This window comes from Micromys minutus (genome assembly GCF_963924665.1).
Source record: "Micromys minutus genome assembly, chromosome: 10".
Classification (NCBI taxonomy): Eukaryota; Metazoa; Chordata; class Mammalia; order Rodentia; family Muridae; genus Micromys; species Micromys minutus.
Window position 1 is genome coordinate 15,051,385 of NC_137979.1, and position 72,089 is coordinate 15,123,473.

At 45.1% G+C, this 72,089-nt stretch overlaps 1 protein-coding gene across 1 annotated transcript; it reads left to right on the forward strand.

The window, feature by feature from the left end:
* Positions 1-5,949: 5,949 nt before the first annotated feature.
* CDRT4 (CMT1A duplicated region transcript 4) lies at positions 5,950-39,976 on the forward strand (the record flags this gene model as incomplete). Its single annotated transcript, XM_080924072.1, has 2 exons — positions 5,950-6,040; positions 39,531-39,976. 2 exons carry the CDS (start codon positions 5,950-5,952, stop codon positions 39,974-39,976), a joined length of 537 nt encoding a protein of 178 aa, XP_080780198.1.
* Positions 39,977-72,089: the final 32,113 nt, after the last annotated feature.

Here is a 72,089-nt window from a genome sequence, read left to right on the forward strand (position 1 = left end):
AGAGACCTTCTTGCAAAATAAATGACGTAATGTGTTCCAAAGATAAAAGAACTGCTTATGATATTGTGATTCTGGGTAAGGACACCACAGTGTTCTCTCTGGAGCTGAGAACTGAGGGTTGATCGTGGAGACTCTTGGTTGGCTCTATCAGAACAGTTTGAAGCTGGGGTGTTTGGTGTATACTCAAGAGAAGTAACAGAGCTGATGAGGAAGTGTAAAGCAGCATGTCTGGGTGGTGCTCTGCTGTTGTCTCATAACTTTAGTTACCTTTATGATTCTGTGCTCACAGGATCCTAGTTATGCAGGGAAGGACAGGAGAAGAGAAACAGCAAACATCAGTCTGTAAATCTATCAACTATCTCTCTATCTAGACAGCTGTATACCTAACAAGTTAAGTGTGTGTATGTATGTGTGTGTGTATGTGTGTGTGTGTGTGTGTGTGTGTGTGTGTGTGTGTGTGAGAATGTGTACAAGTATCTGAAGAGGCCAGAAGCAGACATTGGATCCCTTGGATCTGGAGTTACAGACAATTGTAAGATGCTCAGTGTGGGTGATAGAAACCAAACTTGGGTCTTCTGAAAGAGCAGCAAGTGTTAACTGCTGAGCCATCTCTTCAGTTTTTGGTTTTTTGTTGTTGTTGTTGATTTTTCTCGAGACAGGCTCTATGTAGCCCTGGCTATTCCGTTACTGGTTCTGTAGTCCTGAAACTATGTTGGCCTCAAACTCACAGAAATACCTCTGCTGGGATTAAAGGTGTGTGCCTCCACTGCCCAGTGCAAGATAACTGGTTTAGTATGACTATACGTGTCTACCACTGTTTCCTGCTCTTATCCCTCCCCTCAACTACCCTTCCCATTTTTCCTTCCCATCTCTTGCTGGCCCCCTTCCTCACCCCTGAGCTCTCCCCCTTCTGCTTTTATGTTACATACATGACTATGTATATACATTATATATATGTTTCATATATAATCACATATGAGAGAAAACATGCAATATTCTGCTTCTTTCATTATCTTCATTTCTGCTCCTCCCTCTTTAAGAATCTTCTTTCCCTCACCTGGTCTCCTACCTTCGTCTCTCTCATACACCTGAGAGATGTGAAAGAGAGGGGTGGGGGGGGGGAAGGGGAGAGAGAGAGGGGGAGAGGGAGAGAGAGACACACACACAAACATGCCATATTTTATGTTTGTATTTCTGAGTCTTGCTTACAGTGTGTTCCTGTTCACTCATTTTTCTACAAGTGACATAACTTCACAGTCACCAGTTGGTGGCCTAGTTACCTACTGTTGACTACTTATCAATGATGTCTCTCATTGATTCTGGCCTGTTTTAACTTTGGCATGTATTAGAACATGGTCCAGTAGGTTTCTTGAAAAGCCTCATTGAGGTAAAATTCTTATTCCATATAACTTTTCAGTTGAACACTTACATTTCACTTTTTATGTTTCTACATGTTGTACTACCTTCATCACAAATGGTTTTAGGATATTTGGGTCACCCCAGCATGAACCCCATCACTTTTAGCCATCATCTTCCAGCCTCCCTGCCCACCCTACAACCTAGACACGTCTATACTGAACATTTCAGATAAATGGAATCCTAGGCTTTTGGGGGGTGGGATGGTTTTCACTTAGCCTAATGTTTGAAAGATTTATCCACATGGTAGAGGGTATATCACCAATCCTGCCTCCCCAAAATAATGTGCTGGCCAAGTGGGTAGATTCTGGAGCCAGACTGCTTGCATTCAAATCCAGCTCTGTGTACAGCTCTGTTGTCTGAGCTGAAGAAATTAGTTTGCCATCTTGGATTCAGTCTCCTCACTAGAAAATGGAGATAAGAAATCTGTAGCTTATTTTTCGGGTGCCCAGAAAACCATAAAAGCATGGTTGTAAAACTCTTGGACTGCAGCCCAACCTCTGACAGAGCTGCAACAAGGCTGGTCACGACTGAATTATTTAAAGAGCCATGAGCCCAAAAGACATGTGAGTGACTGTAAAAACATTGTAAGCTCATTGGAAGACTATGGTGGAAGGCCATGGGGCACGTCAGGAACCTCATTTCTGCATGACAGGGAGGGTTTTATTTATTTATTTTGATTGCAAATAGAGCCTATGTCCACTACTGATTTTTGCGACACTACTGTCCTCTTTCCAAGACTTTTGAAATTCACTTTAGGTAGATTGAAGTCTCTACCATTTTCTAGTGGCTCAAACCTGTTTGCTTGGGATATTTATGCTATTGCTTTAGGCTCTGTGCTACAAGTGGGGAGTGACCTTTGACCTAGAACATGTAGTTTGATGTAGAGTGTATTGGTCATGTTAAGAGAGAGGGGCAGGAGAGGGTTTCATATTTGCTAACTTACTTCAGAGTGTGCACACTAATGGGCTGTTTGGTGTCACTTTTCAGGGGGTTTCCTTCTTGAGACCAGTTTTTTTTTTTTTTTTTTTTTTTTTTTTTTTCCCACAATGAGCTTGTTACACTGACTTATGGAACTGTTCCTGTGACATGTAAAGCCTGCCTCCAACTCTGGTGGTCTTCCATTTCCTCCCCATTAGTTACGGTTGGGATCTGTTTACATTCTATGAGCCCTCTTGCACATTTTAAATGCACATTTTAAAACTGAGGACAGATTTAGGGGGCTGAACAAGGAGAAGGCAACCAGACAACCAAGTAAAGGGCAAAACTGAGGTGTTGAGTAGGAGTGAAAAGAAGGGTGTGATAGGCGAGGAAGGCTTAGAAGAGCCCAGCTATTGAGCTAAAGCATATTAAAATAAGTTAATGTATGTTTGTGTTTCACCTGTAGATCTGAAGAAAACTGGGTGGGGCTAGTAGCATGGTCCACCTGGAGCTTAAAGTAGGGTGGCAAAAACTACTCGATACATGTAGGAATAACGAACTGTTTGCCTGCCTAAGGCACCTTCTGATTGGATAAAATAAAAAAACCGATGGCCTATAGCAAACGTAGGAGTAGAAGGTGGGAGTTCTGGGAAGAGAACTCTGGAAAGGAGTCGGGGTGGAAGACTCACCAGCGGGACTCTAAGGCTTTATTTAGCACCTTTAAACTAAACATAATCAAATCCTCATATGGTGCAAACTATAGAATGAACCTAGACACATTTCCAAAGCTATACATGAAGGCTGGAGAGATGGTTTGGTGGTTAGGAGTGATTGCAAAGCATTCAACTGAGAGCTTGCTAATAGTTTTAATGGTTTAGTTCATTATCATCATGGCAGGGAATTTGAAGGAATGAAAGAGTAGAGAGGGGGGAGAGAGGGAGAGAGAGAGAGAGAGAGAGAGAGGAGAGACTAGGGGTTTGGTGACATACTTCCTCCAACAAAGCCACACCCACTCCAACAAGGCCACACCTCCAAATAGTGCCACTCCCTCTGAGCCTGTGGAGGCCATTTTCATTTTAACTACCACAAATGAATATAAATCCATCCAGCACTCTAGATGCTGGCTTACAGGGACAGAGGGACTTGTGAAAAGGTCCGTGAGGGCATAATCAATGACTCTAGCACATTAGCAATGGACTTCTTCCATAGACACAGGCAACAAAGGGATAGAGGGGGGAATCACCTGTACAACTTGATTTGATCGTGCGTCCACCTTTGATATACTTCGCCAGTGGCACAGGGCCTCAGAGGGAACCACACCTAAATGATGTATGTTAATAAGTCACATCCTAGAAGGGAGTGTTAACCATGAGTGAAACTTATGACCTAATCATTTTTCTTATGATATTTTTATGCTCTCATATATAACTTGAGTGTAGAGGTCAAAGAGATATACATGATGCCATTTGGCCAATGATTTGTGGGGCAGAAAGGCAGGTAGAAGAGCCGCCCGTGTAGGGGAGGTAGGTAGGTAGCAAGGAGCAGCATATTCTCTGTGTGTCTGGGGTTTTTTACACTCAACTACTACTTAGAGATGTCTGGGGAAGACATGTACAACTTTCCTGGACCTATCCATCCCCTATGCCCCCCCCACCTTCATCCCTAGGCCTTTTCATCCTTTATGGCTTTGTACAACATCCTGTCCTTATTTGGAACACCTTTCTCCAGGTGTCCCCTTGCCATGGCTTGTGTTCCAAAGTTTGCACTTTGATTCTTGACTAACAAGCCATGTCCTCTAGGATTCACACTCTGGAAACGGGATTCCCAAAGCTGTGTGTTAGTGGTGTTTGGAGGTGGAATCTTTGTGGGGTGACTGGGGTATGAGGATCTGCTTTAGTGAGTGCATTAGTGCACATGTGGATTAATGAAGCAAAGGGCCACCAAGCAGGTATGCACCGGGAACTGTCCTCATCACTGCCTTTCTACTCAGCTTGACCCTTTCTCAGAGTCAACAGAAGCATGGGGTGAGGCCACATACACAGCATCTGACTTGTGAGGAATTTGCTGCCCACAGAGGAAGGAAAAATGCATCTCCCTGGAGCCAGCAGTCAAAGGCCAGGCAAGCCCCGTGGGAGGCAAACAACTCAGGCTATAGATTTGCTTTTCTTGGTCTGGAGTCTTTCCAGGAGTAGCATAGACATGGAACACATGAGTGTCATGGTCTCCTAAAGTATGTACATGGGCAGGTGTCTCTAGCCTATCTGGTCTGTCTGTCCTAGGCCTGGGCCATCTCACACCGTTGGTATTTATATAGATCTAGATGGGATACAAGCAACCGAGTGTCCTTTACCCTACAGGAGGCTATGGATAGGGAGTTTGGAAGTTTTGGGGTATCTTATCAGTTACTTCCCTATCTGTTACTCTTCCAACCTGATCTGTGCTAGACACAGGGATGCTCACCAACTTCCCCAGCCTTGCTGGCTCAACACAAATCCCACCCTCCCAACCTCTGAGCCTCCCTGCACGCCTCCACACCTACCTTTTCACACGATCCTTCCCTTGTTGAACATCCTTCCCCAATGTAAAAAGAAAGGGGCTCGTTAGAAACACTGAGTGAAGAGGCATGAGGCTAGAATAAAGGAGCTCAGTGAATCTGTGGTGTAGCTGATTCAGGCAGGAGCCAAAAGAGAAGGCCCTGAAGAGGGACCGGAATCTAGAGGGAGGCAAGAATTCATGCAGGTAAATCAAACAATGAAAAGTCTACATGGACTTTTAGTTGGAGGCTAGCAATAGAAAATGCTGACGGTTCTGAGGAAGGCCAGGTACTTGCTTTGATGACAGATCAAGTGCTTGTGTGAATATCAGAAGGTACCCTATGGACACGTTGAGGGTAAGCCTGAGAGCAAAGAAGGCGAAGAAGATTGGTCCCATCGAGAAACATTTGGTGGAGTCACGGCTAGGGTTAGAGGGGTAAATGCAGAGAGCAGTAGTCTGTCTCCTAAGTGCTGTCCAGTGTCTCTGAAGGTAGAAATTCTCTTTCTTTTCTTCCAAAGTTTCTTCCAAAGTACCTTGTTAATGTAGCCAGCTCTTTGTTTCCGCTCCAGGTCTGTGAGCCAGACTGTTGTGTGAGATGTGGTGGGGTAGAGGACCTAGTCATATACACCATTATTGGCTTCCTAGTTAATCATGGTACAAAGGATGCGAACTCCTGGACTTGTCTTCAGAACTGGTCAGGTCTGGTTCAGAGTAACTGCTCGTTGGAAGTGAGATTCAAGTCGGTATCTCCTTCATTCTCCGAGTCTGAACATCCTAAATGATGTCCTTTGTATAGAGTGCCTGGCCTTGGACTCCGTCTAGGGCAGGGATGGTGGTCCTAACACTCATCTTTAATGACTATGTCTGCAGCCAGTGGGATCTCTGATGTGAAGAGTAAGGGTAGAAGATTTAGGCAGGGAAACCTGACAGCTGCTGATGTCACAATGCCTCTACTCACCACAGATGCCTGGCTACTGGACCGCCTCAGGGCAGCGGCAAGACCATGGCTGACTGCAACAGACAGAGGACAACAGGGGATCTGGGACCCAGAGTTCAGGGGGCTGCAGGATACCAAGAATGATTTCTAGGCAAAAAATCAACAGCCTCGCTGGGCCAGGAAGCAGCCATGATGTCCAGAAAAAAATGTGGAACCCCAGGAACTACTCAGGTACCATTGGCAGGGCTCCTCCTCCCAAGACAGATGCTTGTGTTGACAAAGAGGGAAGGCTAGGCAGGAAGTCAAAGGCACACACTCAAAGTCTAGGGGTCATGCCCTTTCCAGGACAGTTTTTCCACTTGGCTAAAGGAGTTCAAGGTCACAGCATTCCTTACCATTTCCAGCTCACAGTGCACATCACCTGTCACCCGAGACTCTATCCAACACACACTTAATGTTTAAGGTCTGCTCCTGTGCATTGGTGTTTTGCCTGCATGTATGTGTGAGGGTGTCAGATCCCCTAGAACTGGAGTTGTAGGCAGTTGTGAGCTGCCACGGGGCTGCTGAGAATAGAACCAGGGTCTTCTGGAAGAGCAACCAGGTGCTTACAGTTTATAACAATGGCCCAATGAGAACCAAGTATGGGGGTGCACACCTTTGATGCTTGGAGTCGGATACAGCCAATCTCTCATTTTGAAGTCAGTCTGGTCTGTATAGGGAATTCTAGGCCAGTCGGGGCCGTATAACACACCGTGCCTCAAAAACAAAATGTCCAAGCAACTGTCCTGTAGTTAAGGCTAACAACAGCATGTAAACACAAGTACAAACCAAGCCAAACTACACAAAAACATATATGTATGTATGTTTGTGGCCTGTGGAGGGTTGGAGGTAAGGGCTTTTATCATTTAAAAATTTTTTTCTACTTATTTTAAAGTGTTTGGTTAAAATATGAAGAAATGGGTTTATAATAGTACTTTCACACACAAACACACATGTATTTATAACTTACATTTATATATACATTGACATTTCATTATATCTTATTGTTCTTTGGAAGGGCATGTATCATGATGTCCCTCAGCTATACAACTAAGTCTTGACAAAATGCAGAACCTCCAAAATGTCCAACCAGGTCTGGTTCATATCTTTATTACTAAGTATCTACAAGGTTAGACATGGTGCTGTACATCTGTATACCTGATACTCTGGAGGCCAAGACAGGAGGATTGCCATGAATTTGAGGCCTGCCTTGGCAACATGGTGAGTTCAAGGCCAGCCAGAGCTACATAGTAAGACCTTGAGGCTAGTCTGAGCCACAGAGAAGGGAACCTTTTCTAATCCTCTATCCCTATCTCAAAGATAAAGAATCTAGAGAAAAAAAATACATGAGCCAGCTACACGTCCAAGAGAGCTTCTTCGAAGGAATAATTAATACTCAGGTTGCTTATTTTGAAATGATTCGGAGAAAGGGTTAAAAAACAACAGTAAACAGTGGTTTTTAATAGTGAGAAACATAATGATCAACAAGGCTCCTTAATTTGTAGACTTGGATAGGGAAGGATGAGGGAGGAAAGACTCCCATCTTACACATGAAGAGACCTGCACTCAGGTTAGGTTAAGGCAGGGTCTTGTACCCTACTTCAGAGCAGTGTTTCTAGGGACCCAGAACCTCAGGGTCACCCAAAGTCACATCTCCAGGTTGACAGCTTCTGTCACACTTGAGCTGAGCTGAGTTAGTGTGAGAAGATTGGGAAGTGTTACTGGCCAAGAACCTGGGAAGTCAGAGCTCTGAGTTCCAGGAAGCCTGAGTTCAAACTCAGACACTGCAAGGTGTCTCGGAGATGCCTCCAACTGACTTGAGGTAGGCAGGCCCCGTGGTCTCCCTTCTTCCTTCCTGCTTAGAGAGGTAAAGCTGGGATATCATCTGAGTGCCTCCACCTTTGGCTAGTGCCAAGCCTCCTGTTCTAGGACCTGTGCCGGGCGGGAAGAGGCCTTTCTTCTGAAATATAGGATAATCAGCAGGTCCTGTGAGACTTTCCCCTCCCCAAGTGCAGAGCTGAGATCTACGTTTCCTTCTATGCTGTCAGCATCTGGGTTTGTGGTCCTAGTGCATGGTCCTGAAATTTATGCCTTATCTTCTCCTGCCAAATGGATGAGTATATGTGTGTGTTTGTTTATTCCAGTGTGTTCTGAATATGCGCCTATCTGTGTATGAACATGTGTCTGGTGTGTGTTGGGGTCAGTCCATATGTATTTCTGTTTCTGTATCTGTGTGTACATTGCATGTTTCTAGGTGTGTGTGTCCATGTGTGTATCAGGCTGTTGATGTATATGATGGTTTGCTTATGTGTGCCCATCTGTGCCTTTAAAAATAGTTCTGGAGACCACAAGCTAAGCATGTGCTCTCCCACTGAGCTGAAACCTTGCCTATCTTTTACCTTCCCTTTGCCAGTTTACCTTGCCCACTGGGTTGGGCAGGAATCCTTAAACTCACGCTGTAGTTCCCTTAGCCTTGATTTTGTGATCCTCCTGCCTCAGCCTCCAGACCTGTGTCTGAGATGAAAGGTTGGCTCCCCTCTGCATTCCCCAAGGCCCTCAGTAGCTGTGCTCTCTGCTTAAGTAGTAGTGTGCTATCAGCCGGTCCCCGAGGATGGACAGCTGGCATGGAGCCCTGCTGATGAATTTGGCAAAGCTAGCAGGTGGTAGAGCCATCCATTAGTGGGTTTTGGACAGAGAACACAGGAGGAAATGGAAGGAAAGCTTGGATTCAAGAGAATGCTTTAGAGGAGATGTCTGAGTGGAAAGGAGGGTTAAAAGGAGAAAATCAGAGGAGAGGGGTTGGGAGGAGATGAGGACCCTGGGTCCAGAGTACAAAGAAAGGACACAGAAAATGGATGCTGGTAGCTCCTTTGCCTAGGACCCGTTCCTCAGCTATGATTGGTTAATACCGTAAGCAATAGGGCTGCCACTCAGGATAACTCCCACAATCCCAATAGCACAAGAAGGGACAGAAACTGCGTAGAAAAGCAGCCAGTACTTTAGGAGTCTGATAGCGCAGAACACCCATGGATGTATGTTCATTTCCTTCTGAGTAACAAGGATCCAAGCTTAGGTCAGGAGGGAGTCTCTGCTTTTGAAAGACTTAGAATCTACTTGGGACACAGAGGAATTACCCTCTTAAACCTGTAGGCTTGCTTGGCCTGAGACCTTCTGTCCCCACCCCTGCAAATTCCACCTCTACTTTATTTCTACCCCCATGCTCCCTGGGCATGCTACTAGATGAGGATGAGGAGTGAGGACAGTGCCTTGGATTAAGGTCACACAGCTGGTTAAATGCTAGAATCAGGAGTTGAACCCAGCACCATCAGACACCAGCATTCCAGTAGGGAGCATCTATGCCATGCCTTGTGATTTGCTTGACCTCTGACTCTGGTATGGTTAAGATTTGAACATGGCGTGGCCTGTTTCTCTTCTGACTGATTTCCCTGTACATGCAACTGAGATTTGACTACTGCCCCTAGTTGGACAGATGCCAGTCTTTCCGATGCTTTCCAGTCGTAGCTGTCCTCAGGCCATTTGCATACCCCCCATGGCAGAACAGTGTAGGAGGTCTCTGGTGTTCTCCAGTTGCTTCCTCCACAGTGACCTCCCCTGCCACCACTGACCACATCCCATCAGAAAGCCTGTGGCCAATCCACCTTGAGAACCTAGAGGGCGGGGCCATTGTGGAATGTACTGGGAAGTCACTAAGCAGGGAGAAAAGCAGGGCCGAGTTCCAGCCAGTGCCTGGCTGAGGCCAGGTTGCAGGAATGCAGAGCCAGCCAGGCCCCTGCTTGCAAAATAATTGCCTACTTAGATTCAGTTTCCGGTGTCGATTTCTAGAACAAATGCTTGCTTCACCTTTGTGACTGTAAAATTTGGGGGAACATGGAAAAGAATGGCTTTGTTTGAGGTTTAGCAATGTAGTTTAGGCCTGGAGGTCCTTCCAGGACGGTGACTCATGCATCTTTGGGTTGGTGCAAGTGTCTGTGGTCCATCTGAAATCTTTGTCGTCATACCCACAAGGGGCCGTCCCTCAACCTGTATCTTTTCTGTTGGTGGCCAAGCTTGATCTTCTCCCTATCCCACTCCAGGACCTCCACTTGATGCTCATGAGGCTGGCCAACAACACTAACTCTCACCCCCAGTCCTGTAACCCTGCCCTTGAGCTCTGTCATGGTACATGGGTCCTACATAATAGTGGATTTTCTATGCAAGCTTCCATTTCTCTCCTTGTTAGCAATCTGTTCTGTTCCACTCCCAGTCTTTTCCCCTTCTCTGCCCACCTCATATGTTTAAAAGGAAAACATTTTAAATGAAATATATGCGCCAGTGAGATGATTCAGTAGGCCAAAGCATTTGTTGCTAAGAGTGATGATTTGAGTTTGATCTCTGAGACCCACGAGGCAGATGGGGAGAATTTACTTCCAAAGTTCAGTGACCATCTCATGGCTTACCTGAGTCGGGTATTTCCTAAGTCGGGGTTAATCTTCCTCTTAAAGTGTAGGAGAATGAAACAGAAATCAAAATTAAAACAGTCATTGAACATATGACTGTCATATTGATATTTAAGTGATGTCATAGCATTTCTTGACCAGATGAACCCGTGCCCATCTTTGTAGAGCTGGTGTCTTCCAGGCTCTCTATTTAGTGACCTTTGTCTGTTTTGCTATTCTGATACATCTCTGTCTTATGACAGCCTCATAGCACACTTTGAAAGCCAGGCACAAGTTTACTCACCCCACCCCACAATCATCTCTTCTACCCTCAGCCTTTGCCATGGCCATAAAAAGTCTAAGACAGTTTGCCAATTTCTCCATAAAGAAGAACGGTCAAAGCATGGTTTGGGTTGGTGTTGTACCAAATCTATGGGCCACATGCAGGCAAATCGACATTAGTTGTTGCGATTATGTCTTTGCAACAATCATGACACATCTCTCTATCAAGATATTAATTTTTCACTTTGTTTTCAGTTAATTTTAACCCAGATTTTGAATGCCATACTATCAGTGGATGTCTTTCTAGAATTTTTTGTTTTTTGATGGGTGGTGAAAAAAGGAAAAAGCAAGCATTTTAGGCATTTTGGCCTTGTGTCTGCCCGCCTTGCTGAACTCACTGTTTGTAGATTATTTTGTGTTTCTACCTAGGCAGTCACAGCGTGCGCATTCAGAGCCTCACATTAGAACCAGACTGACTGGGATCTGAATTTTAATCTTATCGTTTACTAAGCGTACCCCTCGGTGGGGAGCGACTTGCTTCCTTCTAAAGCCCGTTTCTCTGTGCACAAAAAATGTGTTTGGATTTTTCCCGTCCATTGTCTCTGTGCCCTCAGCTGCCTTCAGCTCTGGTTCATGTCCTCTCGTATTCTAACCACTTTCTTCATAGATGGCCCATCAGCAGCTTCAGTGGATACCTTGTCCTTGGATTTCTTGACAGATCTGTGGCCTTCGACACCTGTCCCTTTGTGCACCACTTTTGTTTGACTCCATGAGATGACATGCCTGACTCTCCCCCTGCCTCTCTGGTTGGTCCACTCAATCCTTCATGATTCTCTTCACCTCTCATGCCTAAAAACCATCCACGGACAACCCTCTACCACACCCACCCTACAGACACAAGAAATGGGACAATCTTCATTTTCTATCAAGTTTATATGTCACAAACTATGACCACTATCCCAAGAGCCCAGGTTCACGTAGAACAGCTGCTCACCAGAGCTTGCTGCCTGGATATTCCACAGTGTAACTTAGCATTCTGTTTTTGAACTGGCTTTTCCTTTCTGATATTTATTCTATCATCTAAGTCAGAGACCTGAGACCTTCCCAGAGCCCTCACACGTCCTCTTCTTCCTGGTTAATGGTGACCACACTTTGTCCCCATCCTTCTCGTTAGACTCTTTCCCCTGTTGGGAAGTAGATTTTTAGGCCCTTCTAGCCTAGCCAAGGTCTCTGTTATGCTGAACTTAAGATCGCATTAATTTGTAATTAGACTCCAGAAATCTTCCACAGATGTTGTGAGAACTACTTCCCAGATCTTGGGGACTCAACTTGAAGAAAATTTACTTATTCTTAAAGCTAAAGAGACCCCTGGGGTAGATGACTCGCATTCATTTCATTTTAACAGATGTTCTGGAGCAGACCTGACCAGTCTCAGAGACAAAAGTGCCAGGTGCTTTGGTCTCTAGAACACCTATGAGGATATAGACTGCTGGTTCCCTTCACCCAGATCTCCAGCTCAGCAGATCTGGGGTGAAGGCTAAGAATTTTCGTCTCAGGCTGGAGAGATGGCTCAGAGGCTATGCACACTGGCCGGTCTTCCCGTTCAGTTCCTCAGTTTAATTCCCAGCAACTACGTGGTGACTCATAACCACCTATAATGAGATCTGATGCCCTCTTCTGTCCTGCAGGCATACATGTGGGCAAAATGCTGTTTACATTATAAGTAGATCTTTAATTAAAAAAATAAAGAATTTGCATCTCTAACAAGTTCCCAGGTGAAAACCAGTGTGTAGTTGGTCTGAGTCTTTTAGAACCCCCAAAACACACTATTTCCTTCTTTGGGAACACCATGAGACAGCTAAGTATAGTTCCCAATGTCAGGGTGCCATTTGTTCTGATGATGTCAGGGGACAGCACCAAGAAGAGACACAGAGGCAAGTTCTTAAAGCAACAGACACCCTGTTTACTTTTGAATGAAGATCAGGAAGACAAATGAGGGAAAAAAATCTAAAGAAAGGAACAAAGCAGTAACTTCAAAAGTGATGCCAGCACACAGGGTGCACCTGAGTTGTGGGAGAGGGTTCTATAAAGATGTGGGTCATGAACAAGTAAAGCTTTGTGGGTCCCTGCATACATGTGGCAAGCACTCACTGACTCACATATACACACATAAAAACACAAAATAAACCAGAAAACAAAACCCATCCAAAAACTTCTAGACAGTATGACAGTGACATGAGGTAATAGGACAGGGAGCCAAGTAACCCAAACCCAGCCAGCCCAAAATCTGTAGGGTTTGTTGAGTTGGGGGAGGGAGAGTGGGAGACCCCAGAAGTGTGGACAGAGGCAGCACTCATGGATGGATGGTTTTGGAGCTTATATTTCACTCCCAAGTGTGTTGGAGAGGTCCCTGGGGTGGGATATTTAGGTTGAGGAATAACACACACACACACACACACACACACACACATACACACACACACACACACACACACACTAGTGCCTACTTTTGAGAGGTCATACTCACTGCTGAGTGTCTATAATATACTCCATGAGGGCCAGGGTAGAAAGGGGGAAGTCAGTTTGGAGGGAATGGACATTAAGGAAGCACTGGGAATTCATGTTTAGCCACGTGTTCTTGGTGCCAGCTCCTCAGATTTGAGTCTTGGTTACTCTGAAACAGGCTTTGAGCCAGCCACCGAACCTTCCTCTGCCTTGACTTTATGATCTGTAAGAGGGGATAACATTGGCACTTCACTCCAGGTTTGTAGGGAAGACTCGGCAAGCTAATGCAGGTAAAACAGGGCCATCTTGGTGTGTTGTTATTACTGGCATGGTGTTCATAGCAAGAACAAAGTTGCCGTTATTAATAAAGCAAAGAATTTAGGGGATGTTTGCAAGCTGAACTGACATGATCTACTGATAAATTGAGTCTTGAGGGGTCTAGGAAAGACTTTTAGGTTTTTTTTTTGTTGTTTGTTTTTTGTTTTTTTGTTTTTTTAATGCAACTGACAAATTAGTGGTGCTTTAATAAAAGCAAGCTTGAGAGGAGAGGCAGGTGGATCTCTGAGTTTGAGGCTGGCTTGGTTTACAGACTAGCCAGAACTACACAGAGAAAACCTGTCTCAAATATCCAAAATACATACACAGAGGGAGGGAGAAAGGGAGAGAGAAAGAGAGGGAGAGAGGGAGAGAGGGAGAGAGAGGGGGGAGAGGGGGAAGAGGGAGAGAGGGAGAGAGAGAGGAAGAGAGGGGGAGAGGGAGAAAGGGGGAGAGGGGGAGAGGGAAAGAGGGGGAGAGGGAAAGAGGGGAAGAGGGAGAAAGGGGGAGAGGGGGAGAGAGAGAGGGAAAGAGGGAGAGAGGAAGAGGGGGGAGAGGGGAAGAGGGGGAGAGGGGGTGAGAGGGAGAGAGGGGAAGAGGGAGAGAGGGGAAGAGGGAGAGAGGGGGAGAGGGGGAGAAGGGGAGAGGGGGAGAGGGAGTGCAGCAAGCACCAGCAGGTTTTGTGGTGTGATGGAATAAGGTTTATCAAGAGTTCAGCTGAGCAAGGATGGTCTGAGGTGTATGGAACACATCTGAGTTGTCTGAAATCGGGATAAATGGATGGGCCTGAAGTTCACGGATGATGTAGACTAGAGGTCCAGAGGAACACCTCTGGAAACATAGACAGATGGAGAAGTCCAGGGTAGAGTGTTAAAAGTGGACCAGGAGAAGCCAGTTTGGATCTCAAGATGACCTCCCTGGGAGGTAAGACTCAGAGGGGCTCAGCATGTGCTCCATGATTAACAGTAAGTGTGAAGCAGACAGTTGAGTCTCCACAAGGTATTTGTAGAGAGCGACTGGATTTTACATTATCGGTGGGTGCTTAAAAGCACTCAGAAAGGTCTGCTTCTATACTTTTCTTGGTGCCAAGAGTTAATAGGAGGAGGTGTCACTCCTGGTCTGTGAGGACAGCAGTACAAACGGCCTTCTCAGAGCTACCAAAGTACCTAAGACAGTAGACAGTCATTCTCCACCTGTGGGTTCACACCCCTGGGAGGGGTGTCAAATGACCCTTTCTCAGGGCTTGCCCGAAACCATTGGGAAACACAGATATTTACATTATGATTCATAACAGTGGCACAGTTGACTGATGAAGTGTCAACAAAATAATTTTACGGCTGGGGGTCACCACGACATAAGGGACTGTATTAAAGGGTCGAAGCCTTAGGAAGGTTGAGAACCACTACCCTAGGGGGAGCTTGCTGCAAGCCAAACTAAACCCCACCTGCTTTACTACTCAGGATGAGGAGAGGCTTCCTGTCTCCCCGTCAAAATAAAAGTCAAGAAATCACCACTAAAGGCGGACCGAACTGAGGTGGAAAAATGCCTCAAACTGGGAGAAGAGTTTCCAGTGACATCATAGTTTGGACACAGCTGTTCTGGGACCTAGATCATCTAGACACTCAGTCCTCTGACCTCCCCAGACAGACCATTATGCACTTTCATTTAGGAAGCACTTAAGTTAGGATGCAAAGTGCCGGGTTTCATTATGACATTTGAAGGTTTTAATTAAGAGGTAACTATCACTTCTCTCTTTTCCTCTCCACGCTCCAACTTCTCCCATGTTCCCTCCCTCAGAACTGGACCCTCACATGTCCTATCCCTTCAACCGCTCCCAAGACTCCCCCTACTCCCTATCAAATAGATGCCCTCTTTTATTATTTATTGTGTTACACACACACACACACACACACACACACACACACACACATACACACACATAGTACATATGTGTATTTATACACTGCAGTGCACTATGTCCCTTAGTGTGGCTCGTGTGTATGTAATTTCAGAGCTGATCACTTGATATTGAAAAATCAATTAGGATTTTGAGTTTTATAAAGTTCTACTTTTTGACTGTTGGCCTTAAACCTTGGGCAAATTGTGTCCTGTCTAGGAAGTCCTTTCTTACTCCTCTACATGTAGGTTACTGCCCTGTTTTCTTTGGGCAGTTTTAGAGTCTTGGATTTCCAGTTGAAGTCTTTGGTCTACTTGGAGTTAATTGTTGTGCCCTGTGATAGATATGGGCCTGATTTCATTCTTCTGCAAGTGGACACTGTTTTCCCCAGCACCATTTTTTGGAGATGCTGCTTTTTCTCCAATGAGAGGTTTGGCATCTTTACTGTCAGATGGCCACAGTTGTGTGTGCTTGTGTTTGGATATTCTGTATTGTTCCATTGGTGTATACACCTGTTTCTGTGTCAGCATAACTCAGTGTTATTACTGTAGATCCACCATATACCTTAAAAATCTAGAATGGTAATTCCTTCGATAATACTGTTTGCTCAGGATTGTTTTGACCGTCTTGGGTATCTTCTAGTTTTACATATATTTAAGGATTTTTTTTTCTATTTCTGTGAATAATGTTATGAGGATTTTGACTGAGACTGCATTGAATCTATAAATTGCTTTTGGTAGGATAGTCGTTTTTACAGTACCAAGTCTATCAACCCATGGGCACGATAGTCCTTCAGTGTTCTAAGCATCCTTCAATCCCTTTCAGGAACTTGAAGTTTCCATTGTAGGGGTTTTTCATCTCCTTGCTTAGGTTTATCTGGTATATTTGTCTTTTGAAAACATGCCTTTGAGCATGTATGGCCTTCTCTTAGTCTGTACGCTGTTAGCATGTAGAAAGGCTACTGATTTCTCTGCAGTTGTTTTTCTTAGGGTCACTGTGCAGTCCTGGATATCCTGGAGCTGCCTCTGTAGATCGAGCTGGAGTCAAACTCAAAAAAGGACCACCTTCCTCTGCCTCCCAAATGCTGGAACTAAAGGTGTGCACCACCGTGCCTGGTTAGACACTGATTTTTAGAAGTTGATTTTTATTCTGCCATCCTGATGAAATTAATAATTGTTTCTGGAAGTTTACTGATGGAATTTTTGGGATCCCTTATGTATATATTATCATACCATTGCAAATAAGAATTATTTGGCTTCTTTTCCTACCTGTATCCCTTTAATTCCCCTCTCTTGCTTTATTGCGCCCGTTAGTACTATGCACACTACACTGGAAAGGAGTGGGGAGAGCAGACAGCTCTGATTCCCAATTTAAAAAAAAGATTTATTTATTTATTACATATAAGTACACTGTCGCTGTCTTCAGACACACCAGAAGAGGGCATCAGATCCCATTACAGATGGTTGAGAGCCACCATGTGGTTGCTGGGATTTGAACTCAGGACCTCTGGAATTGCAGTCAGTGCTCTTAACCGCTGAGCCATCTCTCTGATTCCCAACTTTAATAAAACAGTTTTGATTTTTTTCTCCATATATACTGATGTTGGCGGTGGGCTTGTTATATATAGCCTTTATATGTGGAGATATGTTCCCACTAGCCCCACTCTCTCTGAGACTTTGAACATAAAAACATGTTGGATTTTGTCAAAGGCTTTGTGTGTCTATTAACATTATCATTTGCTTTTTATGGTTGATACTATACTTAACTCATATTCACCCCGTTCCCCTGCTTTCCTGGTCCTCTTTCTCCCTGCAAGCACTCCTCCATTCTGCCTTCAAATTACTACATTCATTCCATTCCTGCCCTTTTCTCCCTCTCCACCTTCCCTTTAAAATCTCACTTTTCCTTTTCATGTTCCCCTTTGTGCTAAAATGGACTCACGAACTGTATCACAACCAATGAAGTATGTGTGTGCACCTGTGCACGTGCACAAGTGTGTGTAAGATATTGTTTGACACTGCATGCTCAAAGATAGCTGTCTTTTAAATCTCATGCAATGCTATTCGTCTATTCTCAGGATCATTTGCTGCATTAGCAGAGTCTTTTTCAGAATGTCCTGAGGAGTCTTACCTGTGCTTTCATCTGGCGATTTAAAGTCTTCATTGACACCTCTGGTCCATTTCCCATGTGTTTCTATACCCAGTTCTTTCATTCTTCTGTGCAGACACTTAGTTTTCCCAGCTCACTGTGTGGAAGAGGCTGACCTCTTTTTCCAGTGTACTTTGGAAGTCAAAAAAAAAAAAAAAAAAAAAAAAAAAAAAAAAAAAATCAGGTGTCTGTAGCTGTGTGAGTGTACTTCTGGGCGCTCTGTTCTGTTCCATTGCCCTTCGTGTCTATTTTTGCTCCCGTACCAGTTTCAGAACCCTGCCCATCATGGCAGAGAAACCATGGCCACCCGAGCTTGGGGCAGCAGGTCACCTCGGATCCATGGTGGAGCAGAGTCAGATGGATGCGTGTTGATCTTTCTTTTCATTCAGTCCAATGCTGCTCACTGTGGGCGCGTCCCACCTCCCCATTCAATGAATCTAACCAAGAGCATCCTTCACAGGGGAGCTCTGAGCCTAGCCAAATGGAGATAATCTCTCACAGGTTTGCCAGAGGCTTGTCTCCTAGGTGATCCTTGATCCTGCCAACTTAACATTATTGACCATTACAGCCTCACACTGAGGATTAAATCCTTCCTTCCTTCCTTCCTTCCTTCCTTCCTCCCTCCCTCCTTCCCTCCCTCCTTCCTTTTTCTTTCATCAGGCCGCCTCCCCCACTTCCAGAACTCCCTATGCAGTTCAACAGTCCCTTAGCTGGTTACTCTCTTGTCCTAATCCTCCCCCAGTGTGTCATCAGTCCCCTAAAGGCTTGGATTTCAACCCAATCCTTTTTTTTTTTTTTGAGGACTTTCAAAACACATGTGGACTTGCGTCCCTCACAAACCGTTCCTCACTCGGGAAAATCTTATAACCATTTGTTTCAGCCCCGCGCATCTGCGTTGGGGGCGGGGTTGGGGGGGAATGAAGGCAGGGCTTTAGACCGAAGGACACAGTGACACGGATGATTAAACATAAACCCACTTTCTGGAATCCATTTTACAGCCTTTGGATAAAGCAATTCTTTCTTTCCACTTTCCAGAGTCAGCGGAAGTGGGGCGGGGACCTTGGCACAGGGCTTCGGAGAGATGGAATTAGTTAAGGCGCAGGGAAAGGGAAGCGCGTGTTAGTGGCCCTGTCCTGTCCAGGGAGCACACACATGGGCAGGAGACTGGCTCCTTCGCCCCGCCACAGAGCCTCCTTTCTTCTCCAGGAAAAGTGACTCTTTCACAGCCCTAGGAAGCAAAGGAAATGGAAAGTCCCACAGCATCCTGAACCCCTCTCCCCTCTTGTGGCTCCTTGCTTCTCAAGGTCAGAGGCAGGAGTTGCCTTTGCTCACAGCTAAGCTGCAAGCACCCCAGGCGGGTGTGGAGAGCCCGGTGCAGGGCGCTGATTAGGTTTAGCAGGGGCTTTTCTGAGAAGCTGCTGAGCTCCACATTCCTGCACGATGAGGAAGGGATTCCAGCGTTTACTTTGAACAATGTTTTCCTGTGTCTGAATCCACTACGTGTTAAATTCGTCCAGATTTCTGGCTCCACACTGCAGCTCCAGCAGGACAGAAACAGGTTTACAGTCGTTGGCAGAGGCGCGAACTGCAGGGTCGGTCTGGAAACCTTACCGCATCTAGAATTTCCACTCCGTGGACAGAAAAGCTGATCAGAGTCCCTGTAGGCGCACAGCCTGGGAGGGGCGTGTGGTCTGGGCAGCAGCTGGATGCTATGCCAGTGCCTTTTGCATTTCCCACCCTAGAGAGCAAAAGTCAGCTTGTCTCCTCTGACTGGCATCCGGGAAACGAGAACAAGAAAGTTTTGAAGGGCTGGCAGTGTTTCCTCGGGTAGGGTAAACCCAGAAAGGAATGCATTTGGTGGGATGTTAAAGACCTACAATATATTCCAGTTCGTGGGCCTGCTCCTGTGTGAGGAGAGACAGGGACACGGGTTAGAGATAGAAGAGAGAGAGACAGGTGCAGGGGAGCCCAGCTCTTCCTGCTGGTATCCAGGAGACACAGAGAGGCAGTGACCTGGGGTAGAAAGCTGGCCTGTAAGGGTGGGTTCTCACCACAGCATATTAAGACCGTTGGGGGTGGGGTGGGATGAGACAAGGGCCTTCTGTGCAATAAGCAGCCTTTTTATTCTTGTCTGAGATGATGACCAAGTCAGGGAAAATTCTCGTGGGGCCCATGAGGAGTTGGGCTCCATAGAATCCTGTGGTGGGCAGTTCTTTTAAACCCTCTGTTCTAGAACCTGTGCTCTGAGACAATGGAAACTACCCCTGAGACCCCTTTATAATTATAGGTGGGTGTGTATGTGAGTATGTGTGTTCATATACAGGCAGCAAGGGCAGATGGGCTCTGGCCTTGAAGGCCTAGGGAGAGAAGGCCCAGATAGTGTCTGTTGAGAAAATAGTACTGTGGTAAGATCTGTGGCTTTGATCCGTGCACATTTTGTTTGATCTGCAGAAGGGGAAAAAAATGACAAAGTATCTACTTTTTGTATACATCTAGTAATGTGGGAGGCGAACACCCTGACCACTAGGAGTTCTTCTTGGCTCCATCCCTCTTCCAACCCTGGTCCCTCTGGCAGCATCCTTGCCACGTGGCCTTGACAAAACCAACCTTGCTAGAATCACACCTTCTGTTCTGGAACATTCTACAGGCTTCAATTCCTCACGTACTGTATTAGTTATTCTTATTGCTGCCACAAACCACCCCCTAAAAAGCAGCATGAGAAAAGGGTTTCTTTTGGTCCAAGGTTTTTGGGCACAGCCTATCAAGGCAGGGACTCACAGCATGAAAACAAGGTGGCTGATTACATCGTGTCCCCATTCAAAAATGTCTATTGGTATCCAGCTGACTGATTTCTCCTCTCTCCTTTTTGTCCAGTGGTGACCCAGATGGTGTCACTAACATTCAGGGTGAGTCTTTGTCCCTCGGGTAAATCTCTCTGGAAATGTGTGGGATCTCTTACAGATGTGTACAGAGGTGTGACTCCTTAGGTGGTTTGAAACCCAGTTGCACGTATACATAAGTTCATGTCTTTTGGTAGGAAATTCTATCCCCTCTTAGAGATGGGGGTGGATGAAGGCATGCTTTCCCAGTGCCACCAGAGTAGGAAGCTGCAGGAATCCCATTTCTGTCTGTCATGTGGGGCATTTTTCTTTATACCATTGGGTAAAGGGCCTTTGTTGATTATTTACCGAAATTACCCTAAATTTAGTTACTTGGTACTGTGATCTCTTTGTCTGTGGGTGGGAAATTTGAAGGTACCTCCACTGTCTGCCTCCATCTCCAGATTTCTCCATGGATTTGGCTGAGGTTTAGCTTCATCTGAAGTGCAATAGCATGGGAATCCACCTCCAAGTGATTCACTTGGTTATTCTCATTGGAAAGCTTAAGGTGCTTATGGGCTATTGGACTAGGGCCTCGGTTCCTTGCTGGCCATGGGCTGAAATCTCCTAGGACAACTAAAGCCCACCGAGCAACTCAGCATGGCGGCTTCTGTCTCTTATTCTGCACAGAAACCGTGTGTAGGAAACTTGATAAAGCTGGAAGCCAGGGAGAGAACTCAGAGGTTAAAGTGTTTGCCTAGCAAGACTAAGGACCAGAATTTGGATCTGTAGAACCCATGTAAATGACTAAGGGGTGAAAAGGTCCATCTGGAATTCCAGGCCAGGAAAGCAAAGACAGGGGATCCTCAGAACAAGCTGGGTGGTGAGGCTAAGCCAGGACAGTGAGAGCTGGGCTTGATTGAGAGACCCCGCATCAATGAATAAGATGGGAGAGACATCAGGGATGCTTAATGACATCATCCTCAGGCCTTTACAGGCATGTGCATCTCCCCTCAAAGCATGCCATTCACACACACTTGAAAATGGAAAAGGGGGAGAAAAAAAATAGAAGCTGAAGATTTTGTGACTCAGACGTGACAACCTTTCACGTTGACTACATCCTGTTTGTTAGAAATAAATGTCTCCAGACATAGCTTAAGCATAAGGATAATGTATAGATGTGAGCTGTAGGCTGGGATGGTGGGGCCTTGCCTTCAAGCCCAGCACTGAGGAGGCAGAGGGAGGCAGATCTCTGGGAGTCTGGGGTCAACATGGTCTACAGAGTGAGACCTGATCTCAAACACAACCACAAACAATGAACAAGCAAAAGTGACCAGTGGGAGGTGGGATCATTGGGGTGCCATCTTGCAGTTTGTCTGACACAGGTCTATGGGCCCAGTTGCTGTTTAATCTATTCAGTCCTGTGTCCTGCTACAGGGCTCTGGTCTCCTTTTGCCATTGAATTTTTATTCAGTGTGTGTGTGTGTGTGTGTGTGTGTGTGTGTACATGTAGGTGTGTGTATGTATGTATGTGTGTATGTGTATGTGTGTGTATGTGTGTATGCATGTATGTGGGGTGTGTGTATATATGTGTGTGGGTGTATATATGTATGTGTGTATGTGTCTGTATGTGTTTATGTGTGTGTGCATATGTGTGTGTATGTGTGTATTTGTGTATATATGTATATGTGTGTGTATGTGTGTGGGTGTGTATATGTGTTTGTATATGTGTGTGTATGTGTTTACATGTTTGTGTGGGTGTGTATATGTGTGTGTGCATGTGTGTGCATATGTGTTTTCTGCTGTTCCAGCACTTTTAAGCTACAAGTTATGAGGGGCACAGGAATGAACTCTCGTCTTGCCATTACTGTTCCTGGGAGATGGTGTTCTTCACTAGTGTAGCATCCCAAACAGGTAAATATTCCTGTATTTTCAATCTAGTTACACTTAGCTTCCACTCCAGGGAAATGAGGTGAGCCCTAGACTCCAGCTACACCAGCCTTCGGTCTTTGTCCTCTCTGAAAAACACAGTACCCTGTGTGCTCTGGAGTTCAATCTTGTCCTCTCCCCGGACAGCACTATTAGTAGCTTTCTTGTTTATTATGAAACCAAAGTACAGTTATAAACTAGAGAATATAGTTTGTGCCAGTAGCTCAGGGCTTTGTGGGTCAGCATCATGTCTCCCATCAATTAGGACGATACCTGTCTTAAGTATGAGGAACCTGAGGGCCAAAAACATTCAGGAAGTTGTTCAAGGCACACATAAAAAGAGGTGTTCTAGTCTGCATTTGTTTTTGTTGCTCTTATAAATACTCGGATCAAAACAACTTGGGAAGGGAAGTGCTTATAGTGCCTATATTTTTAGGTAATAATCCATTATTGAGAGAAGTCAGGTCAGGAACTCAAGGTAGGAACCTCAGGGAAGGAAGGATGAAGGTGGCTTGCTGGCTTGTTGCCTGTCTTGCTAACAGGCTAACACTCAGCTAGCTTTCTTATGTAGTCCAGGAGAAACACCTGCCCAGGGACAGCACTACCTACAGTGGGCTGGGCCTTCTATGTCAGTCAACAATTGAGACTGTACCCCATAGACCTGGCTACAGGCCAGTCTCACTTGGGTAATTCCTTAGTTGAGACTTGCTCATGTGACCCTATGCTGGGTCAAGTCAACATCCAAAATTGATCAGAACAAGAGGTAAAGCTGGATTCCTTTCCAACTTCAATGTTTCTGTTTCACCTTATGACTCCATTAGCATTGTTCTCGTTACCTGAGTCCCAGTTTTTTTCCATTAGGAATATGATGCTTCTTGGCCCAATTTTGCTTATAAAATCATTCTAGACTATGGCTCTAGACACTCAAGAAGAGAAGACCAAGAAGACCTAGAACAGGAATGAAGGATGTCAAAGGTATGAGTGGGGTATGTGTGGAGTGTTACAGACTCGACTGGTGACTTACATAGGTATATATGTATGCTTGCATATGTGTGTACACATTCATGAACACATGCACACGGCTCATAAACCCTTATGCCCAGGACTATGTGGATCTTCTGTTCAGAACTATGTGTGTTTAAGTGCATGTGTGTATGTGTGGCTGCAAAAGAACACAGACATCTCCATCTCGCCTAGGCTCAGGGATCAGCCCCAGAGAGTGTTCTTCTGGTAGGCAGATGGTGTAAACAATGCTTTTAGCACTTGAAAAATAAGACATGTGGGCCAACTCTGGTGATGGGGAGGACCAGTGTGTTGAAGGGTCCCCTCACCATATGTTTTTAGATACTGCTTTAAGGCTTTCTTCATTTTTTGTCCATGCAGTCACTCATTTTTGGTGAGATGAATTTTGTTAATTTCTCAAGCCTGTACATTGGGTCACATTGTGTTGGTACCGTGTGAGACACCCCTCCCTGAATATTAACTATGATGACAACAGACAAACCAAGAGGTCCTTAGCATGCGGTCAAATCTGTGTTCAGTACTTAATGTGATCCAGCTGTTAAATCCTCATGACAATCCGAAAGTTCCCTCACTGCCTCTGTGTTAAAGGTGAGAACCCTACGGATGATGAATTTCAAGTGTCTTGTTTCCTTTGCAAGCCCTGTTCCTGGCCTTTCTTGAACCCACGCCGTTGGTCTTGTGTACACTTTATTCAAAATGAATTGCTTTGTGTGGTATCATCACAATGGGAACATTGGTGAATTCTGTCAGTCACGCTCTGGACCATCAGGGAGAAGGCTGGCTCTCAAAGGTCAGGCTTTCGCCAGGGAGAGGACACCCACATGACACTGCGAAGGGCTTGTTCCTGGATTCTACAAGTATTTGATGCATCCCCCCACCATGCCAAGGAGACACATTAAAATCTTTGTTGTTTAGTTGGATTTCTGACCCAACAACAACAACAAAAAAAATTCTTTTGTCAGAACTCCCAGATTTCCTGGAATGGTACCCACACATATTTTCTATGTGACTAGCAATTCTGATCTACTGTGTTCTAATTGTGTATATTAATGCCTAGAGAGATTCCTGTAAAACTATTTATTACAGATCACTCCCCAATCGGTCCCCAGTCTTTAGGAAGTGCTCTTTTTGCTTTTAATAGAAGGTCATGGTTTTCTGTTCTCCCAGGACTATCCACCTTAGTTACATTATATCTTTCTACTTCCTATTCCTCATTCTGTACTTTTTTTCCAGAGATTTTCAAGGTCTAGGAGAAGTCAGGGCCATGAAAGGGTTGGATAGGATCTTAGTACAAATAAAGATGTGCACTTGGCATTTGGGTTTTTATTTGAAGTTTGGTGGGATGTAGAGCCAAACAGCTGTTGATGTCACCTTGGGGAGGTGTGGGGATGAAACGGAAAAGGTCTGTAGAAATAATCAATGGAGACAGCCATGTGGGAAGAAATTCGGTCCGTGTGCTGTCATGACAGCCAACGGGGGAAATGTCTCTAGAATATTAGAATGCTCAGCTCTACCAAAGACCATTGCATTCTGAGAGATCAGAGTGCAGAGGCCTGGGGCATGAGTGGAAAGCCATTGTCTGCCAGGAGTAGGGTGGAGGGCAGGGTGGCTGGGTCACATGGTGGTGAGTTGGTACAAACTACAGAGGGAAGCGAGAACATTCTTGGGTCATGAATTCTTGGGTCTTTCTGAAATCAGAAAGAACAGTGGCTGAGGGTGAGAAGGGGAAGCAGGTGACAGGACATGGAAAGCATTTCTTATAAATAAGCAACTGAATGTGTAAATGGGAGCCCATGGGGTGGGCTAGCCATGGGGCACTCGTCTGAGGCAGAGGCAGCCAGACAGCCTGCTCCACAGGTGCTAGTTTCTTTGCCTATGAGATGGGGGATAAAATTGGCTCTTGTCAGAATCAGTTAGCATGGGGTGCTTAGATAGAGTGTGCTTGATACTTGACAGATAACACAGGCATGTCAGCTACCAACATTTGAGAACTGGTGTGTACTCAGATCCATCTCCTAGCAGATCCAGAGCCTGAGACAGAGGTACTTTGGAAGGACCAGCTTTTGCTTAACCGGTGCTGGGTGTTTGTCCTGGAAATGTGATAAACAGAGGGGCAAGGTGGTATTTGTTCCTTTCTTAGCCAGATAAGAGTAACAAGACAGTTCTGCTTGCTGAGGCTTGCACTGTTTACGGCTTAGTGTAAATGATAAAAGTTGTGTGTCTTTTATCTGGGAACTGCATGATCAAAGGTAGGGTAGAAGCCCCGGATTGAGATTAAAATTTTCTACAACAGGAAGTGAGGACACTATGGAGAGAGATAGGTAGGTAGATGGAAAATTGTTGGAGGTGAGTAGTTCCGGGGATGTTGGGATGTTTGCATGGAGCTCCGAGATGAAGACCTACTGACAATGGTCTAGAAGAGCGGTTCTCACCCTCCCTAACACTGCGACTCTTTAAGGCAGTTCCTCATGCTGTGGCTGTCTCCCAACCGTAAATCTATTTTTATTGCTACTTCATAACTGTAATTTTGCTACTGTTATGTATTATATTGTAAATATCTGCGTTTTCTGTTGGGTTTAGGTGACCCCTGCGAAAGGGCCATTTGACAGCTAAAGGGGTTGTGACCCACAGGTTGAGAAAGGAAGATGTGGGGCCAGCTCTAATATTGTCAGTGACTGAGGAGTGGGGGCCACGTCTAGTATGCTGACATGAGCTTCAGAGAAGCAAGGTATAAAAATGACTTGAGGGTCATAGGGAGTGAGGCGATCAAGGACCTGCTTTCAGGTAGAAACCTGTGGACTCGGGGTGGAAGTGGGCGTGGGGACATCTTGGGCTTCCTTTCAAGGTCTCAGAGGACTCCCTGAGAGGGTCCTGGCAGAGCTTTCTGTAAATTTATGTGTGTGTGCGCGCTCGAGTGCACACGATTGAGCAGTGGTGGGGTAGGTGGTGGTGTTGGTAGTGGTGGTAAGTGCCTCCTAGTTTCAGCCTCAGCTTTCCAGTTTTGAATGTAATTAGATCAGGTTTCTCAGGTCCAGGTGCATCCCCAGGCTTTTGATCCCTGATGATTTATTCACTCTCATGTGGTTGGTGTTATATATAATGAAGCCATTTCTTCTGCCACCAATGATGGATGTTGAGAATGTGAAGTATGTGTCTGTGTTTGTGTATACATGTCTGTGTGCACAAACATGTACATTTGTATGTAAGTGGGCACTTGAGTATAAGCGCTAATATATATTCATGGACATAAGTCTGTACCTATTTGTAAACATGTATATGTTCATGTATATTCACTCATATGCAGATGTGCATGTATTACGTATGTGTTCATTTATGTATGTATTGTGTGTGTGCAGGGTAGACTTGGCTATAGAGGTCAAGGTCTGTATTATCTTAGTTAGGGATCCTATTGTTGAGCTACAACCCCATGACCAAACAAGCTTGGGGGAGAAAAGAGCTTATTTCATCTTACAGATTGTAGTCCATCCTTCGGGGAAGTCAGATCAGAAATTCAAGGCAGGAAACTGGAGGCAGGAACTGAAGCAGAGGCCACAGAGGAATGCTGCTTACTGGCTTGCTCCTCATGGCTTGCTTGTTCAACCTGTTTTCTTATACAGGCCAGGACCACTTGCACAGGGGTAAAACCACCCATAGTGAACTAGGCCTTCCCACACCAAACACTAATCAAGAAAATGCTCCACCAGCAAATTTGCCTACACTCTTATGGTAGCGTTGTTTCAGTTGAAGTTTCTTCTTCCCAGATGACTAGTTTGTGTCAGGTTGACATTAAAAATAATCAATATGGAGAAAATTTTCTGGGGCTTAGTATTGAAGAGTTTGAAATCTGGGAGTCTTGCCTTTTCTATTTCAGTCAGTATATAATGAATTTTAAATAGGAGTTTGGCATAGGCAGATCTTGTTCACTTTCTTTCCCTGCTCATGCTTGGCACCGGTCTTTCCCTGGTTAGTGCTTGGCACTCAGTGAGCATCGGTAGATATTTGTTGAAACGAACACATTCATAAATGTTTCTACTTGTAGCTTTCAAATGGAGAATGAACCAGCAAAAGAATAAAGTAGGGAAACATGTTTGGGAAACAGGCCCTGAAACTGGGGTACATTTTGGAAGGAGTTAGTCTCTGCCTAGGTGAGCAAAAAGCACGGCCATACACTTAACAGAAGCTGGCGTGGAGACAAGAGGACGTGTTTTCAGATGTACTGAGGGACAGAAAACATGAAGCTGCGTTCCTGACAGGTTTGATGAGTCTGTGACAGCACCGGGGAGAGCTTGCTTAGTGGGCTGTACGGGCAATAGGAGGTTGGGATCTACTCTCATAAAAGAGTTGGCTGGAGGAATTTCTCTGGTAATTTTCAAGTGTCAGTGGTATGGAAGACATGAAGAGATAAGGCCACCAGTGAGCCCTTCCCCTTTCTTCTCCCCATAGCCCTTGGCAATGTTTCCATGACTCAGGAATAGGACTGCAGATAGTGGAATCCTATGATGTCATTTGACACTGGCTTATTTTGCTACCTGTAACTTGAGTAACAATTTCTCAGAGCCTCAGGAGCCTCAGAAAGGGCTTCTGTGATGTGCACTTTGTGTGGCAGTGCTGGGGTGGCCCCTGCCACTCTGGGGTTGTATGGTGCTGGTGGCTTCTTCACTAAGCAGCTTGTGCCCACTGTGGTTTTGGTTTACTTCCCATAGTCTCTGGCTTGCTCAGCAGTCACCTGGCATCCTGCCAAATGAGATTTCCATAGGCTGGCGTATTTTGTGCCTAGTGGCTCGGAGAAGGCTCTTGTGCTCCATGATGCTTCCGGGGCCCGAGCTGATGGGTCCTGTTGCTCTGTTCCCGTCATAACACAAAGCATCCAGCTTTCTGTTGACCTCATGAGAGCATGGCTTCTCTTCATCATCTCCCTGCATGAGCTGACTCCCGGGCTGCTTTTATTTGTTGGTATCAGGGATTGAATGTAGGTCTCTGGGCATGCTTGTCAGGGCGTGTAACCTCCCTGAAGTTTTTACTTTTTAAAGACCTTTTTTTTATATAGAATAAATGTCTTACTTGGTTTTTTAAGGCTGGTCTTGAAGTTGTAACCCTCCTGCCTTCGCTTCCTGAGTAGTGGGAATTATGGGCCTGGGCCACCAGGCAAACTGGTTCTTTCTGGTTCCTTCTTTAGCCCATGGCAACTGGGAACTTTGGCCATACAGTTTCAGCCTGAAGATCCTTCCTGGGGGCCTCTGCCTTGCTTTGATGATGGTCAGAGAATCCATTGTGTTTCCCGTTCTCATTCTTGTGGGCTGTACTACGGTGAGGGGAGATCCGGAGCTGCTATGTTCAGAGCCCTAGAGTCTACAAGGCAAGCGTCCCATCTGGGTGTTTTTGTCCATGAATATAAGCGAGGAGAATGACAGAGCTCACCTCACAGCAGAGGGGAGGTGGCTTTGGGCATGTAGAAATCTTTGCAGAGGAGCAAGCTTGAGCAGGTAGTGTTAGCAGCGCAGATCCTCATAAAAATCAGAAAGCTGTCTGATACCTGAATTTAAAAGATGCTGCTTCTCACTTATTTATGGTGGCTAACACTGGACACGCCTTAACAATCCTCAAACAGTGACGTCATTCATGATCATTCATTCCTTGGATGGATTGCTGAGTAGCCTCTGAAATAATTATGAAGAATGTTTAACAATATGAACAGACAGAAACAATGGCAGAGCAAAAGCAATAGGCTCCCAGGGGTAAGCGTAAGGACGGGTAAGATGATAGTTATCTGATGGCACTGGGGTTGTGAGAGTTAAAAATATACCCCCTAAACCTAACGTTGATACATAATGTCTATTATAAGAACACATAGGGATGTGCAGGAGAACAGATATACTTAAATTTGGGAAACATAAACAAAGAGATGACCAGCCTTCCCCCATGGCACATGTCTCTAATTGATTTCCTAAGGGACTGGCAATTTACTTCCTGTTGACAGTTTTCTAGTGATTACCACAGCAGGCCGCAGATGGAAAATCAGAAAGGAACCATGCTTACAAGGCCGAGTTTACCCAGGAGCTTTGAACCCCACGCACTTCAACTCCATCCCCTGGTTTGCATGGTGCCTAGTCCCGTTCAGAGCCTGCCTTCTTTGCCAAGTGCTGCTGTGTCTTTTGGTTTAATTTTGATTCCACAAGTAGGGTTAGAGGTGATTATTGCTGGGTATAAGGGGCCTTTGTGACTATGTGCAAACTCTCCAATTTTTAAGTGACAGTTTGAATTGCTGTTCACCTGTGATTCACCCCAGACAATTGGGAATCTAGTTCTATCATAATTTGGAATCACCTGTGACTGAGAGTTGAGTGTTTTTAGAGATAGTCTTCTGTCCCATTCAACTGCGATCCAGTTGTCAATAAGGACAGAATAAGGAATCTAATCGGAGTGATTACCTTATTTTTTTGCTTCTAGAAGGGTCTCAAGAATCTGTCATCCACTCTCTCCAAAGTCTGGGTCCCTAGCCTCCATTCTGAAGCTCTGAGCATTTGAGAGGAGGTTGCCTGGAACTCCTCTGGTTGCGATCAGCCCTGGGAAATATGCTGGCTGTTTCCCCCATGTGTTCCTTAGGCTCACAATACCCGCATTGTTCCAGGGGGAACAGGACTTCCTCTTTCTGATTGATTAGCCATTGTGTGGCTGTGCTTTCACAGCTCAGGGGCCAGCCGTCAGGTGGTCAGGGGGTCTCTGGGCACAGACTGCCTAAATCTTTTCATGTGTGTTTCCTGGGTATGGGTCGTTAGGGTTGTTCCTTTTTGACTTAGTTGATTAATGTATGAGTCTACCCAAAATGCCCATGCAGAAAAAGGGAGAAAGGCTCCTTTGTGCCTGTTTGGTTGTTCTGGAAATTTAATTTTTAAGGTGAAACTTGATTTATATATAATACAGCCCACATGTGCTTTATGTCTAATAGGTCTTCATATGACGTCATCAAAGGAACCATTGTTAGATGGAGTATTTATTTAAGAAATACAATATTTGTGTTCAAAATTGTTCCTGAGAGCTGCCTGAGGCTCAGAACTTCCTCCAGGAGGTTCATTTAGACCAAGAGCTGTCCATCTGTACACATCCTTTAGGAGTCAGCAGAATCAGTTTTCTTTCCTGATTCTTCTTGATTTCATTTCACCCTTCCCCATCCAAGATGGTTTGCTTCCTCACAGGGCTATGAGCAGCTTGCACCAAATGTGGTCTCCATCTGCTCAGTATCTGGTGCAGGCTGGCTGACAGGATTTGTTTAGACCTATGTGCATAGCTTTCTTAGCTTTTCATTCTGATGATTTGGATGGCATCTCTTATAAGCGTGGCAAACCTGCTTTGCAGATCCTCTGCACTGAGAAGGGCAGACACCAGAGCAAGAGGTAAATGTGATAAATGCCTGGGGCTCTGAGCCAGTGTTGGACCCACAGTGTTCTGAAGTGTAGTTTTTGAAGTGCATTTTAAACTCAGTGGTGAAGTCATGCTGCATGTTTACAGATACAGATTCTTTCATGCTTGGAGAACAAAGCACTGAAAGTTATGACATTACTAGTTAGAGAACATGTCCTGTAGAGCCATATTAGCTGGAAGCATGGCTCCTCCCATGTGCAGTAGGTGGAATCCAGTAATGGTAGGCTGGTATTAGAAAACAGGCAGCTCTGATTAGACTCCGAGAGGTAACACCCAACTTAGAGTAGTGATCCTTGGCATCCCCCAAAGAGGCCTGCATTGTGTCAGAACTTACAACTGTAAAGTGACCCACCATTTGGAAGCTGATTTATAAGAGAGTGCAGCAAAGGACTTACATCTCTTTTTGAGGGGCAGCGGTGAGGAAGAGAAGGTGTCACGTGCACTGTCATACAGGGAGAGGAACAGATAGTGTTCTTTTTTCCTGAAGGATGAACTTGTCGCTCCCCGTTCTGTCTTCACTGTTCTAGGGTAGCCAGTGTTCCTCAGGATATCTAGTGACTCTCCTGTACCCTGTCTCCAGAGTCCATTGGGGCTGGCAGGAGGTGTTCATGGGGCAGGGGCAGGCAGAAACGCAGAGAGAGTGATGAGGCAGAGGCTGCTGTGGTGTGCACTCAGTATTTCCTCCAGCTGTGAACTCCAGGGACTCAGTGAAGGCCCCTGTTCTGTTCAGGGGAGAATAGTGGGCTTCCGGAAGGTCACTCCAGCTGACGATCAGCCCCAGGAGGCATGCATTACACTGAGCTGGTTCCCACCCTGGTACTTCAGAGATCATCGTTTCCAAGATACTACTCTTACTTGCCGATCCCTCCTCTGCCAAAAGTAAACTAGGCAGTGGCCAGACAGTGGAAAAGGATCCAGGGCAGGGAAGGAGATGGACAGGAAGATAAATGCAGTGGGTGAAAATGAGTCCAGCCAGACAGGTGTTTAGACAACAGCAGAGGGGGGCGGGATGAGCCCCCCATGTTGGCTTGTTCTCTGGGCTTCTGAGGATGATTTCAGAAAGGACTGGTAATGACAGAGCCAGTTATGCCTCGAGCATCTTTACCTTTTCCCTTCTGTGCTTGTCTAGTGTAGCATTCTCTGAGGCATGCAGTCCTAAAGGTTGGGGTAGGACCTTGGTTTTTTTTAAAGATTTATTTATTTTTATGTATATGAGTACACTGTTGCTATCTTCAGACACACCAGAAGAGGTCATCAGATCCCATTACAGATGGTTGTGAGCCACCATGTGGTTGCTGGGAATTGAACTCAGGACCTCTGGAAGAGAGCAGCCAATGCTTTTAATTCCTGAGCCGTCTCTCCAGTTCCAAGGACTTTGTTCAAAATTTTGCATGAGCATTTCATTGATTTCTAGTTGCACGAGATTCTCAGCCTAATGAATGAGTAATCCACATGTCAAAGGGGATCATTCTACGTTTGCCCTGTTTCTTGAAAGGCTACAGAGCAAGTCAACCTATAGCAAGCCCTGAGAAAAACTGCTGGGAAGGTATTTACTGAGGTATTTAAACAAACTGGGTGGACAATATGTCTGCAGTCATGTTTAATATAGATCCTGTAAATGATGACTCTCGGGCTAAGTAACCTAGTTGATCAATGTGCTGATCAAATACAGCCATAGCTGTAGTGTGGCTCTTGTCCTGGACTCGGTGCCCCCTTTCTTCTCAAACAGTGCCTATTAATATCTTGAGAGATTCTTGTATCCTATTGGAGACAATTTGGCCAACACTGAACAAAGCTAGCACCTCGCTCATGAGTATACACTATCTTAGAGTCAGGCGGAACGCCTGACTGGAGTTGACTTGTACCGAGGTACTAATGCATTAATCCTGCCTGGAACCACAAAAGCCCTTTGTAAGATGGCTTCCTGAGATAAGGGCACAGCCTGTGGCAGTCAGAGAGTGAGGTAATCAGTTTAGGAGAATCCCATCCGCTCTGCCTGTCCCTCATTGCAGCATTTTAAGCCACTGGCTGGCTTCTGCCTTTGATCTACGTCCACCTACTATTGTCACATGGTTCTGGAAAGGCATCGTGGCTCCATTAATGTTTTAAAGGGCACTGAGCTACAGCACATAACAAGCAAATACCAACAGAAAGCTGGTGTCTCAGACAATCTCCTGGTCCTGTTTCCTGTCTCTGAGTAGTTAATATCACCTTACACATCCTCAGTGTTTGGGTGGGTAGATTCACAGGCACCCAGTTACAAGCTGTACTGCATGTTGGAATCACCGGGCGTTCGCCTCGTCACTGTTGCCGTGATGAAAATACTCCGATCGAATGGAAAAGTTTATTTAGCTCACACATCCAGGGTGCTGTTCATCGTGGGGAGGATGGGAGGTGGGGCAGGAACCATGAAAGATGCTGCTGGCTCACCCACATGCTCCTGCTTACTTTGCTCTCTCAGCAGGCTGGGACCCCGACATACCAGTTAACAGTTGAGATAACACACACCCATCCCTACACTTGTCCCAGGCCAGTTGGATGTAGGTAGTTCTTCAGCTGAGGTTTTCCTCTCAGATAAGTCTAGGCTGTGTCAAGTTTACAATTAAAGAAAACTGTCTTAAGATGTTGTGGCTAATACATAATACATGCATATATGTTATCTGCACATAATAATGGGATTCAATGGGAAACTTCAATACAGGAAAACAACAGAGAAATGATCAAATCCAGCCTCCCTTGATCCACCTTCCCCAAGGCCTTCGCCCTTCTGGTAAGCTTTTTTTTTTTTTTTTTTTTTTAACAACTTTATTTTACAAAACAAAGATAAATGTACAGATTTTAAGCATTTTTTTGTGTAAAATTATACAATACATTTTTGTCAGTACTTTTTTTTTCAGATTTTAAAATAATTTTTACATAAAACTATATGAATATATTTTTTAGTCAGTACTTGATTTTTTTTAAAGGTTTGATAGTATATGCATTGAAACCTTAATAGTTACAATGAGCATAAAGTACATGTAAAACAAAATGTAACATGGAAATAGTCAAAGTTTTCTTGTTGTGTAAAGATTTTTTTGTTTTGTTTTGTTTTGTTTTCTTTATTTCTTGGACTTCATACAGTCTGTGAGTTGCTTCTGGGGCAGTGCGAGCCTCTGGGGTTAGCATCTCACTATCAGTGACTGCATATTATGTCTGTTCTTTTGTGACTGGGTTATCTCACTCAGAATGATATTCTCTAGATGCAGCCATTTTCTTAAGAATTTGGTCAAGTCATTGTTTCTGGTGGCTGAGTAGTATTCCATTGTGTAAATGTACCACAATTTTTGTATCCATTCATCTTCTGAAGGACATCTGGGTTCTTTCCAGCTTCTGGCTATTATAAATAGAGCTGCTATGAACATTGTGGTGCATATATCTTTGTTGTGTACTAAGGTGTCTCTGGGGTATATGCCCAGAAGTGGAATAGCTGGGTCTTCAGGTAGTATTATGTCCAATTTTCTGAGGTATCGCCAGACTGATTTCCAGAGTGGTTGTATTAGCTTGCAACCCCACCAACAGTGGAGAAGTGTTCCTCTTTCTCTGCAACCTCGCCAGCATCTGTTGTCATCTGAGTTTTGGATCTTGGCCAGTCTGACTGGTGTGAGGTGGAATCTCAGGGTCGTTTTGATTTGCATTTCCCTGATGGCTAAGGATGTCGAGCACTTCCTCAGATGTTTCTCGGCCATTTGATATTCCTCAACTGAGAACATTTTGTTTAGCTCTGTACCCCATTTTTTAATAGGGTTATTTGATTCTCTGGTATACAAAAATCTGGTAAGCTTCAATCCTATAGCCTGCTGTGCCTCTCCTTCCAGTCAATAGAAACCCTAAGACACTCCCTAAGAGAAGCTGGGCTCTCTTCTCTGATGTCTTCATTTCCTAAGTAACAACTGAGGCCCTCACAATGTTAAGGATTGCAATCCCTGCCATGGTCACACCGTTTTCCAGGTCACTGTCACTCCAGTAAATCTGAACTCAGCATCTCAGACTAGATTCTAAAACTGGGAAATGGGGTGGGGACTGGGGAGAATTGAACAAACAAGAAAACTATTTTGGTGTGGCCTCCCACCCCTCCTATCAATGCTGTTTCTGTCTGGAGACAGCAGACAGCTTTGCATTTTATTTACGGGAAGACAGAAAAAAAAAAAAAAAAAAAAAAAAGAACCTTTGTACTGGACTTGAAGGAAACTATGAAAGCCCATAGCTTGTCTTCTGACCTATGTCAACTATTTATCTCTTGTTTCCAGTGGACAAGTCTTCCCTGTGTGTTTTGACACTCTCTGTGCTTAACCATTGGCTTACTCTAGTTTCCCCCAGTCCCTGTTCCAGCAGGTATGTATGAGAAAAGTCTACCAGTCTGTGGAGTTGTCCACCAGCCACTCTAGACTGCGGTACAAAGGACCAGAGAGTGTGGGAGGGGCTGGGTTATACACCGCACACTGGTGCTTGAACAGGACGCACTATGAACTGGGCTTGCCAGATGCTTCGGATTTCTTAACCAGAAATTTAGAAGCAAGGCTGAAAGGGGATTCTCAATCCCCTAAATATCATCTCCAAGTGTGTGTGTGTGTGTGTGTGTGTGTGTGTGTGTGTGTGTGTGTGTGTGTGTGTGCATTCATTTGCATTCGTGTATGTATGTTTCCACTGTCTGGCACTATGTGGGAGCACAAATTCTAACATATCTACAAACACTCGTGGTAAGTTGAATTCTTTTTCACAGAAGGTAGATAGGCAAGATCTGGGTGGCCACTTGGATGCCCTATGTTTGAGGGTGCTTAGAATCTGAGAACTATGGCTGATCTTAGAAGAAAAGAATGGCTTAACTTTTACTTTAAAATAAGCTCAAGTATCTCTTTATAGGTTAGAGGACAATTTGAGCAGGATTTGTTTTGTAGCCTTGAAAAATGATACTGATTCTGTATTTTAAAATCCCTTGCTATAGAGTATTGTCATTGAAACTCAGTAGACAGTCCCATAAGACCTGGATCACAAAGGTTTGACACACACTAAACTTTGAAATTGTCTTTGTTAGGATTTCTATTGCTGTGGAGATATCGTGACCACAGCAACTCTTCTAGAGGAAACCATCTGATTGTGGCTGGCTTAAACTTCAGAGGTTCAGTCCATTATCATTAGGGCAGGATGGCGGGGTGGCATGCAGGCAGACATGGTGCTGAAGAGGTAGCCAAGAGGCCTAAATATGGATCTGCAGGCAGCAGAAAGAGAATGAGACCCTAGGCCTTGCTTGAGTTTCTGAGACCTTGAAGCCCTGCCCTCCAACAAGGCCACACCCATTGGTGGTGCCAGTTTGTATAAGCCTATGGGTCCATTTTTATTCAAACTACCATAGTCTTTTTCTTTTTCTTTTTTTTTTTTCTAATATGAACAAATCTCCAGGGTGCTATAATTTGTAGGAGTTTTGAATAATGTGTTAAACTTATGACTAATTTATTTTATAAAAACATCTGATTTTAAAATTTCTGTCAATGATATATTCCTCCACTGGGAGAACAAAAAGTGTGCAAATGTGCTACCTTTGTTAGAGGTGGATGATCCACACAAGTCAGCAAGACACGTCTCACTTCTGTTGTAGCTGACAGACTTGGCAGCACTTCCTCTGATGGGGATGTGGTGGTACTCAGTGTGGCCCATGCATCAAGAGCATCATCTCCCTTTGGAGGTATTTGTAGAAGCAAATTCTCAGATTCTCCAAATAGATCTACTGAGTTGGAGCATCTGAGAGCTGGGCACAGCCAGTCTCTGTGGGAGATTCTAGAGCTTATTAAAGTTGGGAAGCACTGACTGTGTTCCCCAGTGGCACAAACATCTCCTGGGAGCTTACTGAAAATCATCTGCAACATGCTTTCATGGTGCTTTGGCAGGTGAGGGCTGAAGTGTTCCACAACTCTTTTAAATACTTAAAGGCCATAGAGATGGAAAAACAGTAATAAATAATACATTTATGGGATGGAGGAGTAATGGCTCGGCCTGTAAAGTTCTTGCTATGCAAGCGTAAGGACTTGATTTTTTTTTAATCATCTGGCATCTTGGACAAGTTATCCAGTTAGATAGGCCTGTGAGGCTGCGAACCATCGACCGTGGTTCCCACCAAAGCTTCCATGTTCATGAGCACATGGAACATCATGACTTTCTGGTTTCAGACTCTCCTTGGGGCCCCTCTAGATAAATCCTGGCAGTTGTCTGGCCATCTCTGACACTTCTGTCCCCAGATGCAGGCTGAGAACAGAGGGTGGGACCTTGCCATACTTAAAGGAACCAGACCTTACCTGGGTCCTCCAGGGTCTGCCCAGTACTCAGACTGTAAAGCTAGGGGATGTGAAAGCAGGACTCCTGAAGAACCACTCATGGCAACCTAAGGACCTGGAGCAAGGCCACACTAGCATGTGTTAGGACTCAGTTCTTCTCTGAGGAACAGACCACAGGACTTAGGATCCCCAGGGTGGCTACTGATCACCTGTCAGATCAGCTTGAGGAGGCCCTGGCTTTCCCATTTTCCTAAAGCCATTTGAATCTGTGATATAAAGTAAACTTTATCAGTGAGAGAGAACCAGAGCAGAAGAATACAGGAGGAGTTGGGGAATGGGAAGAGGGGTCTGTTCTCGAGCCGCTAGAAAATACAACATGTTTAGCATACTTCATGGATACTGCTTGCTGTGCTTTGGCCATGGTCACGTGAATGTCTCCCCTGCAAGATCTTGGCATTTGCCTTGAGGAGACAATAAGGGGGCAGGGAGAGGTGACATTCAAGTCTGTACTTGAAGTATCCATAAGTCTTTCTTAATGAGAGGTGATATCACGTAGCTTCTTCAGACAGTGGAATACATAACCCTTGCAGGGATTTGGAACCCTTCTTCAGCACATTCTTTATTGACACATCTGTCCCCAGACAAACTCCAGATTCTCAGTGTCTCCAAGGCAACGTAGCTGTCTACAGTAGTTCCTGTTCCCCAAGGAATGTGTCCCAAGACACCCATGAATGCCTGAAATAGGGGATAGCACCAAACTCTCTCTTGACTATGTTTTCTCCTATGTATGAGTATCCACAATAAAGTTTGAGTTAAAGTTAAGCTCACTGAAATTAGCAATAGTAACTAATGATATGGCATGATATTATAAAACAATAAATCATTTATTTCTGGAATGTTTTCCTTTATCATTTCAGGAAACTGGAATCATGGAAAGTAACACAAGGGCTTAGGAGCTACTTGTCTTGACCATTAGTTACCATGTTTGTTTGAACTCAGGTTAGAGATGGCAAGATGAATTTGTTTAATTCTTCTGCCTTATAAACTCCCACTGAAATGACTTAAAGCTATAAAAACAGGGAAAAGCTACACCATAAGAGAAAAATGGGGCAGTGCCAGATGCAGAGGAGGTGCTTGGCATTTCTGGTACACAGAGTGCCACTGGGGTGAGAGAAGAGCCTGCTATGGCCCCAACTTGGTGCCTACAAAAGGCCAAGGAAATGGACAGGTAGAATTCTCACCAAAGCTTCCCGCTGTGGTCTCAGATGTCAGAACTTCTGAGCAGAAGCCACAGGGAGGAATGCATTTTGTTCAGACCCACCATTAATAAGCTGTACCAGCTGCAATTCTGTGTGTTGAATAGAGAGAGTGTCTACATCATAAGATGCAATAAAGACTTGAGACATGGGACACATCTAGACACACAGTTGGAAAAATAATAGCTGCCCTTTAACCATTACTGCCTCCCGCAGACTGCTGAGGTTTTGGAACAAATGTATTGCTAATCTTTAAGGAAGGTTTGGTAAATAGACTCATTCTAATAAGGCAATTCTCCTAACGAGACAACTGGAGTTCAGCAAGGGTGAGATACTTGTTCAAGGCTCATCCTCTTTTGGGTATGGTAGGCCCGTGCTCCAAGTCCTAAACCCACATTGCTAATGTTTCTGATTCGTTTCTTGTTTTGGCAGTGTCTCACATAGTTTAGGGCAGCCTCCAACTTCTGATTTGGCTGTCTCAACTAAGTTATACATTTAAGCTGCCACACCCAGCTAACGAGTCTCTTTTTAGCAGTGCTAGGTCTCTAACACAGGCCTTGTGCATACCGGGCAAGCATTACACCAGTGAACCCTAGTTCTAAGCTGTATGTAACATATCGTTAACAGCATGCATGAAGGTAGTTACAAAACCTTGAGCACAATTGGTGGTACATCCAGAAAACACTTAAAAACTTGCCATTGTCTTTTACATAGTATAGTATAATAACCAGTCATACAGCTTTGGTTGTGTTAGATTTTTATTATGTAGAAGTGATTTTTGAGGCACAAAGGAGGATATACTTAGTTTCTATAGAAACACTACATCTTGCTTTCCCCACTTTAAAAGAAAATTAAAAACAGCCTATGTAGCTCAGGCTGCCCTCAATGTTGTATTCAACCTACCCAAGCCTCCTGAGTTATTATATATTACAAGTATGAGCCTCCATGTCTAGCATACTTTTCAATAAGGAGCTTAAGCATGAATAGAGTTTGGTGACTGTAGAAGCCCCTGGAGTGAGCCTCCTGTGATTACTCAAGGATCACTACGTTACAGTCCTTCAACGACTTTCTAAGCAGTTCGTTGAGGACAGTAGAGTTTGGGCCTTAAGTTGGATAAAAACCTTTGAAAGTAAGCCTGCTCAATTCCAACTCTCTCTCTTTAGCAGCGTGATGCTGCTCTCTAATTGATATAGTTTGTAGAATATCACTCTGTTTATTATCTTAAGGTTGGGTTTTACTCCCACTAGATACTGGGGAAAGACTTCTATGGTCTATGGTCCCAGCCCCCTGGATTCTCTAATGATGTGGAATTCGCTGCTTCTAAACTACTGCATTTCTCTTTCAGTAAGACTCACGGAAAACATTGGGCTCCCTCTGACACTGCTTGAAAAACACAGCCCATGGCCAGCCTATGTCACATATTCCTCCCCAGCAGTAACCCGACTCACTGAGAAAAGCTGGGCCAAGAATCTGGAGTGCATTTATGCTGAGAAAGAGTGCAAGCCAACAATGCCTAGCAAACCTAGTGCCATACTGAAGAGGAGGAAGTCATCCAAGCCTTCAGAATTCACTCTGAGAGATGCTCTGTCAGAGACTGTGCTACCTGTGTGGGAATGTTCCACTGCAAACGTGAGCCCCGTCTTTGCCCCAGAATCCGTACAATTCCAAATGGAAGCCAGAGAGGGACCCACATCAGACTTCAACAAGATCATCTTCTCCAGGAGGCCTGCAATGAAGAAACTCCCATACGGCTTACTACAGGCCAGCAAGGAGACACACACCAAAGTTTAGCAAAGAGCCCTGTAGCTACCACCTGCGACTGAACAACAGTCACTCTCCATTTGCTACAAATTACATCATGTCCTTGAAACTTGAAGTTGTTCTTGTTTATATAGAGGTTGTCAGACCGAGACCTTATCAGAAAGTGGGCTGGGGGTGTTTGGATAGACAACCCCAACACTGGAGTCTGTTGGAGCAGGACAGCTGTAGATGCTGACGGTCTCACTATAGGTATGTTTGTCCATGTACAGACAGCAGACAGAAACCACAACAGTGGTTTTACCAGACACAATAAGTTAAATAGCTCTTTAATCAGGCAACTAAAGAGGGCAGAAAGGTAAAAGATGCCAGTTACTAGCAGAGGTAGCCCTTGTGTGAAACCAGTCCTATTCCTGATGCATTGGTGTTAGATGTTAGATGTTAGAAAGGAGATATGGGGTGAAACTCAGACTTTCTGAGGTAGGGAGTGACTGTACTCAGCTTGTCTTGCTGCTGACTCGGTGCTGAGAAGAGCCCTTACCTCTGAGAAGGGGGGTCTCTGTTCACCTAGCATCACTGAGACACATCCATGAGGCTGGTTCAGTTGAGTATTAGAAACACAAACACTGGATTCAAATGGTCCTAGAAGGCATTGCTGCTGTCTGGCTGACAGAAAGGGATATGGGGGAAGCTGGCAGAGGCAGAACAGAATCAGCAGAAACCAACAGGATGCAGCTAGTGAGTTTCTTCATCCCCTCTAACCATGCAGACTCCTGCTAGTGCCCTCTGTGGACAGGATTTGTGGGGGGATAAGAAGATATGTGGTTGGCTGATTCCCAACTCTAGCATCTCCCAGGAATATGTACCACAGAGGAGAGGATGATTTTTTGAAGCCAACATAAAATTAGCTTAGTAACCACCAGTGTGGCACCCTATGGCACCTGAACCTGTTATTGGAGAGCTTTTCCCCCCTTGGAGGTTGTGGTAATTTGAATGTCCTTGGCATAGGAGTGGCACTATTAGGAGGTGTGGCCTTGTTGGAGCAGGTGGGGCCTTGTTGGAGGAAGTGTGTCACTGTGGGGAAGGGCTTTGAGACCTTCCTTCTAATTTCCTGGAAGTTGGTCCTTTCCTAGCTGTCTTCAGTATGAGAGAACTCTCAGCTCCTCCAGCACCATGCCTGCCTGAATGCTGCCATGCTTCCTGCCATGATGATAATGGACTGAACCTCTGAACGTATAAGCCAACCCCAACTACATGTTCTTATAAGAGTTGCCTTGGTCATGGTGTTTGTCTACAACAATAAAACCCTAACTAAGACAGAATTTGGTCCCTGGAGTGGAGTATTGCTGTGATAGGCCTGACCATACTTTTGTTTGAAGAATGTGGATTTGGGGACTTTGGATTTGGAAAGCCATGGAATGCTTTAGATGGGGCTTAATGGGCCAACCTAGTGGCCTAGAGACTGTTTTGTGATATTTTGGTGAAGAATATGGATTTTTTTTTTTGAAATTGTCTGAAGAGTCTGCTTGAGTCTAGGTAAAGAGATTTAGATTGTTTTGACAAAGAAAGTCTCAAAACGGCCTGGTATAAATTCTGTTGTGTAAGTCTACTCTTACGATGAGTGTTTTAATAAAAAGAAACAAGCTGAGAAAGGAAAAAATATAAAATGTATGGTTTGCATAATAAAAGGGCACCAGTTCAGTGAAATGGAACTGAATCCTATGTTCAAGGAGATAAACAGATTAAAGGAGTGATGATCTCAGGGCAAGCTAGCACCCAGCTAAGTTTAGGTCCAAGCATGGTGGTACACACCTTTAATTCAAGGAGACTGAGGCAAACAGATCTCTGAGTTCAAGGCCAGTTGGGTATAGACCAAGTTCCAAGTAGAGAAAAGCTTAAGTCCAGGCATGGTAATACATGCCTTTGATTCCAACATTCAGGAGACTGCCATGTAAATCTCAAAGTTTAAGTTCAAACTACAGAGCAAGTTCCAGGACAGCTAAGCTTAGGCAGTGAAGGAGTTGGAAAATAGAAATCTAGTAATAAAAACAAGGGGGTTAGGTGGCAGGAGGAATGTTCCAGCCCCAGCAAGCAGCAAAACCCAGCAGCTTTGGCCATGTGGGTTTGGCTTTAGAGTCAAGAATAGAAGGGACTACTGGGATAATTGATACTGGTTAGATGAAACTAAGAAATTAGCAGTGATTAAGACCAGCATCAGTGAGATGCAATTTTCTGGGTAGTGTTTTCTGAGATCACAATGTAGCTGTGTTGCAGAGATAACAAAGGTTGTACCTTGTGCTGCAGTTGGACTTGGTAATGTGTAAGAGTCACCCAGGTGGTGCTGGTTTTGAAGGCATGAAGGTGTCATGGAGAACAGCCGAGGTTCTGCACTGTGAGTGCCGAGGGAAGGCCGTTGGTGAAGGTGAAGCCTCTGTTGCATTTAATGGATGGTCCAGGACTGAAGGGTTCATGCAAAGCAGTTGAGGTTTGGTACCACAAAAAGAGCCTATGAGAGGGTATTGTCTAGTTGCAGCAGAAGACCCCAGTGTGTTGGAGATACCAGCACCATGGGATGATCATCAAAACAAGTAGCAGCAGTGGAGTGGAAGCAACCAGAGCCTAGAGTGCTACAGAGGGCAGAGCTAGAGAAATGACCCAAACCCTTTGCAGGAACCCATAAAATCATGTGTGGATCCCAGGCATTTGGATGAGAAGCTGTGAAGTTGAAGTTGACTTGGAGACCCCAAAATATTAAAGATGCCAGATCCTGCCAATGAAAGCTATCAGAGAATGGAACCAGCCCAGGAGAAAGAACGTTGTTGCAGTTAGCAAAGATGAAAAAGAAGATCTGAAGACCGCTTTGACATCAGACATGGAGATGTAGAGTTTGGAGTTTGCTCAGCTAGTTTCCTATCTTGCTTTGGGGATTACAGTTAAGTGACTGGATGAATCTCAGAAGAGATTTTTGAACTTTGGACTTTTAACATTGTTGAGACTACTATAGATTATGGGGACTTGGGAAGTTGGATTAAATGTATTTTTTATTATGCTATGGCGAGGTATGGCCCCCATAGACTCATGTGTTCGAATAAGCCTATGGGGGCCATGGAGTGGAATATGGTGGTTTGAATTCTGCCTGGATGCTACCATTTTTCTCTCCATAATGATAATTGAACGAATCTCTGAACCTGTAAGCCACTCGCAATTAAATATTGTTTGTATAAGAGTCGCCTTGGTCATGATGTCTGTTCAAAACAGTAAAACCCTAACAAACCCAGAGGGCTTACAAAATGGTGCATGGGTATAGTGGTGGGCGATGGGTGCCTGTGCTGAACAATGAAGGGTTTCTTTCCTCTTCTGTATTTACGCACTCTGCGTGCCACAGTGCTTGTGCATGGCATACAAGTGGAGGTTTGAGGACAACTTTGGGACGGTTGTCCCTCTCTTTCCCTCATGTGGGTCCTGGAGAGAGACCTCAAGTTGTCAAACTGATCAGGAAGCAGCTTTGCCTGCTGAGCCATCTTGCAGACCCCTCTGGTGCTTCTTCTAGTGTGTGGAACAGATCTGACATGAGTTTGGGGGAAGGATTAGGATTCAGAGGTGAGTTCCTGGCTGGACACTAGCTGTTAATTAGATGGCGAGCTAGAAATGGCCCCCTCCATGTTCTGGGTTGGATCCAAAGCAAATGAGTTCTCCTCAGTCACCAAGCAGACAGGCTTTGTCTTCAGGCACAGACAGCCTTCTGTTTGGGTTTGACTACCATCATGAATGAGGACCCTACCCATGTCTCTGTGCATCTGCAAGGCAGTTGGTACGCTTCTTCTCTGGTACACCAGCATGTGATACCAATGACATTTGAAAGAGGCCAAATCTCCCCTCAGTGCATCTTCTCCATTGGACCGTAAACATTTGGCATCACTCACGGGGGTAGCTTTTTCTGACTCTGGCTCCCGGGCAGGTCTGTCCATATACCACTGTCAATTAGAAGCTCCCAGTCCAGTCCCATGTTTTTAACCCTTGGCCAGTATGAGTTCTGTGGAATGGTAGATCTTTCTGGGTGAATCTAGGTAAGCATAGCTTCTGTCTTAGAGGCACATGATAAATTCTGAGAGTATTTAAGACTGTGATGCTGTGGTATACACCTGTACTTCAAGCACTCGGGGCTGGGAAAGGAGGCAGAAGAATGAGCTACTAACCCAGCCCTGGCTCAAAACAAATGGTACAAGTGTAAAAACAAACAGAAAACCAACCACCTCTTTTATCTCTTTATGGGCATTTCTGGCCAGGGTGTATCTGGGAGCACATGGATTAAGGCCCCTCCTTGAATGTTAACAGGGATCTGAGGCTACTGTAGTCTTGTTCTCCCAATGCCTTTAAGGGCAGAGTTATATGGCAATTTGGATAGGCATATAGGTATTATTTTCTTTGTACTTGTTCAATTCTTAAAAAAAAAAAAAACCTACCCAAACAAACAAACAAACAAACAAAAACCCAATTCTATAGTAATCGGTTCCAGCTAGCATGATTTAGAATAATTTAGTTCTCAGCCTAGTATAACAACACAGGCATGAGCCAGGGATGTCATCCATATCTTCTACCCTCATGGAGAGAGTCTGAACCTTATGCATGCAATGTCTTTAAGAAAGGGGGAGAAAGAAACCAAAAACAACAAAAAAATCCTTTTGAAATGAAGAGCTCGCTTAAGTCTAGGTTTGGACACTGGGGTCTGGCCATTTAGGGGCTTGAGCATCTCTTGTTATATTTTCAAGATGACTGGAGATGCTTCTGAGAAAGAATTGTTCCAAGGAAGAAACTGCTGGACTTGTGAGAAACCGTTGGTCATTGGTCACAAGGTGATCCTCAGCCTCAGTGACTTACAGTGTGCAATGCTTTGATGTGTCAGCTGGTTGAGACCTTCCCAAGGGCTATGGAGACATGGACCAATGGGTCCATTTCCTCAAAGGATACTATGGCTAAAGTTCTGGAGGTTCTGGAGTACCAAGACAAAGAGGAAGAGATGCCTTTGACTTCACAGCAGCCCACCAGCACACAGATCACATTACCTTGGGTGAAGCCTTGAAATCTCGAGGTCCAGGAAAGTCCAGCATATGCTTGCTGGGACTGACTCTGTTCATCTCTAGCATTTCCAAAAGTAAGCATGGAGTCTTTCCAGGGCCCTGACATCCATCTGGAGCAGTCGGGGCATGCATGAAGTGGAATGTGGGATTATTTCCACGAAACTTCATCTGCTTGTTCAAACCAGGGAGGCCTGGAGTATCTCAGGTTACTCTGAGCATAGTTAATGGTAATCTTGAAGAAGGAACTGGCTTTCTCTGGTGTGTCACAGTCTGTGGACACCTCTTATTTATCTCCTCTCCGTGTGGTGTTTTTTGCTTAGCAAAGTTGTTGCAGTGAGCCCTTTTGCTTTTGTAGTTCGTGCTGAATCAGAACTCACATTTTCTTAGCCTGTCCGTGTTGCTGGTATCTAAGGCCACATACTGACACATTTTATTCAGCTGTTTTACACAGGTTCCTTGGCTTCCAGTGCACAACGTAATATTTACCATTTGCAAATTCCAAAGGGGTGCCAGACAGTTGATGTTTAACCTCCACAGCATATCCAAGCTGCTGACCGGTTTTGCTGTTCTACGCTCTGGAGTTTTCTTAGCCGTGGACTGGGGCACATCTTCATGGAGATTAGGCCTGCCCCAAGGAGAAGAGGTTGCAGGAATCTTCAGGGAAATTTCCAGAACAGAGGTTCTGGTTGGTATAGCTGTATACATTTGGGGGTTGCTGAGCTCTCTAACTGGAAGAGACAGAGGTGGGACCTAAGCGGATAGAGTAGATACTTTGTGAGCCATGCCAAAGTGAAGTGGATATAGCGTGTCCATTGTGCCTTTTTGTTTTTGTGACTCGGTGTCCTTATGTAGGAGTGGTAACTGTCCAACAGTTTTATAGTTTCCTCCTTTAGGATACAGAGAACATAACAAGCTCCCGAGTCAGAGGATTTCTGAGCCTCGCCAGGGCTCCTTAAAGGTAGCTAAGCAAACATGGGAAGTAGAGGAGCCAGCATGGGACAGAGACCAGCTCCCGGCACTGGGATCCCAGTCTGTGGAGATAAAAGAACAAGCCCTAAATGCCCTTAGCCCTCCAGCCACTATGTCAGCAGCTGTGGCAAAAAGATTACCAAGTGTTCTTTCTCTAAGCTGTGTCCAAGCCAACAGGGCCATCTGCACCAGGTGGTTCTTTTTGGCTTTAAGTCATTCCCTCTTGTCCCTGCCCCTAGAACCTTTTAAGGATGTACAGACCAAAGGGCACATTTTTAAAGCTCTCAAGTTATCTGTGGCAGATAAAGCACAGACTGAGAGAGCCAGGGGAGGACTGTGGGGGAGGGGAAGGAGGCAGAGATTGAAGCTCAAAGCTGAGGTTCTGTTTATTGAAAAACCTCTTCCTACTTCTTACCCTGTTCTGGCTTATATCTCTCGTATCTGGGACCCAGGGTCTCAGCCAACTACTGTGGAATCATGGGGTGACACCACTAGATCTGTAGGGGCGCATGGTTGCATTCCTAGGAGGAGCCAGGAGGCAGTGTAGACCACCTGTATTGTGTTTGCACAGGGCCCCGACCCTTGGCACACATTGTAGGATGCTAGGTAGCACACTGCACACATGGACACACATTAACTATGAAGTTATGTTGCTTCTGGTAAAGGTTAGAGAAGAATACCCTTGGAATGTCATAACCCCATATTCTATGCCACCCCACATTCTGCACCTCATTCACAGCATGGCTGATTTCTCCATGTGGAGCTACCTCCTTGTGGATGCACAAGCTAGGTGTAGGTGGTGCGACCTTAACTTTCTATTCCAGAGGCAATAACACTTGACACCCCACCTCTGGCATTTTCAGGTAGCTCTTTTACTGACTCACTCACTTCCTGTCTTCATTCAATCCTTCAACGACCCAGAGTGGCCCATTCATTCCTCTCAGCAGAGAGAGGGACCTGAGATGTCACAGAATTTCAGACAAACTGGGAACTTGACGCCTTGGCACTGTTTCTGCACATGTGCCAAGTGGGCAGATATTTTTGTAGAGAACAGTCAGTTCGAGAGCCAGCTGCAACTGGAGGGAGGTTGGCCAGAGTATGGCTGACTCTTCGTTCACACTTTTATACGTTGGATTCTGTCTGTATCTGCTTTACTGCTCAGACTTCTGGGGCAGGCTTGCTTCGGTAAGTGGGAGGTAATGGAAGCGAAGGAACCTTTGTTGGGCTCCAAGTAGTTCAACACCATGTGTGGGATCACTTAAAAAAATGATGCATTTATTTTATTTTTATTTATGTGTGAGTACACTGTCGCTGTCTCAGACACTTCAGAAGAGGACATCAGATCCTATCACAGATGGTTGTGAGCCACCACGTGGTGGCTGGGAATTGAACTCAGGACTTCTAGGAAGAGCAGTCAGTGCCCCTAACCACTGAGCCATCTCTCCATGGGATGGATCACTTTTGAACTCAGTATTTCTCTGCTCTCAGAACGCCTCAGATTTGTACCAGTGACAGTCTTGCTGGGTTTGGTCTGTAGCTGCTGAGCCCAGGGTGTCTCAAAAAGCAGTTTTGAGACCCTTCTCCATGTGGTCGGCTTGCTCTGTGCCTGTGGCCCCATAGGTGTTGGACAAGTCTGGCCACATTCTCTTATATTCCCTGGACTGTGCTTTGGGTTCTGGGCCAGAATTGGTGCTCAAATATGGAGTAAGGAGTTTTTAAGAGCAAGCTCCAAGACTCGAAACAAAAGGTACTGAGAAGAAACTTCCTTCTCCAGTGCCAAGAGGTTGGTAAACACACATTTTTGTAGGCAGGAATAGGCTGCCTTGCCGTGAACTCTGCTCTTAGCTTTAATTCTATTACGTAAACTATCCAATGGACACCCTTTATGCACTTTTTCTTTTAGGGTACTGGAAAAAGAGACAGAACATAGGACACAAAGCCACAAAACATGTGATTAGTTTGTCACTTTCAAAAGCCTTTCAAGCCTTTGCGATAAAATTCTAAGCTTTTTTTTTCTAGCCTTTATCAGAAAGGGCATAATTTCATAGCCCTAATGCAACACGCTGACAGGCACCCTGCAAATGCACACCAAGTGCTTGCTGTGTCAGGCAGCGTGCCAGGGCCTTGGGTGGACATGGCAGACATGGGGTTCTATTTTTGTGGTAGAGACACTGGACAAGCATTACCATCTGGGCAGAGTAAGGAGCGCTTTGCAGAAGCTGGGGGCACTGCAAGAGTGTGTTTGCCGAGGGCTCATGACCTCCCTTCCTCATGCAGAGGGGATTATGGGAGGAGGCAGGATTAGTGTCAGGACAGCTGCTCATAAAAGAGAGTGAGGTCATGTCGAAGCTGTGGCCAAATTGAATTTTCGTGGCTGGGTGCGTTTTAAAAACTTTGCAGAGCTGTCTTCAGTTTATATTCAGCCCCAGTTTCCATGTTTGTTTCTGTAGCACCATGGAGCTGATCCCTAGTTCAAGGCTGGCTTTCAGTGAGAGAATCTCCCTTTCTGGTCCTAGTGACAGCACAGAGGAAGTGCCAAGCGTTTGCACAGTTTGTCCCAGGGCTTTCTCCCAGCCTGGTGTTCTGTCCTGGACAACGGGGCTGGGCACTGACAAAGGAGACCTTGAGGGTTCTTGAGTGCTCACCCCAGACCTGGTTAGGTGCCAGGTCCCAGCCTCCAACAGCCTTCAGAGTCCAAGCTCCATTCCCAAGTTCTCTTGTGCACAAGAGCCAGTTCTGGCCTTCAGGCCTTCTCTGTGCAGCCTGTTTGCTTTTCCAGATCTCTGATCTAGACATTCCTCTTTATTGCTGTTTCCTCTGTCCCTTCCTCTTTCCTTTCTTCTTTCCCTTCCTCCTTATCTACTTCCTGCTTCCTCTTCCTTCCCTTTTTCTACTTCCTTCTTTCCTTTCTCTTCCTTCATTACCTTTTGATCTCCATTGTTGTGTGTGTGTGGTTGCGAAATAAAATGATGCTGCTTGTAAGTAGCTGGCTCTCTTACAATCTGAGGAAGAGCATTCTGACTGCCGCAAACTTTAGGAGGGTTTGTTCTTTTCACATGTAGTTATCAGGAGTAGGAGGACACCCTGAAGACAGTAGGAAGTTCCCAAGCACTTCCTGTGAAGCTCCCAGTGATGCTTGCATATTCCCCAAAATTGTCTCTATGGCCACTTGTTACCCTGGCCACCAGAATCATCCCAGAAAAAAAATTATCTTCCTTTACTTCGACATAGCCTCTTATCTCTTGCAGATTCCCAAAGCACAGTGTTGTGTAGGGCATAAAGGCCAAACCTTGAAGTCCCAGAAGGGCAGCAGTACGGAAGCTAATCGCTGCTGGGCAGGGTTCCTTTCCGGGGGCCACAACCTAAACCTGACTTCTGTTCGGTGACAATGGAGAGAGAATGCGGGCAGAAGATAAGGTCAGCTCATTCCAGGCACAGACTTGAGCAGCAAGTGAATAATGGGTGACGGATGCAAGCGCTCATCTCCAGTGACACGTGTCTGAAAACTCGCTGTGGATACAAGGGCAGGTGGATTCTTGGAGCTCATTGGCCAGCCTGGCCCAGTGGTAGGCTCCAGGTTCAATTAGAAATGTCTCAAAGACCAGAATAGAGTTTTAAGTGGTCCCTCCCCAGCAGGATGGCTTCGCATCGTGTGTATGGGCAGCACTTAGATTATTAATGACCAAAACAAAGGCGTGAGGTTGGGAAGTTGATGGGGTCAGGGAGACTAGTGGGCACTGGAGGGAAAGGACGATAGATGGACATGATCAAAATACACTACGAATGTATGAAAAACTCAAAGAATAAGTAAAATATCATTGGATGATAAGGCAGAGGATGACTGAGACATGCCTTTCTCTGGCCTCTATAAACACCGACACATGTGCACATGCACCCATATGAACACACACACACGCACACACACACACACACACACAGACACACACACACAGACACAGACACACACACACACAGAGAGAGAGAGACATAGACACAGACACACACACACACACACAGACACAGATACACACACAGACACAGACACAGAGACACAGACACACACACAGACACACAGACACAGATACACACAGACACACAAACAGACATACAGATACACACACACACACACACACACACAGAGACATAGACACAGACACAGACACACACACACAGAGACACACAGACACAGATACACACACAGACACACACACAGACACAGAGACACAGACACACACACAGACACACAGACACAGATACACACAGACACACATACACAGACACACACACAGAGAGACACACAGACACACACAGAGACACACACACAGGCACACAGACACAGATACACAGACACACAAACAGACATACAGATACACACACACACACACACACACACACACACACAGAGACATAGACACAGACACAGACACACACACAGAGACACACAGACACAGATACACACACAGACACACACACAGACACAGAGACACAGACACACACACACAGACACACAGACACACAGACACAGATACACACAGACACACATACACAGACACAGATACACAGACACACATACAGACATACAGATACACACACACACACACACACACACACACACACACACACACACGTCCAGTAAAAAGAATACAGAATTCCCTACCTGCCACCCTTGAGCCATATTCAGCTTCCTAAAGACAACCATCATTAATGGTTCGGTGTGCATATTTTGGGATGTGTTCTTAGTCTATTTTAAGAGCTTTAAGATCACTTCACACATCGTCCTTTGGGGTGAAAGCCTAACAAACAACCTGCTGGGCTCTTTGACTCTCTTCTGCCTCTCTCAGTCCCTTTTAGTAGCTCTGCAGGAGCCTCTGTGAACTACTGAGCCTCACCCACAGCAACAAGCTACCTCTCCAAGCCTCCCTACCTGCCCTCCCCCTGACCAGAACTGCCCTCTCCAGCTTCCCAGTTCTCTTGCACACTCTCTATGTCTCCACCCATGTGTGTGCCTACCTTCTTACTCCACACATTTCCCTACACACCTCTGAACGGTATAGACCAGCATAGATTCCACCCACGGTTTACCATTGTTCTCCTTCATTGAATGATGCTTTACCAGAGCAGAGAGTTTGTCTATTTTCTTTATTGCTGTGTCCACACTGTATGGAATAGGGCCTGGTGCACAGTGGTTGCTTAGTACAGCACAGACCCATGAACACACACACAGCCCTCACTCCATCATCTACATACTAACACAGTCTATGATACAGTGCCCTGCTTTTCCGAACTCTTTGAAATCTCAGAACTTGTTGTTTGTTGAGAATAAGTCATCTTATTCTTCCAAATGTCTATTAGGGGCATAATGCTGCAGATGTTTAGCTGAGTCCTCTTGGTGATATTAGGATTTCAGTTCCCTAGCCATTGTGAACAGTGCTGTAGAGTGCCCTAGAGCCTGCCTGGCCTCCTTCCTTCTCCCTGTGCAGCAGAACCCTGTGGTACTAAGCAAACACTGTTTTTCATTTTTGATAACCCCCTCCTTGTTTTGCTCATGAACATAATTGTCATTTGGCCTTGGCTTGAGTGTGATATCTGCTTCTGTCTCTGACCCCTGATCTGCCTGACAAGATGGGAACAAATCATGGCTGCAAGCCCCCACCACAGTGGCCAAAGTTACGCTAGTCACTAGGCTTTCCTCATCACTACGAACTGTACCTTCTGGAACTGTGTGCCTGAATAAGGCTTTCCTCTCTAATTGCTTGTGTCAGGTAATTTGTCACACTGAGGAGTAGTTAACACAGTAAACAACAGTCTCCTTGCTTGCCCTCAGTTCTCCCAGACCACAGCCTTGCTTGTGCTGAATTGTTGAAATGGTGACGTGGTAGCCTCCAGTAGGTGTGATAGGAAGGGCCAGGAATTTGAGCTTTCCAACTTGGAAGCTTTTAAAAATAGTATTTCAAAATACTATTTTTAAAATAGGAAGGAAGGAATAAGTAAGGATAGAAGGAAGGAAGAAGGAAAGAAGGAAGAAGGAAGTAAGAAGGAAGGATAGAAGAAGGAAGGATAGAAGGAAGGAAGTAAGAAGGAAGGAAGAAGGAAGTGCAAATCAGAAGAGCTCTCACCTTAGTTTCCTTGGTGATTGTACTGCTCAAGACACACTGGACAGGCTTTGAGGCCACCCTGTGGCCCAAGCTAGAGCCTATCTACTTCCTTTCACTCTTCTGCGTTGTCCAGGCTTCCTGTGGTCCTCATGTGCAGTGGGAGGTTGGTATGAGGGTAATGTTTGGTGTGGGTGAGTGTAGGAAACAAAAGCAGATCTTTACACAATTTTCCTTCTCTGCTTCTTTCTTATAGAATCTCGAGGCATCCATGGGAACAGGCTCCCATTGTGTGCCTCTGACCAGGCCTTCTGAGATGCTGTGAGAGAGCCGGGAATTAAAACATGGCTCCTTGGAGAAGCAGCTACAACAGTGCCTGACTCATGGAACCCTTACCTGGGAACCATTTGAACCATGTGTTGGATGCCTGTTTCCCTTCCTTCAAACATCTATGTGTTTTGAGTTCTTATACCACAGGCACTGCAGCAAACTTAATCTTTGTTTCTTGTCCCGGATGTGCCCAGTTAGCTTCACACAACCATTGGCATTGTACAGATCCTTGACCCCTGCCTTCTATTTTCAGAGGCCACACTGGGATGCAACAAAGGGTGGCCGTGAGGCCTGGAGCACTTCCATTTGAGCGAATGAGCTGTGAGCCCTGCTTAAATGAGAAGAAAGCCACCTTCCTACAGCCCCGACACCTCAGCACCCTTCCCGGGAGCTCAGCTGTCAATCACAGCTCCCAAGTGTCTGCAGGTCCTGCACCCGGACAAAGCTTCCAGGCCTGTGGAATGTCTTCAGGGGTGTTGGTGCTGTAGATGTGATGCAGGGCAAGAGTCTGGCAGTTGAAGGCACCCTGTGCTCACTTACTCTGTATTTTTCTTTATAGATCAATGACCTTTCATTTGCAGAAGGTCTTCCCACTTTAGGAACATGTGTCTCTTCCTAGAATTCACCGCATCAGTCTCAGGGGAGTCTTGGAAATCAGTTGCTCGGATGAAAAGAGGAAGGGTGGCATTGCCTTCCTCAGTGGATCGGCTGTAGGCTCAGGGGTCTTGGCTCCATCCCCACATGACCGCCAGAGCAGGGCTCCTGTCACTCGTGAAGTGGAGATCTGCTTCGCAGGCAAGAGGCAATGATAATTTTGTTTATTGAGTGGCAGACACTGCTGTGGACCATGTGTATTACCTCATTCACGTCCCACAGACACCATGAGGCAGGTGCTCGTGCTATCCCCATTTTTATCACAGCCATGGGCAAGGATTCAGTGAGTCTAAAAGGGTGTCTAGCTCATTGTAAAAATTGTGGTGGCAATTGTACATGTCAATCAGGGACATCCTGCTAGTAGCTTAAAATTGCCCACTAGTGGAGTAGTCACACTTCAGAAACTGGCCACTGCTGCAGTTCAGGTGTTTGTGTACATGTGTGTATATGTGTTTTGTGCCCCCTCACTTTTATAGAAGTAATCTGAAAGTTGGCCTCTCTATTAAAATCAATGTACTAAGAGAGGAGACCTTCCCATAATTCTTTAACAGAGGACATGTCTTTCTCTGTAGCTTGCTGCCACACAATAGATCATAAAATCCAATCAGAGAAGAGCGGGCTGGGCCTGCAAGAATCTTGGCAGGAAGACAGGAATCACAATGGTGGACACGTGGCCTGCAGAATGCTAGGGTGATGCTTGGCAAGCCAGTGGGGTTTGCTGTCCCTTGGCAGTAGGTGCTTGTGTCTTGCCACAACATCTTTCTAACTAAATTCTCCAAGGCAAAACGCTGCCCCATAAGTAGATCACTTGAAATATGCATAAAATAAGTGCATTGAGACTCCCGGAGATTCTGATGTAGGAGAGTCACTGGGGGGCCTTACGTGACAGGAGTCTCCTTGGTTCCTGGTTCCAGTTCTGTGTGGACTTCCCTGAGGGGACTCAGGAAAGGTATCAGAAAGCTCTGTTAGCTTTGGTAAGAAGGTGTGGTGTGATGTCCAAACACCCATGTAGTCCATCCCTGGCCTGCACAGGCGCGTTGTGCATAGATTGCTCTCAGACTGTAACACTCGCTGCACGGTGCCATTGTCACAACTTCCACAACAATGTTTTCTTATCATAGCCTAAAACCAAGATCTGTATTGTATGGTATGGAAGTGAACTTGGTGTTTGAGTAGAATAGATCAAAAGCAGAGGAAAAGAAAGTATTTTGGGTATATTTGTCAATCAGTTGAATGTTTATGAAAGGTACCCATTCATATCTGTCTGTCTATCATCTAACCATCTCTATCTATCTATCTATCTATCTATCTATCTATCTATCTATCTATCTATCTATCTATCATCTATCTATCTATCTATCTATCTATCATCTATCTATCTATCTATCTTTCTGTTTGTCTGTCTATCATCTATCTATCCCTATCTCTCTATTCATCTATCTATCTATCATCTATCTATCTATCTATCTTTCTGTTTGTCTGTCTATCATCTATCTATTCCTATCTCTCTATTCATCTATCTATCTATCTATCTATCTATCTATCTCTATCAATCTGTCTATCTATCTATAGATATATTTATATCTACATATATATCTATAGATGTATTTATAATTTATCATCTGTACTATCCACAGCTATTTATCATCCATCTGCTTATATATCATCCAGCAATCAGTCACTTATCTTTTTATCATTTATCTGTTCATCTATTATCTATCTTGTACTGGCTTTGAAATATAGGGCCTTACACATAATGGCAAAATTTTCTACCTCTTAGATGCACAACAATCTTGGACTAGTATTAATCAACTCCTACTTCTGTGTCATTGTGGCATCTCATCCACAGTCCTCAGGCTTAGTTACACTTACAAGTTGGTCATTTAATCTAAAAGTCCCAAATCTATAACATACCCTAACTGGAAATGTTTTGCATGTTAACATGACTCCACAGGCAGAAAACCCCATTTGACCTTATATGATAGACTAACATCAAAATATAAATACATTAAAAATATTAGGCGGTGTGAAAAAAAAAAGGAAGGAAGGAAGAAGGAAAGAAAGGAGAAAGAGGAAAATAAAGAAACACAAATTTCAGGTTTAAATTTGGGTCTGTCTTTGTTACTTTTCTACTGCAGTTATAAGATACCATGAACAAGGCAACTTATAGAAGAGCTTATTGTGTGCTTACAGTTCCAGAGGGTGAGCCTCCAGAAGCATCATGACAGAAGGTATGGCAGCAGACAAGCAGGCTCGACACTGGAACAGTAGCTAAGCTTACATTTGGTCCACAAGCATGAGACAGACAGAGCTAACTGGAAATAAGCTTTTGAAACATCGTTTAACATAACTAACTTTCCAAAGAACTAGAAGTTTCCACTTTACTGGGGGGGGGGGGGGGATGAAAAGTAATTTGACCAAGCTTAAAATCCTCCAAGATGGTAGGATACTTATGGCCTCTCCAGACGGAGCTGACAGAGGAAAGGCAGCCCAGAGCCCCTGCTAAGATTGGATGACCACAGACTACTCATTGGAAGATGAAACTGAATGTTGAGGAAACCATATACTTTGACCTGTCGGCTCTCTGCCTCAGAAGGTACATGCTGTCTCTCAAGAGGGTATTTAGAGTGACTGCTAGAAGTTGGCTGCTTGGGTACACCACTGACATGCAACCTGAGGCCTTGGAATGCCCAGGCTTGGGGCTCTAGGCATGCTGTGCAAACCAGACACACAGAATATCACCCCTCAGTCTTAACACGCGTCAGAACTGGCAGCAGGCTCAGAACTATAGACACCTCTCATGGGACTCCAGAAGTTCATGGAATAGTAATGCTCTGACTTGATGGCAATCAAAGGAGCCATTCAGTGAGTGAGCCTCATGGGAGCATTAACCACAGGCCAGTGCCCTGCCAGTGGGGGGCAGTGACGCCCACTGGGCGGGTTGTCCTGGATTCTATAAGAAAGTCAGCTAAGCAAGCCATGGGGAGCAAGCAGCGTTTCTCCATGGTCTCTGCTTTAGTTCCTTCCCCTAGGTCTTTGAGTTTCCTCTTTTGCTGCCTTCCATAATGGATTGTAAGCTGTAAAATGAAATAAACCCTTTCCTCCCCAAGTTGCTTTTTGGTTATGTTCTTTATCATAGTAACAAAACAGCTAAGTGCAGTACCTAGAAATAATAAATGTGCATAGAGGATGCATGTGAATTACATGGAAATACTATGTTGTCTTACAGAAGGGACTGGGGTGTTCATAGACTTTAGTGTCCCTAGGTTATCTGTGAATTAATTCCCAGTGGGCAGTAAGAGAAGACTGTGTGTTGAATGCTTTTATATGCATGGAGAGCTCGTTAACTAAAGCAAATTCTATATAATTTTCAATTATGGAACTTTTCTGCCAAACAAAGCAAAATGTGGACAATGGTCATGCTGAATTGGTGAAAGATGGGTAGCTGTGTTTGGGCTGAGGGTGGGGTGGGTGCTGGTGGGTTCCAAAGGGTCGCTTGCCTTTGCCCCATTCCCCTCTCCCCTTTCCTCAGATACAGCTACATGCGATTATAAGAGGCTGGACATGTGTGAAGAGAAAGGGGACAGATTCCCCGAAAGTGACCTCCAAGATGACAACTGTGGAACTGAAGTCAAACTACTGCTCCATGAGTACCCATTGCTCCCCCAAATTTGTATGCCAACGTCTTAACCCCTTGTATGTCAGAATGTGACCTGATTTGGAGACAGGGTCTTTATAATGATAATCGTATCAAATGTGATCATCAGGGTAGGCTCTAAGCCAGTATGACTAACAAGAAGGGGGATCTTGGATGCTGAGGCAGCTATCCAGGAAAACAGCACGAGAATGTGAAGAAAGCTATATGTATGTGTCAAGGAGAGGACCAAAGAGAGGACTCTTCGTGGTCCTTAGAACAGCAGTCTTTAGCTTTTAACAGGGGTCACCTAAGACCATCCAAAAGCACACAGATTTTATATTATGACCCATAACAGTTGTAAAATTACAGTTATGAAGTAGCACTGTAATTGTATGGTTGGCGAAGGGCCACTACAGCATGAAGGACTGTATTACAGGATCTCAGCATCAGGAAGGTTGGGAAACAATGCCCCAGAGCAAAGCCCTGCCAGATGTCTGGTTCTTGACCTCCAGACTCTGAAACTATTGGCACAATAAACTCTTGCTTTAGAGCATTTCTTCCTTTGCAGATCTCTTTACAGCATCCTTAGGGAAACCTGGAATCAGGGCAGCCGATTTGAAGCACTGATACAGAATCTCGCAAGAAAGATGGCGGAGCCCTTGGGGCCTCTGGGAAGAAACTGATTCTGGCTGCTCCATAGTGCTCAACAAAGAAAAAATTGCTTCCCTGGGCTGCTCTGTGCTCCCTGGTGATGCTTGGGGCTGCCTGGTGCTGTGTGGTACTGCTTAGGGGTACCACCTTCTAAGCCAACTGGATTTCCAGTCTAGCAAAGGAGAATTTCTGGACTGGCTAAATTTGGGTCTTCTAACTTTAGAGGTAGGTCTAATATCTCAGCTTATCTATTCCAGCCAGGAAGATAGCACTGAGTCCTAAAAATTGGAGAGGAATGGAACTTTTTTATTTTAGATTTATTTATTTCATGTATACAAGTACACTGTAGCTGTCTTCAGAGACACCAGAAGAGGGCATCGGATCCCATTACAGATGGTTGTGAGCCACAATGTGGTTGCTGGGATTTGAACTCAGGACCTCTGGAAGAGCAGTCAGTGCTCTTAACCGCTGAGCCATCTCTCCAGCCTCATGGACTATAACTTTTTACTGGACATTTTCCAGAAGCCAAGCCCGTGGGATGTTGAAGTTCTTGATTAATGTGGTCTCCTCTCTTCTCTCCACTTCTTCATGTCTGCCTGCTCAAGGACACGGCAGCTGTTCAAGGAGCTTTATGCTGTGTCCTCCTTTTCTTTTGAAAAAAAAAAAAGAGAAAGAAACAAAAAACAATCCAACAACCCAGCTGCACTGGCTTCTCTACTCTTCCCCTTGTCTGCTCCCCCCCTCAGTAACATCATGTTCTTTCATATGTTCATGAATTAAACTTCTGTTAACATTGCCTTTTTCTCCAGGTTATTTATCCTGGTAAAAACAATAAGGTGGAGCCTAGGGTCAGTTGCCAGGTAGAAGTCTTCTTGCTAGCTCACTTTCAGTGAGCTAACAATGCTATCCAGTCATCTATCTATCTATCTATCTATCTATCTATCTATCTATCTATCTATCTACCACCTATCTATCAATCAATCAATCTATCAATTATCTATCAATCTATCTATCTATCTATCTATCTATCTATCTATCTACCTATCTATCTATCTTCCTAAAGTCTAATCCTAAAGTCTTTCACTGAAGAGTCAGCTACCTCAACTGATTAGAACAAGAATGTTCATGTATGCCCTAGATTACCTTTGGGTGGAATGTTTTGGTGGGGAAACCTAACAATTTTATTTTATAGACAATGGTTAGTTAGCAAATACTAACAAAACTGCAGAACCACCCACAATTTAGGGAACTCAAATTAAAAAACAAAATTAAACTTTCTGGGATTTATGCATTACCACACAAAAATTTCTCATGGCATTATACAGCCAAGAGGAAAACAGTTGCATTTTTCATAAACAGTTGACTGTCTTGGCTCTGGAGGCAGGAGTGGTGAGGACATCACCCAGTGAGCAGAATCCTACAGAGTGGTCTGCAATGCTCTGTCAGGATTAGAGGAACAGCCTTAAACTGCTGACTGGTGATGGCTGCAGGTCTTAAACATAGGGTGGCAAGCCATTGCCTGTCTGAATAGATGCTCCATGTCTAGAGATGATGGCCAGGCTATGTGACTTTAAGGGGACAGACAGTTTTCTATGGGAATGAGCTGATTGCCCAAATGAACACTTCCCTTGCACTGCCTGCTCACCTCCTTGCTCTCAGAGTCTCTCACTAAAGCATGCGGAAGTCATCTTCCTTGGGTAGCCAGCCTCCCGGAGAATGTAGACAACTTCTCCATCTTACTTAAGTTTATATATGTATATGTATATGCATACATATATATGTACACACACACAACAACTCTATCAATTAGAAAATTTAGGGTTACTTTAGTGGTTGAATTGGAGAACACACTTGTGCATAAAGCCCCTTTCACAATGGTATTGAGAATTACCAATAGTTGTCATGTCTCTGTGTGTTATATAGTACAATCGATTTGCCTACCCTAGCCCCACTGGGCGTGGGTGCATTTGCACAGACTTTGGGCTTCCTGACTCTGACATTTACTAACATTTTTGAGGAACACTAACTCTGTGATAGAAGGTAAACTATCATCTTTGAACAGCAAACGAAAGAGTCATCGGAGTACTTGCCATTGTCACAGTGAGACCCAGAAGCTGTAGATCAACCTTCCCAACACCCAGGATCATGAATCTGTGGTTTGTCCAGCCTCTGGCTTCTCACAGGTGCCTGACCCAGGAGTTGGAGGTCTGTGTAGCTGCTTGAGCATGTTCAGGAAAATGGCGGCCTGTCTTTCTTGAACAGAATGAACCGTAAAAGCAAGCTGTCTTATCTTTCAATCTGAATGGTTTTAGGTCTCAAAATACATTAAAATTTGTGATAAAATACGTTTATTATCAAAATAGTTTTGTTAAGTTAGAATGCCAAGTAATGGATTTTATAATGGCATTTTCATACACTCATTTCTCTCTCTGTCTCTCTGTCTCTCTCTGTTTCTCTCTCTGTCTCTGTCTCTGTCTCTCTCTCTGTTTCTCTGTTTCTCTCTCTCTGTGTGTCTCTCTCTGTCTCTTTCTCTCTGTCTCTCTCTTTGTCTCTGTTTCTGTCTCTCTGTCTCTGTCTCTGTCTGTCTCTCTCTGTGTGTCTCTGTTTCTCTCTCTCTCTCTCTCTCTCTCTCTCTCTCTCTCTCTCTCTCTCTCTCTCTCTCTCTGGTATTTTGAGATAAGGTTTCTTTCTCTGTGTAGCCTTGACTGTCCTAGAACTCACTCTATATAGGAGCGTGGGTTCAGACTCAGAGCTCTGCCTGCCTCTGCTCCCCACACCCTGAGTGTTTGGATTCAAGGTGTGCGTCACAACTGTCAGGCTTACATTCTGTTCTTTGTCCCCTCTTCCCTATTGCCCTCCCTGTCTCCTACTGCCTCTTGCTGGCCTCCATCTTCCCTCCTAGCCCTCCTCCTACTTGGATGTCACATGCATTCCATTACTTTCTGTTTTTCTTCCACAGTCCCCATTTTCATAAGATCACTTCCTGGTCGCTTTCATGTTCTTCTTTGACGTTTCATGATACAGGATTATGTATTTGTATTTATAAACATATAAATCTAGAATCCACACATGAGGTTTGTCTTTCTGAGCTTGGCTTATTTCTTTTTAGCATGGCTATCTAGAGGATTATCTGCTTTCCTGAAGAAATGGGACTTTATAATTTTATTTTACTTTACAGGAGAATAAAAGCCCATTGGGTAATCACATCACATTTTCTTTGGTTAAGCATCTGTTGATGGACAGCTAAGCTGGCTTTATTTCTTATCTCTTGTGGACAGTGTGCATCAGTTAACACGGATGTGTAGATCTTCTTGGTATGTTGGCCCAGAGCCCTGGCATATACCCTGCAGTGGTGTAGCTGGGTCATGTAGTAGGTATATTTTTAGTTTGCTTTAATTAAAATATTTAAAATGATATGTGTGTTTGTGTATGTCTGTGCATTGGGGAATTATGTGGACATGTGCGCACCCCCAGAGAGTAGAAGAGTTGGGGGTCCTGAAGCTGAAGTTACAGGTGGTGGTGATGTGTCTGATGTGAATACTGAGGATCAAACTTGGGTCCTCTGGGAGAGCCGTGATTTTTAACCTCTCCAGCTCCTATTTAAGTTTTTGAGGAACTTCCAAGGTTGCTGCACTAGTTTGTAGTGTATTAGCAGTGTAAAGGGTTACTCACAACCCTGCCTGCATCTCCCACACCCCTGCCTGCATCCTCCACACCCCTGCTGGCATCCCCACACCCCTGCCAACATCCCCACACCCCTGCCAGCATCCCCACACCCCTGCCAGCATCTCCCACACTCCTGCCTGTATCTCTCACACCCCTGCCAGCATCCCCCACACCCATGCCTGTATCCCACAGGCTCCTGCCAGCATCTCCCACACCCCTGCCTCCATCTATTGTCACATGCTATCTTGATGTCATCCAATCAAACTGTAGTGAGGTGGAATTTCAGAATGGTTTTGATTTGCATCTCCCTGGTGACTCAGGCTGTTGAACATCTATTAAAATATTTATTGGCCATTTCTATTCCTTCTTTTGGGGAAATGTTTGTCCAACTTATGAGTCCATTTACTGATTGGATAATTTGGATTTGATATATGAAATTTATAGTTTTTTATATATTCTGCATATTAACTCCTTTGAATGGAGTATATTTATTTGGAAAGAACTTCCCTTATTTCACTCTGGAGATTGCCTCATCCTCTGGTGACTGTTCTGCTGTGCACAAGTGTTTCAAATTTACACAGTCTCATTTGTGGGTCCTCAGGGTTACATCCCTTGCTTTTGGGCTTCTTTTCAGTAATTTCTTGTCCGTGCCTCTCTCTTGATGTGTTGTCTCTGTTTTCTGCTTGCACTTTCCAAGTTTCAGGCCTTCCATTAAGATCTGTGGTTCATTTTTAACTGATTTTGTACAGAATGAGGGTTATGTATCTAGTTTCTACTGTGTACCGTTGGCTGATGGAGTGGGTTTTCTTCCAGTTTTAGAAACACAACTTGAAATCTAGGGATGAACATCTGGCCTAGTAATTCAACAGCTCCTTCTTCTATGTCATATTTTACTGGCAGGTATATGAACTTAACACAGATCTCTTACTTTGACACTGTCGTCAAATATTAGGTTGCTAGGCAACATAGCATCATTTCTGGGTCCTCTACTCTGTTTTTCCCTTGGTTAGCATGTTTTTGTCACTATGGATCTGTAGAATAATTTGAGATCAGTGGTTGTGATAGTGCCAATGTAGTTCTTGTGTTGAGTGTTCATAGTCTTTGTGTTTCTAAATGAATTTTCGGATTCGCCTACCCCAGTTTTTTTTTTTTTTTTTTTTTTTTCTGAATGATACCGTTGGGATTTTGAGAAACAGCATATACTCTGTATATAATATATAATACAGCTATCTTCACAATATTAGTTCGGCTATTCCTAGAGCAGGGAGATACTTCCAGCTTCTAATATTTTCCTCAATTTATTTCTTCATTGTTTTTAAAGTTTTCTTGGTATTGATTTTGGTATGTGTATTAAAGTTACCATCTTAACCATTTTAGTCATATGGTTTCATGGCAGTAAATACTTCCATATTGTTGCGCAACCATCAGCACGATCTACCTCCACCTTCTCCAGTGCAAATGCCACAGTCACTAAACATAATGCCCTCTCCCCTGCTGCCTCTGTTTCTTGCCTTCAGACCCTGGTGACCACAATGTTATTTTTGGTCTATACGAGCTTGCTACTCTACAATCCCATGTAGGCTCATGGAATTGTGTAGCATTTTTTGCTCTTCTATGTATAGTTTTACTTAGCATGCTATCCTCAAGGCTTATTCCTGCTGGGGCATGCAGCAGGATTTCATTCCCTTTTAATGCTAAACAATATCCTCCCCTGTATGTATATGCATATTTCATTGGTCACTAATCTACTGATGGACACTTAGTGTCTTTTGCCCATTGGCTGCTGTAAATAAAGCTGTTTGGAGTATGGTGCACCAATTAGGTCTTGAACTTGGAGACACTTATATAAACATATGTATTTGTAGGCATATGTAACACACACACGTGCACACACATATTTTGTTCTATTCAATTCTGGTGTCTGTGTAGGCTCATATACCTACCACTAAAACAGAACATGGAATAAGGAATCATTGTATTATTAGGTCATGCATTCAGCCCTAGATTTCAAGTTTTATTTCTAAAGCACGAGAGAGAAGCTTTTGGCCATGGCTTCCAAGAGGGTGAATGAGGCAAGGGATTAGTTTGCTGTCAGCCTCATGTCCAGCAGCATCTCCAGACCACACGTATTTGCAACTCTTATTCTGGTCAGTAACCAGAAGGCTTAACTATACCATCTATCACTACATTGCTAATCCAATCCAAGACAATATCAGTGGACTTAGATCTCAGGCATTGGCTCCTTAAATGGGATGCTTCCACAAGAACCATAATGTCTGGTAGTGGGGGAAAGCCACACACATTAAAATGAACTTTAATGCTTAATTTATCAAATCCATCATAAGGCTAACATTATTATCTTAGTGTGTAAATTATTTAATTTTAATGTAAGCGCTTCATGGGATATTTGCATTCTGTTTGTTCGTTCATTTGTTTGTGTGTCTGCATTTGGTCTTGGATATCTGTGTTTTGTACCTACAGTATGTCTTGATTTGGCCTAGCCTGTGTGGCTACATGTTGTCAGAGGACATGTTAATGTTAGCAACATGATATCTGGCTTGATAGGTTCTCAGAGAGGCCAGCTTGTTGCTGGCAAGATACCAACTTGCCTGGGGTTTGTTACCTTGGCAACCTGCTCCTCAGCAGCCCTGTTGGATGTTTAGCACACTGAAATTAAACCCATCTCTGAGGCTCAGAGATGGAGTGTGTGGTCCTGAGATGCACACTAACATTTATAGAGAAGGTGGAGGCAAAATCGGCTGGAAGCAGTGTTTAAGGGAATCCCAGACTGTTGGAAAGGGGTGGATTCCTGGAACTTGACCGCTCTGGATGTCGCTACAATTCCCTGAGCCAAGGGGCTTTGGCATTCCACTTGGGGCACTGGGCTGACCTCTCACGTCCTCCAGTGCGAGGCAGTCTCTCTACCACTCCGGGGACTTCTGTTCTATCATTCCACCCAGGATTTGGCAGCACCGCCCACGTCTAGCCACCTAACAGATAGATGGAATACCAGCTGCCCACAGCCAGACTGTGTCAGCTAAAAGTACCCTAAAAAATGAGCGGCCGCATACAGAGTCCTCTGTCTGTGGCAGGCTGGGACAATGTCTACCGCAGCCCACACTTTAATGCTGGGGACATTTCTTGCTATATAGTAACACTCTGGAGAGACTGTTATAGAGTTTCTGCAAAATGTGTAGCCTCGTGGGCCTACAACTGGTGGCTCACTTTGGAGAAGCTTTTCATGGTGGTATGCAGAGTCTGCCTCCTACCCACCCACCGTTGCCCCAGACATCCCTTCCCAACCAGCCTAGCAAGCACATAGAGCATTTGCCTTGGCAGCTTGAAAAGCATTAACTGGGTTCTCTTCAGCATAGAGACATCTGGCAAGTGTCTAGTAGATTTGGTGTCTTCATGACTAAGGCCAGCACCACTGCTGTTTGATACCCCCACTCCCCCCACTTTTGTCTTGTGGCTCTCTGAAGGTTTAAAACTGCATACGTATTTCCATTGGGTGGGAATTCTCCAGTGGCTGCTATGACACGATGTCTGGTTTGAGAGTCACAATATTCAAGTCCCAGAAGGCTTCAGTTTCATCCATCTACGAAGCAGAAACAGAAAACTACCCAATATCCAAACTGCTAACAACTTGCAACTTTTCTGCTATGCCCATAACCTGGATAAGCTAGAATAAAAGTACGTTTGCACGTTCTCACCCTCCATGCCCACAAAGATGAGGCTCCTGAGGAAGCCACCATACGGTGAGTTAAACAGCAGGCCCTGTGTGAATGAACAGTGGCAGGATGTGTGCTTCTTACGTAGGCATTCATACCTCCCCATTGATCTCCCTGAGGTCTGTGGTCCTTTCCGAAACCCAAGACGTCAGCTCAGGACTCACACAGAAGTGAGCTGGCCTGCTGCTTGACAATCAATTGCAGGGCAAGTGGATGTAGGTATTGCCTGCCTCTTCCAGGAACACTCTCACAGACAGTCTCTTAAGAGCTGTGCAGCGGATGCACTGTACTTGGGCACCGTTCATGCATTCAAATACTGAGATGAATATTTCACGCGAGCAGACAAGAAGGATTGCTCACTAGTTCCCAGAGCGATCACTGCTCTGTTTCCCTCCCCAGTTCCCACCTGTTTTCAGCATCTGCTCGGTCCCTTCCTTGCCCTACAGCTTCCTTGCCCTTTTAACTTTCATTTTTAATTGCTGCACCCCATTCCCACACACCCACGGAGCTCTGTATGGCATTTGATGCACGTGGACCCTGTACAATGGTCACAGATCACAATAGGTTGCTCTTTCCATGGGAACAGAGCCTAGTCACATTTTTTCTGCTTTCCTTCTTACTCTACCCCCTGTGTCCCCATCTCTACTCCTCTCCCTTCCAGGTAACTTGTCTCTTTCCCTGGAGTCCAGCCCTATTACAATTTCCTGCCCATCACTGGTTTCATTGCTCCCTGTATCAAAAGGCTCCTTCCTCCACCCACACCAGTCCAGGCACCCACCATGTCTATCCTTGCTGTTACTTCCTGTGGAGCTGCTTGTGTCGTCTTCATCTGACTCTCACTCAGGAGGGGCACATCGGAGAGATACGGACCCAGCCATTTCACGCTGGAGTTGAAGGAATAATGCCAGGCTACCTTCCGTGTTCCTCAGGGCCCATCTCCTACCCTTCCACACCCATGGCACATTTCGCATGTCTCTGCCAGCACATGTTTAGAGGTCTGCTTGGGCTGTTCTCTGCAGTGCTACAGATGCGGTGACGGAAGCAGTGTCATGAGAGTGTCATGCTCTGGAGAAATAGTTTGCCACAGTCTGGGAGGTCAGAAGTCTGAAACCCACATTTGGACAGGATTACTTTCTTGAGACCCTGTCTCCTGGTTTGTTAATAACACCTCTTCCCTGTGTCTTCAGGTCTCTCCTCTGTGGGGGGCTGTGTCCGACTGAACAGTTCTTATAGTGGCACCAGTAATGAAGGATTAAGGCCCACCCTCCAGACATCACTCTAACTTGGCTGCCACTATAAAAGCCCTTCCTTTAACTGTAGGCATAATGAGGTGCTTCAAAGGACAGGCTTTATATAGGATGCTGGCTTCTGGTCAGACATGGTGGCTGGCTCTGTTGTTCGAAGAACACCAAAGGTCTAGGGGTCTGATGGCCTTTGAACTAGAACCTGAAGAGAGGAAGCAGAGGAACAGGGAGCCCGAACTGCAGACTGGATGCTTGGAGACAGCTGGAGACAGTCTCAGAAGCGAGGGCCCTGTGGTGAATTTTCAGGCTGCTCTCCCCGACACATACTTGTCTGGGAGTCCAAGGCACCGAGAAAGGCTCACATCACACTCCATCAGTCCAGCCAGGCTTGATGTGTCATGCTCTGGAGATCAGCTCGAGGAGATGGGTTTGCTTGGCTTCTCCTTGTCTGTGGAGATGAAAGGAAGTGCTGTGCTAGTGGGAGGAGCTGAGAAAAGGCTGGACTCAAGGTCCTGGGGTCCTGAAGAATGTTATTCCTCCCCTTCCTGTGTGTGAGTGGCTCTCTATCTCTACCTTCATTCCCGCCCCCTGACAAGGTCTCTCTGTAGCCCTGACTAGGAACTCACAGAAATTCATCTGTCTCTGTCTCCCAAGTACTGGGCTTAAAGGCCCGACCCAAGCCCTATCTCTCTCTGTTGCATTTTAAATATAGAGAATCTGGCTGAGTGTTGGGGCTGTTTTGGTAAATGCCAACACACAGATGCCAGCAAGAATTGTGCTCACCATTTATATTCTACCCTGCCCCTCACCCTAAATAAATTAATCACCAAAGCCCACCTTCCTTCTGAGGATCTTCTAGGAATTGCTAATCAAAGACAGTTCCAGACAAATAGCAACTCTGTCCCGGGTCCAGCTGTTTGTGTGACCTTTGAACCCACCATGCAGGGCCTGGCCTCTCTCACCTCCCATTACCCCACCACAACCCTGTGGTTTGGCCACATGGAACAGGGTTAGAATTCTACATGTATTTTGGTCTTTCCTTGACCCTGGATTTACCACAGCCTCAGTCATCCTGTAAATCAAAGACGTGAAGGTTAATCTTGGTTGTCAGCTTTGACTCATCTCGAAAGCGGGAACCTTAATTGAGGAATCTCTTCTATCAGCTTGTCCTGTGGACATTTCTTCGAGGTTATTTTCTTGACTACTGATGAATGTGAGAGGGCCCAGTTCATGTTGGGCTGCTCTATCTCTGTGCAGGTGGGTTTGGACTGTAAAAGAAAGCAAACAGAACAAGCCAGAGGGGGCGGGCAGTCGGCAGTGTCTGTGGTTTCTGCTTGAGTTCCAGCTCTGGTTTTCCTCAGTGACAGACCATCACCTATTGGCATAAATATCCCCTAAGTTATTTTTGGTCATGTTTATCACAGCAACAGAAAGTAAACCAGGGCAAGACACTGCCTTTAATGAGAGTCATCCTCCATCCTGGAGATCAAAGCTGTTCTTTCCCAGCCTGGCATATGTTTGCCATGGGAATGGTACCCATTTACCCGATCACATATTCTGTAGATTTTAGGCTCCTGTAGGACAGGATGACCTATCTGTTTTCCCTTACACTTTTAAGTCCAACCCAGAACTCCACAGGATAGGACAAGCTCTGTTTGTTTTCTTACTATCGACCCTTGCACCTCCAAGTCTAACTCAGAGTTTGTACAGAGAAGTCCCTCCGTAACCCTTCTCAAATAAGCAAGAGGTTGCACATTCCTCTGTGAAAACTATCTAGGTGAGGAACAGTCACACTGCTTCTGTCTTCTCAGGATGGACTTGGAGAACACAGTCCTTCATGGACCTAACTGAGGTTGAAGGCCACAGTTATTTGAATCAAGACCTCTTACTCTTTGCCAGGATGACTAAATCCAATAATACCAGTAGGAAGGAATCACCCATGTGCCTAAATGATTATCTACCTTTTCTCCAAGGTGCTCGGAAGATAGGAGTGCCATGCAGGAAAGATGTGAACCTGGGCATGAAAAAACTCGGAGCAGAAGTGGAGTTTGCTAACTCCACTGTTCTTGGGAAGTAACTCTCTTACTGGGGTGTTATCGGGGTAGGTCCTATGGTACAAGGCTCTGACTGTTGTGTTACAATCAAAAAGGTCTTCTGTTTTCCCTGTGGGTACTGAGAGCAACTACGGTAAGGGCTGGGTTTGCCTCGATGACAGTGGGTGACTACAATCCAACAGGGGCCACACAGGAGCCCAGTAGGAAACGCACATCGTGGCAGAAAGTGCAGCTCAGTTCACCCCACTCCTTGCTCATATTAATACACTGGAGGTTTCAACCTCCTGGTTCTGTATCTTCAAACTAATTGTATTCCACAGGCCGGCACTGTGTTTGGTTGACTGGCCTGAGCCCTATACTATATCTGGGGATGACAGATACAATCAGGTACGAAAGGCTTTATCAGCAAAGGTCGAATGGCCAGTTGGGATGTTTATTTATGCAGACCGGTGGGAGCTAGGGCTGAAGCTCAGTGGCAGTGCTCTTACATGACACGCACAGGATCCCGAGCTTAACCCTAGAACTGAGAAAAAGAAAAGCAGTGTTGGCATATGTCATGTTTCATGAGCATTAGTTAAGAGAGACCAGAGAAGAAGGCTGAAGGTGATGGGATGAAGTGAAAGGATGAAGAAAATGGTTGCACAATTAGTAACATTAAATTTAGTAAACTCATTTCTAATCTTGGAGGGTGGGTGGGAGAGGGGGAGTAGGGAGAGCCTTTTATACTAGAGAAACTTGCAAACACTCCGGAAGTGTGGCAGTACCACTTGTCTCTGGGAGTGAGAGGTAACCAGAGGGATACCCCATGAGAAACCACATAAGTCAGAACCCTCTGCTTTCCTCTGCAGCTAGGTGACCACCTGGCCTGCATGCTGATGGAGAACCAGAGCACTGTCCCCCTGGAAGAGACTGCAGGTCTCTGGACCAAAGGGACACTGGTACAGTACTCAAATGGCCATTTGGAACATTTCCTGAGGGCAAGCTGCTGGGTCCTGCAGGAGGGGGTGGCCCTGCAGCGGTGGAGGTTTGATAATGGGAGACATGAGTCATGACAAAGCAGATGCCAAAAAGGCTAACTGCCTGCCAGTTCTTGATGAGATGAGCTCAGCTAGGGCTTCTGGGAAATAGTAAGAGTGGTCAAGGATGAGAAATAGAGAGGCAGAGGGCTGTAAGGACAATGACAAGACCAGCTCAGATTCAAAGAGACAGACCCTTGCTAGATTGTTCAGACGACGAAACACCAGATGCTGTATTTGCAGAAGGGAGTGTCTGGAGAAGTTGGGACCAGGCAGCGGTGGGAGGGGAGTTCCTGGGCTTTATCTGTAACTAAGGGGTCTGGTCGTGAGGAGCTAGGACAATGGAAAGCTTCAGTGGAATCGAGAATCAGGAAAACAGCCCTTCCCTCATCCAGGGCAAGGGCTTATCAGTTCCTATAGCTCTGCTCTTCCTCACCAAGGACTGTGGCTCTTCATCAATGCAAATACTTCGGGCAACTTAGAACATTGGATTTACAACAGCCAAGTCCCAGTGCTTTGAATTCTTGCAGGGAATCTTAATGAACAAGCGAACTGGACGTTAAGTGGAAACACATATTCTTTTAAGCAATTTCTGGAATGTTACCGGTCTTCAGCCATTCACAGTCTTGGGCTTTACTGTTCACCGTGAGGGAGACCACCCAGGAAGGCAGCCAGGCAGACCACTGAATCTTAGTCCTGTAGATTTGCTGCCCTGCCTTGTCCCAGCTCCTCCTTAGGCTGGCTCCATCACTTCAGCCCTATCGTCTGATACGTGCAGAGCTGACCATGGTGCCTTGCAGAGAGCAAGAGCTTAATGAATGCTAGCTGATTCTTTAACAATTATGGTTGGTGCCTGGGTGAATCAACCTTTGACTATGAAGTGCCCTGAGAGTTCAGAGCTGGCCCTATGGGCTCAGATGGTGGGCAGAGAATGCTAGTGACAAATTCTTTTTTTTTTTTTTTCTTCAGCCCTATTCACTCAAATTTCAAGGCATGGCTTCCCGAAATAGAGGTATTTCTTTTGCCTGGAATCTAAAGGGAGATACATAGTGCCCCTCAGATGGCACTGGATGCCTCTTCTGTTTGAATCCACTTGTTTTATCTAACTACAGATTTGTCTCTTCTACTGGCTTTGCTTTATTATGATCATGTACACATGGTATAAAACATAAGTACTGTCTTAGGAATTTGTAAAGGGACAGTTGAGTGGCATGGAATACATTCAGATTATATAGTCTATTCCTACTTGAGTTCTTAAACACAGCTTACTGCCCCATTGACTGAAGAACCATCATGTAGGTTGTTATCCTGGGGCCCCAAGGAACTTAGAAACCAACCTTCCATCAGATGTGACATCTTGTTTCCCCACATCTAGTCCCCAAGCTTTTTATCTTCTCATCCCGACCCCTCCCCCACCTCTCATGTTCACATTGCAGAGGGATCCCAGGCCACATGTAGGCTATGGAAGCCCGCAGTTCCTGCTCAGCCTAGCTGGGCACATTCAAGAAGGTGCTTTGTTATTTCACAGGATGTTTATAGGACCTTGGAAAGGTTACCAGGAACAGAAATGCCCCTGGTTCTGTAGGCAGACAGATCTGAGGCCAGATCTAACAGCATGTAAGACATGAGCTGTGCTTTCTGACCTCATTCCTCTTTGGTAGGCTGGAAATCATGTCCTCAAGTTAGTTACATTGAGAATGAGAAGCAATGCACAAGACATGCCAGAGTTATACATGGAATAAATCCATCTCCGTGCAGACACAGGAACAAGCTCTCCACCTACATTTCAGCACGCCCGTCAACTGCTGTCATGCGACAGATTTCTAGTTGCACAATAGAACCAACCCATCCCTCTGCTATCACTGGATGGGAATCCACTTGACAGTCCATATTTTATACGTCCAAAAGCGCTCTGTAGTAATCCTGACCGAGATCCAGATAGATGGCCAAATGTGAGCAGTCATTATCCATTCGGCCAGTGTTTATCATAGTGAATATTTGTACAGTACAAGAGGCTTTGGCTGGTGTTTATATTATAGTCTACGAGCATTTATGTGACAGCCTACGATTATGCAACATCTTACAAGGACAAGATGGAATCCAGACAAGTCTATGTATGAGGAGGCAGTGGGCCCTGACAAATACAGATTTCCTAGAGACTGAAGGGCATCCTGGGAGGGGCCTCCTCTACAAGCACAGGGAGCCATATACAATGATGCTACCTCTAACTGTTGGAAGAGAAGGCGATTTTGCGTAAGCATTCTTTCAGTCCACACCTCCTCCAGTTCATGCCTTGTGTGAAGAGGACAGCTAAGCCTCCCAGCATTGCTCTAACACATCTCCCCAGGAAGTTAGTTTTGAGAAGAGTTTTATTAGGAACAAAAGAGAATAAGGAGACCCATTAGACCCTGAGCACAGGAACAAGGGGAGGAGAGGCACCTGGAAGAAGGTAGGACAGAGAAAACGGTGACCCGAGGACACAGTATTGCTGTTCAAGCAATAGACTGTGATTTGACTCCTCATACCTGATTGGTCTCCCTGTGAGGCATTAACCTGCATTCACTAATTTAAAAAAATTGGAGAGCTCTGGCCCAAATTTGCCAGACGAGAGAAGCTAGCTGATGTTTGTCATCAAAACGTAATAGTGAGGAGGTCAAATCAGCTCTTACAGAAGAATCTTACAGAAGGATGCAAATAAAACCATTCCGGTTGAGGGGGAAAGTGATTCAGTTAGCCTACTCTCAAAAGACCCATAGTATGTTTCAAGGAACTTCTGTGTTACTTTCAAGGACCTAGGGCCTAGTGGTCAGAAGTATTTTGTGGAGCTGAACTCAGAACATTGAGTTAGTCTTGATGGCTAATGATTGGCATGCTATTGGGCCATGGCTGTACCAGAAGGGAGCTGGAGTACTTGTCTCTTCCCTGTTCTCTTCACGGCTGGATGAATACAGGCAGACTTCCTAGATGCTATTTGGACCACCCATCTCTGGCTGGGACTAATGCTCAGAGCATGAGTCACATCGC